The following is a 72,089-nucleotide window of genomic DNA, read 5'->3' on the forward strand; positions in this document are numbered from 1 at the left end:
TTCTAACCACTATACATTTAAATTAAGAACATAATCATTTAAGCATGCCTTTGTCATGTCCCTTCAACAAATTAATTATGTATATAATTTAAACATTAAATTCACCTAAGGATACATTTCATACATATAACATCACAATAATTTTTCATGCAGTAGTCACAATTGAGCACATTATACTTCAAATTATGAAGAAATGAGTCACTAAGGTTAAAGAGATTTTAGATTAGACATCTCTACCTCTAAATTGATGAAAAGCCCCAATTTTCCCCAAATCCAAGCCCTAGAATTCAAAATTCCAAGATGCACCAAACGGGGCTTGGCTCCGATCAAATCGAAGATCTTAACACGCTCTCCGACTTGCCGTAAACGACATTAAAAATCTCTCAAAGATGAGAGAGAAATCAAGATTTGAAGCTTTTGTAGAAAAAAAAAAAGAAAAAGAGAAATTGTGGGGGGAGGGGGGGGGGGGGAGAGAGAGAGAGATTCGTAGACAGAGAAAAGGGAAGGCAGAAGTGAGGCCAAAAATGGCCTTTAGCCTTTTTTTCTAAAAAAAAAAATGGGTCCCACCCTTAAATAAAAAAATCTTTTCCCTTTTAATTTCTACCACTAATATATATATATATACACACACACATAATAATTCATAACCACACATTAACCATTTAAGTTAATAAATATATGCAATAATGCATGAAATGCAATAAAACCATGACATCACTCTCGCACACATCAAACCCGATACGGGTCCCACCCGGGACTTTTCGGCCCAAAAAATAGAAAAATGCCGAAATAGAAATCGGTGTCTTGAACTCAAAGAAATGCCTCAAACAACTCTCGGACACACCTGGCACACCGCACGGTGTCCGGTATGCAAAATGAGAAAAGACGGAAATGCCCTTGCAAAAATAGAAAATTCCAGAAAAAGAAAATGGCGAAAATCGTAAACTTTACAATCTCCCCAACTTAAAAGGATTTTGTCCCCGAAATCATACCTGTGGGAGAAAACAACGCTAGATACTTGAAGTGAACCTCCTGTTCAAGCTCCCAAAGAACTTTCACCAATGGTATTGTCTTGTCCCTTAACACCTTATGCCATGTGTCAAGGATCAGTAATGGTCCCTCTTAATAGGAGACATCCTCATCAACATCCACATCAACCCAACTCAAAATGTGAGACGGATCCGTTACATACTTCCGCAACATAGATACATGAAAAACATTATGGACCCTGTCCAATTGTGGTGGCAAAACAAGTCTGTAGGCAACATCTCTTATGCGGTCCAAGATCTCAAAAGGTCCAATAAATCACGGTGATAACTTGCCACTTTTTTCGAACCTCAACAAACCTTTCCGTGGAGAAACCTGGAGAAAGACGTGGTCTCCCACTTCAAAGGATAGCGGTCATCTCCGCTTATCCGCATAACCTTTCTGTCGACTCTGAGTAGTGAGCAAACTCTATCAGTTTTATCTTCTCAGTAGTCTCGAGTACTATGTCAGGTCCTAAGACGGCTGCCTCGCCTACCTCAGTCCAACAAACTAGTGACCTACATGGTCTACCATACAACGCCTCAAATGGAGCCATTCTAATGCTTGCCTGATAATTGTTGTTGTAGGCAAACTCAACAAGTGGAAGGTGATCCTCCCAACTACCTCCCAAATCAAGAACACAGGCTTGAAGCATATCGTCTAAGATCTGGATGGTACGCTCTGACTGGCCGTCCGTCTGTGGATGGAATGCCTTACTAAGATGCAACGATGAACCAAACACTGCTTGAAGTCCTTCCCAGAACTTCGAGGTGAACTTGGCATCCCTATCTAAAACTGTTACCACCAAAACTTGGCAACCACCTCAGCAGTGATGTGGACCAATGAGGAGCCGACAAGTGTTCAGCACGGTTGATAAGCGCCGAATATTGTATATTCAAGCGCCCTAAATTGCATTAGTAAAGTCCGTTGTATGTTATTTTATGTAGATTATCTTCATTTCTATGTTTTTATGCATTTTCAGGTTCATTGGCCAAAATGGAACAAGAATAAGGCCTTGTGGAATCTTGAGCAACAAAAGGTGCCCATGCTGAATTCTGGCAGCAGTAGAACCTGGACTTTGCTCGCCATTTTGACCTTCCAAACTCGAGAACTGGACTTCCCTCATAACATGAAAGATTTAGAGCTCTGAATTAGCTTTCTAAATCTTCAAACGTTTTGTCATTCGGAGCTCGGACCAGAGAGTTATGGCCTTGTTACCAGAGGTGCGCAGAACTGCCTGGCAGCAATGAAATTCTGCCTTGATCTTCATTTTCGACCAACCATCCTTGAGAATTGGATCTCCACCAAAACATGAAATATTTATATCTCTGAATTAGCTTTCTAAATCTTCAAATGGTTTATCATTCGGAGTTCGGAGCGCAAAGTTATGGCTGTTTAACCAAAGTAGGTCTGGGCGGAGCAAGTGAAGCATGGAGCTTTTTACACTAAATTCGAGTGCTCGAGGCCTTGCTTAGAGTGCTCGAATTTTGGGCAGAATGCCCTTCAGAAATGGCTCATTTCAGCCCACTTGCACCTTGGTTTCTTCATTTTGTTTTCCTCTTTAATGAAGTGGTTGGAGATGTTGGTTGGTGGCCTTTTGGTGGTAGATAAGAGGGATAAGAGCCACACAATACAAAGGGCTTCATTCTACAAGATTAGAAGAGGGAGAAGAGAGCAAAGGGGAGGAGTTCTTGAAGCTTCAAGAAGGAAGCTCGAAAATGGAGATGGAGTCTTCTTCTTCTTCTTCCATTTTTGTATCCATGGATAACTAAACCTCCATCTAGGGAGGTGATGAAACTCCTCCTTGTAAGCATGTCTAGTTTTTGATTTATTTTGGGGAATGAAATGTGTATTTGACTAGTTCCATAATCTAGAGCATGTTACATAATGTAATGGATGTTTTAATATTCTAAAGATCATGTTGCATTAAATACTCTTGTCTTAGATGATTTAATCTCATGGTTGTATGGCTTGTAGTTTCATAGTAACAATGGAGCTAAGACTATGGAATGGTTTTAATGGCATGATTTTGAGTAGCTTGTTAATTCATTGCTTAAGAATTTCTTTTGATGGATTAACCTTGTGACTTGTTATCATGTGCTCTCATCAATTGATTACTTGTTTGACAATCTCTAGCTTAGTGAGCATGTTGAGGATTGCACCATAGTTTAGGTAATTTAAGCATGTGGAGCTTTGATAGGTTGTTCTTACATTTTAATTAATTGAATTTCTTGAAGATGATATAGTAGTCATGAATTGCTATTCATCAAGGTCATTTCTACATTAATTCCCCAAATCAATCATATAATTAGCTTGTGTAGAGGTTTGGAGTGGATTCACTTCCCTAGACTTCCTTCTCTAAATCTTCTCTTTTAATCTCCTTCAATTTATTGTTGTATGCATTCTGAATTTGTAGTTAAGTGACAACAAACACAACCTCTATGAACACCCCTTTATCATCCTAAAAATGACTCTAAACATTTAGGTTGCCTTAGACTAGCGCAGTCCCAGTGGTTCGACTTACCCGACCAATAGCCCTATTTTACAATGATTCGTGCTATTGCGAAGGTTGATGTTAGTTGATCAACCGATCAACGGTTCCAAGGAAAATCGGCCAATAGAGTTACAAAAGGGGAAAATCTAGTGAAAAATATATTTCAGCCACCTTATTGATAAGGTTGTTGCTAAATGTATTTACAAAGATTTGAATCAATTCAAATATGGTCATCCGTTAAAAAGGAAAGACTTAGAGATTTAGTCACAATAAATAACTAAATCCCTAAGAAGTAATAATCTAGTTGAAGAAGGAAAAAGAAGGTCGTGAAAGATGGCAGTCGTGATATTAGCAAAGCTAAACAAGGCAAGTGACATTTACGAGTATTCAATAATGAGTTTAAAGGGAAATATGACGGCTATCAGAATATAAAAGTTACTAAAAATTAGCAAACTTTATAGCAACAAGAGCTGATCAAGTCAAAGGAATTAGTAGATGACAGACAAGGGTATTCGGTTGAGGAAACGGAAAGCATCAATATTGAAGGCAAAGTAGAATGGATTTGACTCAGTTTGAATTTTAAGGAGAAAGAATCAAGGCAGAAAGATATTTTAGCAAGAAATAAAGATAGATTAGTTGATTTAGAACTTCTATAAATAGAAGTATTGTAATTCTTTCCTAATTGTCCAGCACCACTCACAAAATAATATGAATCCAAATTTCATCAAATGACTCTACGTTATCTTATTATCTTTAAATATTTTGTCCAGCACCAACCACAAATCAGCATGAATAAAAAATTCATCAATTGATTCTACGTCATCAATTTATCTTCAATTCTTTTGTCCATATGGCAAATTTCATTCGAAGAATATGAGTTCCACTAACTTATCATTCTTTTTGCAATGTTTAATTATGCTATGTACAATTTATTCTTTGTTTTATACAAACGAATTTAAATGACAAATCTTTAATTAGATTCATGTCAATTTAATTTGGCCTGTTCTATTCCATTGCACCATTACTTTTCAGTCTATTTCATTTCAACCGTCTTTATTTTAAAGTCAATTTAAATTCAGCTAGTTCATTTAAATTACTTTACTTTTCATTACATTTTTACTTCTTTAAACACCTTAGATAAAAATTCCTTGAATCAAGGCATAAAAGAACCTTGCTGGGAGTTCTTACTAGTCTCTCTCCCACACATTCGCCTAAAGTTAGCCACGGAAAAAAGGATAGGTTAGTGTTCGAATCAATATTTTGAGTGTTTTGTACAAATACTCTGGCACGCCGCAAAGAGTCCATCGACCTGCGTAAGACCAAAAATACGCACAAACATATTTTGGCATGCCAAGTGGGGCCACTGGTGGATGTTTAAAAGAGGCAAAAATGCCATCACGGCTTACGAAAAATTCCAAGGCCGTGGTTACTAATGAAGATTTGGAGGAAGGACATTAGCCAGCTCAGGCTGAGAACTCTGCATCCGGTCCTACTGATGAGTTAGCAGTGGTGAGCTCATTGGTAAATGTAATGAGAAGGATGGGTACATGTTATGATGACATGCATGAAACTATGTCCTAACTTTCAGCTACTATTTTGAACAAGCCAACTCAGCCTAGCAGCTCTAATAATTAGGAATCGGCTCTCCAACCGAATCCATCACAACTTACTCGGCCGGAGAGAGCCGTTGAATTATCACAGCCATGGCCGCCAGTAATGATTCTCCAACCAGGTGCAACATCAAGGCAGCCGTCTTATACGTCACCAACCTAGACAGAGAACCATCGACAGCTATTGTGTCAGGTTTTAATCAGCCACCAGTAGTAGCTCCGTGGCCACAGGTAATTCCACCAAACCCTCCTCGGGTACCTTTGAACTCGGGGGGCAATCAGATCAGGTGGAGACCCCCAAACCCACTGTATAATCATGTGCAGCCACAGCCAGGGCTCGGGGGGCAGAATATGGCTAATTAACCACATGGTTGGCCAAATTACTATCAACGAGCAGCTAATCAGCCGCCAGTTTTTAACCAGGTACCACCAAGAGTAAATCAGCCACCTCAAGTCATGTTAGAGAGAAGACAATTAGCTGATTTACTCATACAAGAGTACGGCTTGGAACTTAGAGGTGCCGGCTGACCAATCTATAGAACTCCATATCCAGAAGTGGTAGATTAAGTTGAGTTCCCTAGAGGATATAAAGTCCCTCATTTTGTAACCTTTAGTGGCGAAGGGAGTCAATCGACCGTGAAACACATTGGCCACTCCACAGTTCAATGTGGAGAGGTCAGTGTGAGCCCTTGGTTAAAATTAAGATTTTTTCCAAACTCTTTGATAAGGGCAGCTTTTTCATGGTATATTCGTTTCCTCCTAACTCTGTTTTTAACTAGCCATAGATGGAAGAGTTATTTCATAATCAGTTCTACCGTACGGAGACAGAACCAACTCTGGCTAATTTATCCAGGCTGAGCCAATTGCCTAGTGAATCGGTCGAGACATTCATTGTAAGGTTTAAGAGGGCAAGATTGAGATGTCGTGTACCTCTTCCAGAATAGGAGTACATCCGTTTAGCTTTGAACGGCCTTAATTTTGAACTCCGGAAGAGGTTTGAAGGAGTCCCATTTCGTGACATGTATGACCTGGCCGAGAAAGCTACCAGGTATGAGTTGGTCCTCAAGGAGGAAAAGGAAAGGAAAAATTCCTTGAAAGGTACGTGCTATAGGGATCCCAATTATAAAGTTTTTTCAACCGATGTGGTTGAAGAAGAAGATCTTGATGCTAATCTTGCAGAAATTATTATTAAGAAGCCTTATGTATGTGAGGCTTTGACAAAACCAAAGGCATCCACCAGTGGTACTTAGCCATCAACATCATCACCCAGGAAGGGTACGACCGATACTGGTAAGGTTTATACGTTTAACTTGGCCAATACAGAACAAATTTTTGATCATTTGTTAGCCGACAAACAAATTGTTCTGCCAAAAGGACACAATATACCATCAGCCATTGAATTCAAAGGAAAAGAGTTCTGCAAATTTCATAATTCATTGAATCATACTACTAACAATTGTTATGTATTTAGAAATGTACTGTAGAAAGCAATTGATGAAAGTGTATTGAAATTTCCTGAAAAGAAGCCAGACGTGATGGGGGTCGATGGTGATCCATTCCCTTATACTGTAAATACCAATGTAATAGCTTGGCACTTGAAAAAGCCGTTGATAATGGTAAGCAAGAAAGATCACCAAAAATTTTTGATAGTTCATTATCAGCTAGCAACGATGAGCAAAGGGTAAAGGACTTGGAAAATCAGTTGAGGGAGGCTCAAATTGTCCTCATTAACCACGGCTGTTGCCCAAGTTGCAAAGGCCGTAGGAATAATCAAGATAAGAGGAGCTATTTTCAATCGACCGGGAAGTGCAATGTCCATGAAAGGTTGAGTTATCAGCCTAGACAGAGTCCTGAAGAAGTTAATCGACTAATATTTAGAGATAACGGGTCAAGGGCAGTAAGAATCATTCGGTTAGAAAGATTTGTGGCTGATATAGTTTTGCCAGAGAAACATTCTTAACCTAGTTTCAAAAGGAAACCAGTAATTCAGTCAAAAATATGAGTTCAAAAGGGGAAAGAATCTAGCCGTGTAAGAACGGTGAATCATGGCAGATGGACTCGAGTGAATCATCCGAAGTTTCCTAAGCAGCCTCCTACACGTACTCAAAAAATGAGCCATTTAAACTTGGCAGCCACCTCATCAGTGATGTGGACCAGTAAAGAGCCGACAAGTGTTCAGCACGGTTCCAAGGAAAATCGTCCATTAGAGTGACAAAAGGAGAAAATCTATGGAAAAATATATTTCAGCCACTTTATTGATAAGGTTGTTGCTAAATATGTTTACAGAGATTTGAATCAATTCAAATATGGTCATTGATTAAAAAGGAAAGACTTAGAGATTTAGTCACAATAAATAACTAAATCCCTACGAAGTAGGAATCTAGTTGAAGAAGGAAAAGGAAGGTCGTGAAAGATGGCAGCCGTGATATGGGCAAAGCTAAATAAGGCAAGTGACATTTATGAGTATTCAATAATGGGTTTAAAGGGAAATATGACGACTATCAGAATATAGAAGTTGCTAAAAATTAGCAAACTTTATAGCAACAAGAGCTGATCAAGTCGAAGGAATTAGTAGATGACAGAGAAGGGTATTAGGCTGAGGAAACTGAAAGCATCGATATTAAAGGCAAAGTACACTGGATTTGACTCAGTTTGAATTTTGAGGAAAAAGAATCAAGGCAGAAAGATATTTCAGCAAGAAATAAAGATAGATTAGTTGATTTAGAACTTCTATAAATAGAAGTATTATAATTCTTTCTAAATTGTCCAGGACCACTCACAAAACAACATGAATCCAAAATTCATCAAATGACTCTACGTCATCTTATTATCTTTAAATATTTTGTCCAGCACCAACCACAAATCAGCATGAATAAAAATTCATCAATTGACTCTACGTCATCAATTTATCTTCAATTCTTTTGTCTAAATGGAAAATTTCATTCGAAGAATATGAGTTCTACTAACTTATCATTCTTTTTGCAATGTTTAATTATGTTATTTACAATTTATTCTTTGTTTTATGCAAACGAATTTAAATGACAAATCTTCGATCAGATTCATGTCAATTTAATTCGGTCTATTCTATTCCATTGCACCATTACTTTTCAGTCCATTTTATTTCATCCATCTTTATTTTAAAGTCAATTTAAATTCAGCTAGTTCATTTAAATTACTTTACTTTTCATTGCATTTTTACTTCTTTAAACACTTGAGATAAAAAGTCGTTGCATCAAGGCATAAAAGAACCTTGATGGAGTTCTTACTAGTCTCTCTCCCACACATTCGCCTAAAGTCAGCCATGGAAAAAGGGATAGGCTGGTGTTCGAATCAATATTTTGAGCGTTTTGTACAAATACTCTGGCACGCCTGCAAAGAGTCCATTGACCGACGTAAGACCAAAAAACCGCGCGAACAGAAGCAATAGCCATTAGAACTCTGTGTAATCTTATAACCTTTTTCATATATAGAACACCAAGTGCTTGTGCGTCATCTATTGCCTTAATAGGCAAAAAGTGAGCTGTCTTGGTCAATCTATCAATGATGACCCATACAGCTTCATTTTCCCTTCGTGACCTTGGAAGGCCTATCACAAAATCCATAGCAATCTGCTCCCATTTCCACTACGCTACGGGCAATGGCTGCAACAAACTGGCTGGTCTCTGATGCTTGGCTTTCACCTGCTAACAGGTAAGGCATCTAGCCATAAACTGTGCGACATCCTTCTTCATTCCATTCCACCAATACTGATATCTCAAATTGGGATACATATTAGTACCACCTGGATGAACTACAAAGCGAGAAGTATAAAACTCCCATAAGACGTCCTCACAATAACCTATGGGAATAACTAACAATCCCCTAAACCGTAAACATCCATCTATATGTAAGGTCCAATCCTTTACTCTCTCACCACTAGAGATCAAAGTGTGAATGGCATCTAAATCCGGATCCTGTCTTTTTGTCTCAATCACCCATCCGACAAGAGTAGGTTAAGCCACAAGACTGAACAAGAATGCTGACTCACTGCCATCGTCGTCATCAAAACAAAACAATCCCATTTCTGCCAGATCTTCAATCATCTTCCATTTTCGAATGGCTAAACTAGCCAAAGTTCCACGAGTTTTTTGGATTAAGGCGTCGGCTACCACATTTGCCTTGCCTGGATGATACTGCAGATCAAAGTTATAATCTTCCAAAAACTCAACCCTTTGCTTATGTCTGTTGTTCAATTCCTTTTGGGAGAAAAGGTACTTGAGACTCTTGTGATCCAAGAACACCATGAATCTCACACCATACAAGTAGTGCCTCTAGCACTTCAAAGCAAATACAACTATCGCTAATTCCAGATCATGAGTAGGGTAGTTATACTCATGAGTCTTCAACTATCATGACCTATAAGCCACTACTCTACCATCCTGCATCAGTACACAACCCAAACCATCACGTAAAACGTCATAATAAATCACATACCCTAAGCTACGCTCTGGTATCACCAACACTGGGGCCATAGTTAACCTTGTCTCTTGAAAGGATAACTCACAGGCTTCATTTCATGTAAACTTGATCCCTTTTCGGGTTAAGTGAGTCATAGGCGCCGCCAAATGGGAAAAATCCTTCACAAATCTCTGATAGTACCTCGCTAGGCCAAGAAAACTTCGGATCTCAAAAACATTCTTGGGAGGCTCTGGTCATCATCCTACCATAAGCTTAAGAGTGTGCAATTTTAGGCGAGGGCCAAGAGTTTTACATTTATAGAAGCCACTATTACCTTCCACTATAAATATAGCTAGGGCGAGTAGGGATCGTCCCAAGGGATTGTGAGGGTCAAACAAGGTTATGGAATTGCTATTAGGGCTAGTAGGTCGAGTGATCAAACAATTGGTTGGTTGGTTTATTAGACTAGAGAGCAGCTAAATTAAACTAAGTGATAACAAAAGAATGCAACTAAGAACAAATAAGAGAGAGAAGAGTCTTTGGGTTTAGAGATCACCACCAAGCAATGCATTTCAATACCATTGACAAGTGACTAATGAGGGCAAACGGTGTGTTGCAATATTGGTGTGTGTGTGTGTGTTTGGTTAATTCAACAAGCAAGGATGACTAGTTAAGCATGTATTGTCTAAACATCATATGAAAGGCACAACATATCTAAGCAATGAAGCATATATTGTCTAAACAACATGTGAAAGGCACAATAGATCAAAACAAGTCATTAATCATTTCATTAAGCTCACAATCCAAATATAACATAAGGTTAGAGACATATGCTACTTGCATTCAAAAGCTTGGATTATCAAACAACAAGCATGGATTGTCCTCCCAATTAACACTACACTACAACTACACTACATCTACATTACTTGCATGAAACTAAACTAGGGGAGAGGCACAATCCATCAAGGAATAAGTACAAACCATTAAGAAAATCACAAGAGCATTCCATTAAGCACTATGTTTTGACAATCTCTAAATCTATAGCATCAATACACATAGACATTCATCAATAACACAAAATCTAGAGACAAGCATATGAACATCTATTCTAACATACATAGACATATGGATAGAATGAAATGATCAATTGAAAGCATTTAACCACATAAATCATTGAACAATCAAAATCTATATATATCAAAGTGTCAAAATATTAATTACAATACTAATCCCTCAATAATACACAAGATTAAGATAAAGAAAGCATGCTTGGGGCTAACTCTGACCCCAAGAGGATGTCTAACCACTCATGGTGATGTTGCTCCAACCCTCAAGGGCTAACTCCAAGGAAGAAATCTGTTCCTTGTTGATGAAGAACTCCAATGGTCTCTCTAGCCTCCTCCTCCTCTAAGTTTGCCTCATTTAAGAATAATCCCTAGAATTGTATATCTCTTAAAAAGTGTATCATATTCCTTTTATAGGTAGGTCAAGTGACACACAAAATGAGCTGGGGTCGTGCAAAGAATATTCTCTAATGATTAGATAGAGGATGGATTGAACAAGCTGGCTTTTTAACTTTTTCACACTGGAGGAAATTTGATCGATCGAACCTTGGACTTGGATCGATCAAACTTGGCTAAGATCTATCGAACTGATGTTGGATCGATCCAATTAGTTGAGCTTTTTGGGAAAAGACAAAAGTGGTCAGTAGGTGGTGCAGCTATGGATAAGATCAATCATTTAAATAAGGACAAAAATGTTCGATCGATCGATGGGTGGTGTTGGATCGATCAAACTTTGGACTTTCTACTTTGGGTCAAGGTTTGGATCTATCTTAAAGTACTGAGATCAATCAGTGTTCGATCGATCGAACCTTGAAGTTGGATCGATCGAGCTTTGTTACTTCCCACCTTTGGCTTCATTTGCTTCTTTCTTTCTCCACTTTGCTCCTTTCTTTCTTTAATCCAAGAATTCCTTCAATTAAGCTCTTATTTGGCTGAGTTAGCTTATTTTCGGGATAAGTGCCTGAAAATGGAATTAATACGAAATCAATCTAAAATGGTAAGGTAAGATAGATAAAGGTACTAGAATGCCTAAGCTTAAAGGATTTAAATACGCACTTTTCAGCGCTCATCACACCCCTAAACTTAAATATTGCTAGTCCCTAGCAATGAACAAGAAAGTAAAGGAATGAAATGAACAACTATACAAGTATGAATCTAGAAAACAATAAATGGAGAACGCCACTTTTGTAGGGAACACGATTGCACTTAGCATATGCAACAAGCCTTTTAAACCCCAAGGTTACCCCTAGTGGATGAGTGAAGTCTCGTGGGGGTTTCCAGAAATGGTACCCAGAAACATTAAGCTCATTCTTTCAGAAGAGGCACCAATATTGTAAACAAACATTGGGAGAAAACTACCTCAAGTATGCAATTTTTCAAACATTTCCGAGTAATCTCCCAAAATCTCAACATCAAGCAAGCAAGTATGATCCTCCGCACATAAAGAAAATGATCATGCAAATCAAAACAACTCTAGAATCCTTTTGAGTGGACCGGCATCAAATGTGTTGCTATCTTAGCCAACTAGAGAATTAATTACATCCTTACTCTCAAACTAGCACACAAATCTAGTACCGATCATCAAGACAAAAAGTGGACCTTTTATTAAAGCTTTATTGTTCTAGGTGCGCTTATTCTTTTTGCTCGATTTATTTTATTTTATTTTATTTTTTATAAGATCAAAGATGGAAGCATGGTGCAATGTGTTGATCTATTAAGCTTTCTAGTGATTCATGAGGTCAAGCGTTAGGTCAATGACTCCCAAACCAGATGGCTTTAAGGCATTAGGCATTTAAATACCCCTACGGACTTACAAGCTCAAATCAACTAGGCTACAAATCAAGACAACAACCATCAAATCATTTCCCACTTCTCACATTTTAGGAGAAGTCCTCACTTTTATTGCTTTGGCAACTTTTTTTATTTTTTTATTTTATTTTTTATTTTTTTACGTTCAATTATTAACCTAGAGTTTGGGCCATCCACCTTTCGACGCGAGAAATTCAGTGCTTGATGAGGCTCGAATCCCGGCTACTTAGTGAAAAAGGGTTGTTATCCACCTTTATCAAGAATGAAAGCTTTCAATGCACTACTAGCTCAATTGGGATATAACTAATTCAATAATCAACAAAGCATGTACCCCATAAATGAATGCTAGTGTGCACCTGTGCTAGTGTAGAATACTAGAGTGAATCTCAAAACAATCACAAAATCAAGATGATGTGGACCACAAGTGCAAGCAAGATTTCAATCTTTCGAAAAATTTACTCCTAAATGGCTTTCACAAGGTATACAAGGAGTATTGGACTCTCAAGTCAAGCAATTTTTAAATTTTAAGCAATATAGTCCTCAAAAGATCAAAATCATAGCTAGATATGGACCAATCATAGAAAAATCCCTCAATTACACAAGTCATGCTCAAAATCTTGAAATTTAAAGCTAACACTACAAAGCACCATTCCCCCCAAACTTAAATGGCACAATGTCCTCAATGTGCAAGATAACAAGGGAACGAGTATACCAGTGCAACTAAGTAAGAATGATCGGGACTGAAGTATCCAAAATGGGTGGTATGGCCCCCCCAAACTTGGGATGAACTGTGGTCCTGAAAATTGGCACTTGGATAAACTCATCAGATAACAAAATGGGATAATTAGTGCATAGTGGACATGCAAGTGTAAATGGGATAAACAGATAAAGAGATGAGAGAGGTATAAGGGTGGTCCTGAAAATCGGGTAGCACTCTCTCACTGAAGTCACTGTGATGCACCTGATGGAGTCAAATATACAGATATGAGAATATAATCATATGACATCCATAGCAAAAATAGATATATAAAATAGATAAAGTGTAGGTACAATAGAAATATCAAAGCCGACAGACGAGCTGCAAAAATAATAGTACTATACAGTTACAAAAATAGAGATCAGAGAGGGATCAAAAGATAGAAGGAACTTGGAACTCAGGATGATGAGGTAGGACGGGCAGGTCGGGCTCCACGGATATCTCTAGATAGATCTCGGAACATAGTCGTGACATCCGTACGGAAGGTAGCAAAATCAGCTCTGTGGGCTGTAAGATTAGCTCGTATAGCAACAACAGCATCTTCAAGAGTCTGCAGGCATACTCCAAAGTCGGGGGTCAGATCTGGAGCCTCAGGTATAGATGAATTGGAAGAAAGATCCTGAGTCTGCTCCTGGTCGTGAATGGACAACCCAACTGGAGAGTACTACTCTGTGTCATTTGCAGGGCGTCCTAAATCAATATCTATATGCTCAGTAGCTGGACCGACTCGTGCGTCATCCACTGTGGGATCTATTGCTGCTGCCTGAGCTGCTGCCTGAGCTGCTGCCTCTACCTCCTCCTCAGCCTCTAGCTCCTTTGTAGCCACTACTGCATGGTCCTGTAGTCTAGTAATGATGGCATTGTAGCTTTTGTTTCAGTCCTTCTTCAAGAAGTGACAGGAGCCTCTCTCAGGGTGCACCCGAGGATGAATAGGGTAGTGCTGGTCAATTAAAATCTGGGTGATGAGGTGGCCGAATGGGAGAGACTTAGCCCGTCCGGGCGTCTCCTTGCTAATATACTCGTCAAATAGCTTCCTCATCATGCTCCAGATGAGCGCGGGAATAGATACCCAGTGGCCCGTGTAGAAAGCGTAGAGGGCTATCAGATAATCTCCTCTCCGCTGGATCTTGTGCCCGGCCATATATATATTCCAAAAAAGAACAGAATCGAAGAACCATAGGTCATCTGGAAGGAATGTGCGGGTGGCGAAAGTCTCGCCATTGGCATGGTGACCTGTAAGAAATATTGCCATGTCAGCATAAGAAGGCCTGTATAGCCTCGGATATAACTCCTGTAGCTCCGGAGGGCATCTGTGTGGACAATGGCAAGAGCGGGCTAGTGAGTCCACAGTGATAGTGATCTAATGACCATCTATAGAAGTGACCAGCTCTACTGTGGTACGCGGGGATGGTCGGAGGTTCTGGAAGAACAACCGTACCAACCGCGGGTATACTGGCTTTGTAATTGGGGCAAGAATAGCTGCAAGGCCCCTTTGAATGATATCGTGGTAAGCTGATCGGGTCAGCACCGATCTGGAGAAAAAGGCTGTGTCGAACACCGACTCATGGTTGACTACCATATACGCATATCTAGGTGCAGGCCTATCACGCTCCTAAGATGGCTAAGTTGGCTGTCGTGGTGGAAATGGTACTGGTATATGCTCAGCTCCAGCATGTGCTAGAGATGGTGATGGTGTAAATGCAGGATGAGCCGCAGAGGTGGATGGAATATGATCATCCTCAGCCTTATGAGCAGGTGATTGAGGTGGAGTAGGTTGTACTGGCTCCTCCTGTGCATGAGAGGGCTCTGTTGGCTCCTCTATCCGTGGCCTGATATGGCGCTGAGGCCCATGTTGCCTTTTGGCAACGGTCTTGCGCTTAGTCATAGCCTGAAAAATAATTTAAAAACTTGCAAGGGGAGTTAGTACCAGAATTAAGAATTGAAAGCAGAAAATAGAAACATCCATATCAAATAAGATAGAAAAATTATATATATGACATGAATCTATGCAAGTGATAGGATATGAAACATGCTAAACAATGTAAGTATGAAATGCATCCAATGTGGAATATCACAGGCATTGGGCATATATGAGATAGCATGAACATAAGGCATGATGAATGAAGTGTGTGTGTTTGATCTGTGAAGTTCGATCGATCACAAAAAGGTTTGAGATCGATCTCAAAACTTCGATTAATTTGAGGTATGAGTTTGAACGATCTCTCAAGATCGATCTGAGATTGAAGTTCGATCGATCGAACTGTGCGATAAATGTGAACAGTCACAGATCTGTGACTTTGGAAGCACGGGGCCCACACGAACGTGTTCGTGGGCCCATCAACAGAACAAATCAACAATAATCATCACCCAATCATAGCCCATCCTCCCAAAATCAATTCAAAAATCAAAAATATAACAACATATATACACATATATATATACACATAAATACAAACATGCTTCAAGGTCATCAATGGTGGATTTCATCATAAAAATGGCCTGGATTCAACACATAGAGTATGTATGGATGAGATTGAAGCTTAAATGAACATAAGATGCTTGGATCTTACCCAAATCAAATGGAGAAAAGTGGATGCGAATAGTGGATGAGATCCGAGATGAGAGAGGTAGATGCGGAGCTTAGATCTCGTCGGAGAACTCGCCAGAGGTGATGATGATAATACATGATGATGGTGACGAGAGAGAAGGGGGTTAGGGTTTGAGAGAGTTGGATTGATCTTTGTAATCAATCTCACAACTCTCGGGTTCTATTTTTAAAAACATCCTCGACAGAGTTCGATCGATCGAACCTCAACTAAGATCGATCGAACTTTGTCCTTTTTTTTTTTTTTTTTTTTTTTAATTGAACAAAATAAAATTAGAAATGAAAAATAAAATTACAATTGAAAAATAGAAAATATTTTTGAATTTTTGAGAAATAAAATAAAATAAAAATATTTTTGGATTTTTGAAAATTGAAAAAGTCAAAACAAAGTCAAACAATGAAATGGAGAACTAAGATCGATCGGAACAAGAGATTGATCAGACAGAGAGCAAAAATATGCAGGTTTTTGGTTCAGAAAATTGGCTAAGTGTTGGAACTTGAATATCGATCGAACTTTGAAGTTGGATCGATCGAAGAACTTCAGATTGATCTTGAAATGTTTTCGATCGATCAGACAAAGGGCTGAAATATGCAGGTTTATGCAGGCTCAAAAATTTTCTAAGTGTTAATGCATGAGATCGATCAAACTTTGAAGTTAGATCGATCGAAGGTCTCCTGATCGATCTAAGAATAAGTTCGAACGATGGGATAGAGAGGTGATTTGGATGCAGGTGGGTACAGGTCGAAATTTTTTTTAAGTGTTGGATGCAGGTGGAAGTTCGATCGATCGAACTCTCAACTGAGATCGATCGAACTTATGCAAAATGCTTAATCACAACACAAAAATTCATGCAGTCCTAATCAAAGTTCCTATCAATGCATATGAACCAAAAACAAGTATCTAGACTTCGTAAGAAATGAAATTTAAGATAGAAATGGGGGAGGAATAGGGTTTTGACACCCTACGAAATGTTTTTACTAGTCTTTAACGTCTCTAGCAAGAAATTGGGCTCTTTTAGCCCAGATCAAAGATCTTATAATGCATCCCCTCCTTGTTGGGGTGATAGATGCTTTGAACTCCACCCAACAAATGGTTCTTTGAAGAACTTGTAGGATTAAGCTCAAAAGAAACTTTTGATCCTTTGTCTATGCAATCACAACCTTTGGGGTTCCATGCCCTTTCAAAGCAAGAATTTGAAACAACACTTTGAGAATGCAATGTTGAAGATGATCCCTTTGAAGTTTTGGTCTTACACAAAAGCTCACTTCCTTGACATTGAAGATCATAACATTTATCCACAACATTAACCTCTCCTTCATATTTGTCAAATGAATTGGGTGTGGGGTTGAAGATATTCAACTTCACCTTCATGTGGCCAAATGAGATTTACATTATCCCTGTCCTACAATTGATGTTGGCATTAGCGGTTACCAAGAAAGGATAGCCAAGGATAACAGGAATTTGGCTCTTAGGATTGGGGACCGGTTCCGTGTCTATGACAACGAAATCAACTGGAAGAAGAATTTATCAATTTTAATCAAAACATCCTCAATTATACCCCTAGGCTTCTTAATGGATCGGTCGGCAAGTTGCAAAACTACCGACGTCGGTTTTAATTCACCTAAGCCTAATTTGACATAAGCCGAGTATAGAAGAAGGTTAACACTTGCTCCTAAGTCAAGAAGTGCCCGATTAATGATATGATCACCAATGATGCATGATCTAGTGGGTAAACTGGGGTCCTTAAACTTTGGAAGAGTGTTATGTTGCAAAATTGAGCTTACTTGCTCGGTCAAAACCATTTTTCTTGGTGCTTGGCTCTTGTTCTTCCACTTTTGGGTGCACAAGTCTTTCAAGAATTTGGCATAAGCCAAAATTTGATTGATTGCATCCAGAAGTGGAAGATTGACTTTCACTTGCCTAAACATTTCCATAATTTCATTGGTTTTTGCCTTTTGCTTGTCTTTTGAAATGGATCCTTTTAAGGCATCCGGAAATGGAACTTTTGGTTCAAACACTTTTCAGAATTTTCTTTTGAACTTTCTTCAATACAAGAAGTTTTCAAATCACTTTGTTTCAAATCATTTTTCAGCAAAACTTTTTCAACATCATTTTTTTGCAAATCTTTCTTCAAATCATTTTCAAAATCATTCTTCAAATCACATTTCAAAGTTTTCTCATTCACAAGATCATGTATATGCAATGAAGGAGGAATGGGATGTGAAACGGGACGGGTGACAACTTGAGGTTGCACCGGTTCACTTTCTTCATTGGACATTTCAACTTGATTGTCCATAATCCTACCACTCCGTAAGGTAGTCACCGCATTAGCATGTTCAATGGTATGGCCTTCCGATGAGGAATGGGTTTCCATAACACATTGCTGCTTAGGTGGCACATTAATAGGCATCTTTCCCTTCTCTCTTGCATTAAGAGTGCTTGCTATTTGCCCTACTTGGGTTTCTAGCTTCGCAATAGATTGAGAGTGAGAATGAAGCAATTGAGTGTTAGTATCTAAAGTGCCTAAAGCATTCAAGACTTTTTCTTCAAAGGCGGGACTTCTAGTATTTCCTTGGGAATAAGATTGGTTAGGAAAATGAGAAAAGCAAATTGATTCCCTTGTGATTGATAAGGTCTATAACCTTGGGATCTTTGGTTTTGAAGTGGAGGTGGAATGTACTTCCCTTGAAAACCACCTTGGGAAGGGTTTGAGCCCTCTCTTTGGTTTTTCCAAGAGAAATTCAAATGATTCCTCCAACTTGGATTGTAATGAGTACCATAAGGATTATTCCCTTGGTTCACAAAAGCTGCATTGACTTGTTCATTAGGTTCATTTTGTACTTGTCCATGAGGACAATGAGAAGTAGAATGAAGAACACTAGAACAAGTCATACATGTTTCATTTGATGCACGATGAGAATGGTTAAGGAAGGAAGATACTTGGTTCGCCGAGTTTTGGTTAATTAAAAATTGATCAAACCTTTGAGATAAAGACTTCATTTCGGCGACTATTTCATTTGAATGGTCGACTTGATTTAAGCTAACACTCTTCCTACCCTGTGAATTTCTACCATTCTTGGATGATAATGTTCTATGCAAAGAATTTTCACTCATGCTATCATAAAGACGCCACACGTCATCCTCATGCCTATCAATGTATGAGCTTCCCATGGAAGCATCAACCATACCCTTATAATTGTCCGATAAGCTCTCAAAGAAATATTGAACTAATTTCCATTTGGGCATGCCATGATATGGACACTTCCTAAGTAATTCATTGAAGCGTTCCCATGCCTCATGAAACATTTCTCTATCCCCATGTGAAAATTCTAGAATTGAGGTTCTCATGCCATTGGTTTTAGAAACCGATAGTACTTCTTTAAGAACTCTTGTTGCATTTCTGCCCAATAAGTGATTGAAAAAGGCCTAAGATTGTTAAGCCAATACTTTGCCTTGTCTTTTAAGGTGAATGGAAAAAGTTTGAGTCTTAAGACCTCTTCCGGCATGTCCGTATATTTTACGGTGGAACATACTTCAAGAAACTCATCCAAATGCTTGCAAGGTTCTTCACTTGGAAGTTCATGATAGTTAGGAAGCATTTGAATGGTTTGTGGCTTAATTTCATAATGATGCGTTCTAAATAGAGGCAATTGGATGCATGTAGGTGCATTATACTTATTAGGCACATAATGGTCTCTTAAAGTAAGAGGTGGATTAGCTACTTGAGGTGCAACATGAACACCTTGGTTTTAAATTCCTTGATTGATGATGGGAGGTTGTGGAGCATAGTTGGCCTTGGCATTCCATATGGAACTTGGCCTTGTTGTTGTGGTGGTTGGTGAATGTATGGCCTAGGCATTCCTAATGGTACTTATATGTTCTCATTTTGCACATTAGGATGAAGGATACCTTGTTGGTCTATGTGACCAAGGTCCTCAACATGATCATCATTATGGTTATCCATTGATAGATTGGTTTTATTTGAACTTCTTCTTCCCCTAGGATTTCTAATGATGGATTCAAGATGCAAATCTAAAGGGACAAGAGTGGATCTCAATGAACGATGACCATGCATGCACAATGCAAAATACAAAAACACTATAACTGAACAAACACTATGCCTTCACAATAATGTAATTAGATTTTTTCCACAAACACTTAATTCATACTCCCATGCTTTAACACCAATGATGCAAAGAAAAATTAAAAACAAGCCTCCACGCGGGCCGACGATTTAACTAAGGGATTGAGTAAAGAAAGTCTCACAAAGGTCCTTTAGCACTTCAACTCCAAATTTAAAGCTTAGCTTAGCAATTTTTTTAAATTTTTAGCTTTTTACTTTCTTTGCTTTGCTTGAATACTCCTTGGCTTGCTTCCTCTCCAACAATGCACCTAGTCAAGTAAGAACAACACAATAAGTAACCAAAAAGAAAAATAAAAAAATAAAGTAAAGAAACGATCAAAAGAGTACTAATCCTAATTGATTCCACAATTCCGACGTTGCCAAATCAAATCAATCCCTGACAACGGTGCCAAAAACTATGGTCGTCGTCCTACCATAAGCTTAAGAGTGTGCAATTTTAGGCGAGGGCTAAGAGTTTTACATGTATAGAAGCAACTACTACCTTCCACTATAAATATAGTTAGGGCGAGTACAAATCATCCCAAGGGATTGTGAGGGTCGAACAAGGTTGTGGAATTGCTATTAAACTAAGTGATAACAAAAGAATGCAACTAAGAACAAATAAGAGAGAGAAGAGTCTTGGGGTTTAGAGATCACCACCAAGCAATGCATTTCTATACCATTGATAAGTGACTAATGAGGGCAAATGGTGTGTTGCAATATTGGTGTGTGTGTGTGTGTTTTGTTGATTCAACAAGTAAGGATGACTAGTTAAGCATGTATTGTCTAAACATCATATGAAAGGCACAATATATCTAAGCAATGAAACATATATTGTCTAAAAAACATGTGAAAGGCACAATAGATCAAAACAAGTCATTAATCATTTCATTAAGCTCACAATCCAAATACAACACAAGGTTAGAGACATATGCTACTTGCATTCAAAAGCTTGGATCATCAAACAACAAGCATGGATTGTCCTCCCATTTAATACTACACTACAACTACACTACATCTACACTACTAGCATGAAAATAAACTAGGGGAGAGGCACAATCCATCAAAGAATAAGTATGAACCATCAAGAAAATCATAAGAGCATTCTATTAAGCACTATGTTTTGCCAATCTCTAAATCTATAGCAACAATACACATAGACATGCATCAATAACACAAAATCTAGAGACAAACACATGAATATCTATTTTAACATACATAGACATATGGATAGAATGAAATGATCAATTGAAAGCATTTAACCACATAAATCATTGAACAATCAAGATCTATATATATCAAAGTGTCAAAACATTAATTACAATACTAATCCCTCAATAATACACAAGATTAAGATAAAGAAAGCATACTTGGGGCTAACTTTAGCCTCAAGAGGATGTCTAGCCACTCATGGTGATGTTGCTCCAACCCTCAAGAGCTAACTCCATGAAGAAATCTGCTCCTTGTTGATGAAGAACTCTAATGGTGTCTCTAGCCTCCTCCTCCTCTAAGCTTGCCTCCTTTGAGAATAATCCCTAGAATTATATATCTCTCAAAAAGTGCATCATATTCCTTTTATAGGTAAGTCAAGTGACACACAAAATGAGCTGGGGTCGTGCAAAGAATATTCTCTAATGATTGGATAGAGGATGGATTGAACAAGTTGGCTTTTTAACTTTTTCGTACTGGAGAAAGTTCGATCGATCGAACCTTGGACTTAGATTGATCGAACTTGGTTGAGATCTATCAAACTGATGCTGAATCGATCCAACTGGTTGAGCTTTTTAGGAGAAGACAAATCCGAGATATTTTGGGAGATATTTTTGGGAAAAGGACAAAAGTGGTTAGTGGGTGGTACAGCTGTGGATAAGATCAATCATTTGAATAAGGACAAAAATGTTCGATCGATCGAAAGGTGGTGTTGGATCAATCGAACTTTGGACTTTCTGCTTTGGGTCAAGGTTTGGATCTATCTTGAAGTACTGAGATCGATCAGTGTTCGATCGATCGAACCTTGAAGTTGGATTGATTGAACTTTGCTGCTTCCCAGCTTTGGCTTCATTTGCTTCTTTCTTTCTCCACTTTGCTCCTTTCTTTGTTTAATCCCAGAATTGCTTTAATTAAGCTCTTATTTGGTTGAGTTAGCTTATTTTCGGGATAAGTGCCTGAAAATGGAAATAATACGAAATCAATCTAAAACGGTAAGGTAAGATAGATAAAGGTGCTAGAATGCCTAAGCTTAAGGGGTTTAAATACGCACTTTTCAGCTCTCATTAGGCTCCCAATTCAAAACTACTTCTATCTTTGATGGATCCACTGATACTTAGCCTTCCGAGACAACGTGTCCCAAAAATTTCACCTCCTGTAGCCAAAGCTCTCAATTTTTATATTTGGCGTACAAATGGTGTTCCTGCAAACTCTGCAATACAGTACTCATATAGATCTCGTGTTCCTCCTGAGATCATGAATACACAAGAATATCATCCATGAAAACTACCACAAACTGGTCCAAGTAATCATAAAAGACATAGTTCATTAGGTTCATGAATGCCGCTGGCGCATTAGTCAAGCCAAAAGGCATAACAAAGAACTCATAATGTTCATACCGTGTACAGAAAGCCGTCTTTGGGATATCCTCATCCCTAACCCATACCTGATAGTAGCCTAACCTTAAGTCAATCTTCGAAAAATAACTGGCTCCCTTCAACTAGTCAAACAAATCATCTATCCTTGGCAAAGGATACTTGTTCTTAATGGTGACATGATTCAACTTCCGGTAATCAACGAACAACCTCAAAAAACCATATTTCTTTTTAGCAAACAAGACTGGTGCGCCCCAAAGTAACACACTCGGTCGGATGAAACCTTTCATCCTCAAATCATCAAGTTGTTTCTTCAATTCTTCCAATTCAATAGGTGCCATGCAATACGGTGCCATAGAAATTGGCACGGTATCGGGCATTAAATCAATAACAAACTCAATCTCCCTGTGCGGAGGTAACTCCATCAAATCTTCTGGAAAGACATCCAAAAATTCACAAACAACCGCCAGATAAGCCTCTTCCACAACATCATCTTCTTTGGCTAAAAGACTGGCCAAAAAGTAGTCACCTTGACCTCGTCCACGAATTCCATAAAACATTGGAGTATGGGAATCACTCCGATCTCCCATGAAAAAGATACAATCCCTTTCAGGAGTGCAAACTGTGACTCTTCCTCTAAAACAATCAATCATAGCATGAAATGAAGCTAACCAATCCATCCCGAGAATGACATCAAAGTTAGTCGTCTCAAGGAGGATGAGGTCAAACACAAATGTCTGTCCAGCTATCACGATGGAACAATCCCTCATAACTCTGTTCAAGGACACTGAAACCCCAACTGGCGTATCAACCGATAACGCCCAATCCATGAAACTAACCTCTAACCTAGATGTAAGTGCAAATGATAATGAGATGAAGGAATGAGATGCACCAGAGTCAAACAAAACATGAACCTAAGAACCAAACACTAGAAATATACCTCAGAGAATTGATGGACCAGAAGATGCATCGGCATGAACAATAGCAAAGACACGCCCCTGTGGCGCCTAACCTGAACACCAGACTGCTGCACTAATATAATAGAAGTATCCCTCCTAACTGGTCATGAACCCTGAGAAGACATGGCAAGTTGTGGTTGTAATGACCCGGATTTTTCGGATAAATTTTTTTCCGTTGTCTTTTCCCTTCTGAGCTTGGTTTCTTGTCTATTAGTGTCATCTCAAGTGCTCTGGAGTGATTTCCGAGACTCTTTTCTTTGGATTGACAACTTCCTTTGAGGACCGAGTCATTTCCACATTTTTCGTTTTTCGACACTATTCATTTTTCGTCCTTTTCCCTATTTCATCTTTTCCTCGTTTGTCACTCTGTTTGGGTAACCACACTTCTTGTGTTCGGAGTTGGTTTCTGACTTCGCGTATCTTCATTCTCAATGATTTCTATGAGATACGTATCTTTACTTTCGTGAGAAAGTACTCCGGTTACTCCCGGTGTCTATAGGGGCATAAATGCAAAGTTCTTTGGAAACTTTTTCTTTTCTTGGGGTGTTTTTCATAAATATCTTTTGAAGATATTTTATTTCAGGGGTATCTAAGAAAATATCTTTTGGAAGATATTTTCATTCTGGGGCAGTTTCGCAGTTTTCACTTTTTGGAGGGGTCATTGTGCAATTAATGAAAGTAAATGCTCAATGCCTTGTTTTGAGCCTGGATCCTCATACGGGATTCATTTTCACATTTCGTCGAGTCGTGGACTCTTAGAATTTCCTCCTGGACGATATTTTCCAGTTTCAGGGTTTTTGGCCCCGGTTTGCGCCAAACTTGTTTTGGGCATAACTCTCTGCTCGAGACTCAGTTTTCGACGTTGTTTCTTCCATTGTTCATATTTTCTCATTTGGAATCTTTTTTGTTCACGGAGTTTTTCCATTTGAGCGCATCTGCATGAATTCCACTTTTCTGGACCCGGCGGGGCCTGTTCGGGGCACTTTTTGAGTTTTCTATAAATAGGAGGTCTTAGAAAGAAAAATCAGATTTTTCTCTCTCTCTCCTCTCTCATGGCCGGTCCAAGCTCCATTCATGGCTGCCATCTTCTCTCTCGTCTTTTGGACTTCTTCCCTTCATTAAAAAGTGGTGATGCCTTTGTGTTTATTGTTCCCCTCGGTGAGGCCTTCGATTCCAACCGATTGGAATCTCATTTTGGCCATTTCTTGAGTTCGGGTTTGAAGTCAAATTGTGTTTTTTATGGGGCTTCCTTGGGATTCATGTTCGTGGTGTTGTCCCCGATAAAACCTAGGAGTTTCGTCGGATTCGGAGCCGATTTATTTTGGTAGGGATTTGAGATTTCATCTCAAATGGAGGTAGGGAATGTTTTAGGATTTTATATGTGTTGTATTGTGTGTTTTACATGTTTATACAACCTATATGCATGCCTTGTATCAAATCTAGGAAATTTAAAATATTTAATTCTTTGTATAAGATTTAATTTTCATGATGATGAGAAACTTGGTTTTGAATTGTGGCATGGTAGAAACTCTTATTTTAATATGTTGGTTAACATATATTAATTTAGGATTAATTAAATAAGAATTGCTCTTTTTAATTAATATTTATCTTTTATTAAAGATTTAAGTTCATGGCCATACCTTGCATGGAATTGAGTTGTGTTATGCTTCTAAATTAAATTTTCGCATGTTTGTTAACATACTTTAATTTGAGAGCATTCGGTTGAGTTTGAAAATTTAGAGACTTTAATTAAAAGAATTAACTAAAATCTAATTTTGTGGTTTCATAGGCCTAATTAAGATTTTGTATGAATATATGTAATGACCATGATATGTCTATTAGCATATATTAAATTGGGGCCAATTGGAAATGATTTGAAATCTAAAGAGTGTAATTATTTTGATGTAATTAAATTCTACCTTGTTTATCCATGGATCTAATCATGTTTTAGAAGTTGTTTCTATTTTAAGAGCATGGATTTAGGCTTGTGAAGTATTCACTTGATTGTGTTATATGCATTGAAGGGCATTATTGTTAAATTTATATTCATGAGAGTATGTTTCTATATAGATATATTATTAGCTTGTGATTTCTTAGCACTATAGATATGAAATGCTTATTATACACAATTGAGAGTTATATTGCTAACTTGTTACTATGTAATAGTAATATGTATAAGTTATGAACTTATTTGGCTTATTTTGGAATCTTGGAACATTGTTGAGTTGAGATGACCAGGGTTTGGCTCTAGTACGGGGACGTGAGTCCTCTAAGTCATTGAGATAGTGCGCACATAGGGTGGTCTTCCCTACGGGTTAGTGCCCGGAAATACCGTTGAGGTCTTGACAGAATTCCGAGCGTGATGTCCAAGTCATCCACTGTTTGTTTTCGCATTCAATTCCAAGTTGACAATCATGCTTACCTTGTTAACTTGTGGTTTTGGCTATTGGCGATTTTGATGTTGTTAAGTACATCCATACTAAATTGATATATTTAGTTGATTTCATAGTTTTAGATTTCTAGTTGATAACCTAGAGAATCTATGTCTTGATGTGTAGTATTAGATATTCTAATTATGCTAAATTGTTATATTTAGTTGATGTTGCATTTTAGATTTCTAGTTGATAACCTAGAAAATATATGTCTTGATGTGTGGTATTAGATATTCTAATTATGCTAAATTGTTATATTTAGTTGATGTTGCATTTTAGACTTTAAGTTGATAACCTTGAGAATCTATGTGTTGTTGCTTTATGTAAGCATGCTCCTATGTTGTTGCTTTGTGTAAGCATGACCCTATGTTGCTAAAATTGCATGAATGAGGTGATTGATGCTAGAAATGATCTTAGGTAGCTAGGATGCTCCTTGAGGCTCACCTTTGACATTGACGTTAGGTGGAATGAACCACAATTATTAAATCATGCAAACTTGTAAAACGTAGGTCGATGCATGCTCATTTCCTACGAGTAGCTTTATGTTACTCACCCCTACGATACTGGGGCATATTTCAGGTATAAGAATCAAAGTTGAGGTCTTCATTATGCTTGGATGGTTTGTGGACTTGGAGACTTCCATTTTTGTGAAGGTTGGCTTGGAATGCCAATTGTAGTCTTATATGTCAACATGTGTACATTTGATTCCATATATGTAATGTGTACATGAGTACACTCTTTACAATGTATTTGACATGCATGAGATGAGGCAGGACGCCAATGCCATGTAATTTGTATCCTATGTAATTTTTGGCTTCATGGAGTGTTATGAAAGTATTGAAAAATATTGAGTTTTTGCTTCACCATGTTTGCATTGGGTGTGGGAATTCTATTTTGATTCTTCCATTAGCATTCATTCACCATGTATGAAGTGTGGCTAAGGGCCAAATGGCATTTTGAAACCATCTCATGATTTTAAATTCCAAGTTTTTGTTTTAAACTTCATTTTTTGGCATTTTGGCCGTTGGGGGGTCATATTTTGTATAGGCCATATTTTTGGGCCGTGGACCATTATAGCACATCTTACTAGGTAAGTTACGTTTGTGTACATGGTCATTTCCGGGCAAAGCTTCTTCTTTGGTGAAGTGAGCCTCCTACGGACTCATTTTACACTTTTATTGCATTTTCTGACCTAAGGGTATTTTGGGAATTTCCTTTGGGAAATAAATTCTGTTCTTTTCATGGTTGAATAAAAAATATGATTTTAGGGGGGGTTTCTTTTTTGTGTTTTTCCAAGAAATTCCATCTTGGCATCAGAAATCGCATCCGAAGTTCAGCTCTCAGTTTTTAAATTTAACAACTTTTTGGATCCTCTGGACCAGTTTTCTTGGGAGGGCATTTTCGGCTTTTCATATTGTGTATTTTTCAAATTTTCTCGTGATTTACATAGAAAACTCGATTTTGAGGGGGGTTTTTTCTTTGAGTTTTCCCAGAAAATGTCATCTTGGCCCACAAATTTCCATTTTTCCCAGAAAAACCCCGGCTGCCAGGTTTTTGGGCTGCCCATTCTACCTCCTTCACATGTAAACGGTTACGAGGGGTTTTGTAACCGGTTACATGTGCATGGGCAGTGTTTTTGGCGAGATTTTTGGCTTCCTAACCGGTTAGATGTTCTTGGTTGCCATCTTTTTGATCGTTTTGCCCCTTCTTCTTCCGTTAGCCATATCTTCTTCACCCGGACTCCGAATCAAGCGATTTTTGAGTCTAAGTTCATTGATTTTTATTGTCTTTCCAATGGTATGCTTAGTGGCACCCACTTTTAGGCTATAAATGACAATTTTTCCCCTAGGTTCATTCTTGTTCGTTTTTGAAACGTTGCTTCCCCATTTGATTCCTTGGTGTCCCGTGACCTCGTTGAGGGTCACAATGGTGTCTTAGAGTCATGTTGTATCTCTAGAGGCCATTGTTTATCTTTTGCTTCCGCATTTCAGATCCGTTATCGGGTCATCTTTCGGTTCATCACTGACGCATCGGGTTGAAAAACTTGGGCCGTCACAGTGGTGGTGGCAGTGGTTTGAATGCTGAATGAGCTGTAGCCGACTATGATGGCCTCTGCTGTGACCTTCTGCCACTACCGGTGCCTTCTCCCCGATTTAAACAATCCTTAACCCTATGGCCCTGCTGGCCATAACCAAAGCAAACCCTAGAACTAACCGATACCTGTGGATACTCTGCCTTGTAGTGACCCGGTTAATTGTAGCAATAGCAAACAACACCACCCTTAATAGACCCTGCTGGCATAAGGGTAGTGGGAGCAGATCATTCAGACTGCTGCCCTTGAAACTAAGATGAATCACCCTTATTCTTTTTCCATGACGACCCCTCTAAAGATGATCCGGCATTTCTCTTTTGCTTCCACTGTTCCCTTCCCGCATTTCTATCATTGGCTTCTGCCTCTAACATCAATGCCTTTTCCACTGCCTTTGGATAAACTTTGAAGTACTGTGTCGTTATCAACGGCCTCATTTGATAATGGAGGCCAGAAACAAACTTTCAAGTCTTATCAGCCTCATTTCTCACTATCTCTGAGGCAAAGCGAGAAAGAGAAGTGAACTTGTTTTCATACTCAGTCAACGACATATTGCCTTGAATGAGATCATCAAACTGCTTCCTTAGCTCCCACCTCTTGGTAACCAGAAAATACTTCTCATAGAATAACACTTTAAACATATCCCAGCTCATGTTCTCACCCTTGTGCTGGGTAGTGACTGACTTCCACCAAAGCTTGGTATCCTTAAAAAATTTGTAAGTGGCCAAGATGATTTTCAAGTGATCATCTGACACATCCATATAAGTCAAATGGCTTTCCACTTAGTTAAGGTAGTCGTCTACTACCATCAGATATGCACCACCCTCAAACATCATCGGCACCAACTTTGAAAACCCAGTAATCAACTTGAGACGTTTCTGAGCTGCCATCTCCCCTACCTGAACTACCGGTTGCGGTACCGGTTATGGAAGAAAAGCAATTGTAGCCCTTAAAGCATTCTGTAACAAACAATTCAGTGCCAGCTCAGCTGAACCTTCACCCTCTTCAATGGGTGTCTCAACATCATCCTTCCTAGTGGAAACACCTCTCGGAAGAATCAAATCCCTAAGAAGTATATCCTCTTCAACTTGTTCCACGGGATTAAAGCTAGAGCTTTCACCAACATCACCCTTTTGTTAGCATAAGGCCAACTCCCCTTGGTTCCTTTCGCGGTGGCATCATGCTATAAAATGAGAAAACGGTTCAATAACGATAACACTAAGGTTCACCCGAGAACAACGTTCTCACATGAATAAGTCAACACGAAATGATAATATGCCAACACTTAGCATATAAAACTATACAATAAACACCTTAGCATAAACACGTAAGCACGTAAGCAAATAAACAGTTAAGCATGCTTTTTCACATAGCAAAACACTTAAGCAAGAAATCGAATAACAATGCAAATGACTTCCTACATAACCCTAGGTAGGCCTCTACCCATGGTCCTAATGGTTTTCGAACTATGGCTCTGATACCAATTTTGTAATGACCCGAACCCGTGGGTCTGAACCGTTAACCTGGTCCTTACCCGAACCCGAGCTCAACTAAGGATACAATCATCTTTTCTTACACTTATAGGTAATACACAATTCATCACAAGGTCCATAGTACATCACAAGGTCCATGGTATTCCAAAATTACAGCTTAGGAGAGAAAGATCAGAGGTACAGGTCAAAGGGCATGATTAATCGGCTGGTGGCCCTTCATCGGCCGGCTGATATAGCATGGTCGGTCGACTGAATAAAATGGTCATTTAGCCAAAATGATCCTCAATTTGCAAACTCTCGGGACTTTGTTAAAATGGGTTCATCAGCCGACTGAAAATGATGTTTGGCTGGTTAATGAAGGAGGTTCGGTCGGCTGATGGTGAGGTTCGGTAGGCCGAAACAAGGTTTCTTAAGTCTCAGCTCACTGGAATGCCAAAATGGACACTGTTAGCCGGCTGATAATCCTTTTTAGCCGGTCGATAGGCCCTGGGAAGCTGCTAGCTGTAGCAGACAACACCAAAAGGACTAGGCTCGTTGTGAGCCGACCTGTACAAGACTTGCTATGCAACCAAATCCTGAGTTCATGGCAAAAATATACAACATCACATAGTTATAAACAATTGTTTTTCAAAGCATATCATCATTCTCCCATTCAACATAAATATTTACATAGTCTCAAATTTACATCAAACTACTGTCATATGCCATAGTTGCAGTACAAGGTCATGGTTTACTAAATAAATACACTTTTCCAAGGATTGAGGCTTTACAAAAGAATGGGTTTTTAAAACACAAAAAAATTATCAAAAATGGAGTTCTATCCCCTTCAAGCGTGTGGTGGATTGTTATCATCCACCTCCTTTCCATGACCTGAAAAATGTTAATATAAAAGAGTAAGCACAATGGTTCAGTAGGAGGTGCCAAAGACACACCTCTTGAGACCCCGTGAGTTCACACAAATGAATAGAAAATAAGGAAATGGGATCATACCATGCCAGGGTAAACATAACAACAAAATCAACAGTGCAAGTCATAAATGAATTATGCTGTGCAATGGGAATGCAATGTCATGCAATGTTGCTCCCCATTTTTCAAAACCTTTTTTCTCTCATCATTTCCAAATAGTTAGTGCAACCTGTCCCATGGCAACTCCATGGCGGCACGAGAGGAGGATTGGCTAACTGTCCCTGACCCATGGCAACTCCATAGCATCATTTGGGGCCCAGGTAACTCAACCTTACTAAGGTAATCTCCTGAGTCCCCTTTAGGCCACACTAACGCCACCGTCCCTAGGCAACTCCTAGGCGGCTGGGTTTTCGCAAACCCTTTTTAAAACTTTTCCCCAAAACCCATTTTTATTTCCTTTAAAATCAACTCCCTATTTCTTTCCCAATGCTTATGCATGGAATGTGTCATGAAATTATACAATTCTACTTTAACAACCTTGCATGCTTAATAAGGAAATTCATACATAATATCTCATGCCCACAATTTATACAATTTCCAACCACTATACATTTAAATTAAGAACATAATCATTTAAGCATGCCTTTGTCATGTCCCTTCAACAAATCAAATATGTATATCATATAAACATGAAATTCACCTAAGGATACATTTCATACGTATAACATCACAATAATTTTTCATATAATAGTCACAATTGAGCATATTATTCTTCAAATTATAAAGAAATAAGTCACTATGGTTAAAGAGATTGTAGATTAGACATCCCTAGCTCTAAATTGATGAAAAGCCCCAATTTTCCCAAAATCCAAGCCCTAGAATTTGAAATTCCAAGATGCACCAAACGGGGCTTGGCTCCGATCAAATCGAAGATCGTAATGCGCTCTCTGACTTGCAGTAAATGACACTAAAAATCTCTCAAAGATGAGAGAGAAATTGAGGTTTGAAGCTTTTGTAGAAAAAGAAAAGAAAAAAAGAAATAAGGGGGGAGAGAGATTCGTAGAGAGAGAAAAGGGAAGGAAGAAGTGAGGCCAAAAATGGCCTTTGGCCCTTTTCTAAAAAAAATGGGTCCCACCCTTAAATAAAAAAATCTTTTCCTTTTTAATTTCTACCACTAATATATATATACACACACACACACACACACACACACATAATAATTCACAACCACACATTAACCATTTAAGTAAATAAATATATGCAATAATGCATGACATGCAATAAACCCATGACATCACTCTTGCACACATCAAACCTAATAATGGGTCCCACCCAGGACTTTCTAGCCAGAAAAATAGAAAAATGCAAAAATGGCAATCGGTACATTTCTGAGAGTCCTGAACTCAAGGAAATGTCCAAACAATTCTTGGACACACCCGGCATACCCCACGGTGTCCAATTCGCAAAACGAGAAAAGTCCGAAATGTCCTTGCAAAAATAAAAAATTCCAAAAAAATAAAATGGCAAAAATCGTAAACTTTACATGTTATTTGCTGGATTGTGTGTGAACCATTGTCAGGATATGATTTTGGATTTATACACCATTGTCAGGTTATGGTTATATATTAAGGGTGAGCTGGCTCTATAAGTTTAGACTCATTTCTTGTCATGTCATTGTCAAGATATGGATGACGGATATGGGTTTTTATTATTTATTAGATATGGATATATATATATATATATATATATGTGTGTGTGTGTACCATGATATGAGCATGAGTTTTCAGGATCGATGGTTAGGAAGACTATATTATCTCTGGGATGCATAACTCGATATAAAGGATGCGAGTATGCCCTGGTAGATAAGGGTACTCATGACTACCGATGGGTTTTGCATGATGCCTAATATCAGGATTTGTCTGCCCTATAATCCAATGAGAGTCTTTAGTGTGTATCTATATGTATATTGATTATGTAGCTATTGTATGAGTTGACTAGGATGTATTCGTTCTTTAGGTCTCTGTGGGATGTAGTAGAAAGAACTTGTTTGTGGGCCTGACTCACTATTTATTTTTCAGGTCCATGTCAATATTAGTGTAGATATTGTTTGTGCAGAGCAGAAACCAGTTATCATCACTCTTCCAATCATTTACATAGGATTCTATTTTATGTTTTCAGTATTCAAATGTAGACCATTATTATTGTTATTTATTTCAGTTTGGGATTTTATAGGGGTCCACATAGTATGGATACCCGAGTTGTATTTTGGAGGATTATTGTTATCAGAGGAGATTATAATTAAATGAAATTTATTTTTATATTTTAATTATTATTTTAGTTTTCCTTTTAATATTTTATTTATTCTTTATTTATCCTTTTGTATTCTATATTCGTTTATTGCCATATTGTTTATGATAGCATATGGTCTTCGGGTGTGGGCCTGGCCAACCCGCACTTGGAAATTCGGGGATATCATAGTTCGGCCTTTTTCCTTGGCCAAATCTCTTTTTCTCTCTCTTTACATTTCTCCTTCTCTCTCTGCCTCTGCTTCTTTAATCTCACATATGTATCAACCCCTTTTACAGACCCATATATCATATATATACACAGGCTACATCTAATCCTATTTACTTAAGGAAAAAGAAAAGAAAAAGGAAGATAATATAATTACAACCATAATAAAAATCCTAATCTGCTACTACATGAAATACAAAATTAATAATAGAAATAGTAATACAACCAATATATATATATATATATATATATATATATATATATATATATATATAATTACACTAATGGGCCATAATCCTTACCCATCTAGGTTTCCTATCCAAGTAGTCCATAAGACCCATTTGATTGGTCCATTACTACTACCTAAATCCATCCTTTAAAATAAAAATTAAAAGAAATAAAATAAACACTTAAACCTAACAAATAATTACAAATAACTAAACCTATAATTAAATAAACAAATACATACAATTAAATCATATAATTCACGTTGAACAATTAAATCAAATAAGCACATAAACATATATCCACATAATTAAATAAAATGCAAATAAAGTAAATAAATAAATCCAAATAAATTCGTAAATAAATCCAAATAAATCATTTGAAAATTAGGGGTATTACAATTTGTATGTCATGCATCGATTAGTGTTCCGTGTGAGTCTCGGAGTTTATTTAGGACATTTCTTTGAGTTTAGAACTCTTAGAAATGCATTTCGCACTATTTTACCATTTTTTTGTTTTTCTGTCGGGAGGTCCCATGTGGGCCCTACTCCCAGTTTTTTGTGCTCGGGAATATTTTCTGGGTTCATTTTCATTTCATAAATATTATGTGGTTCATATATATGTGCTTATGTGTTTATATATACATTGTGGCATGTATGTAGTTCATATTACATGAAAGGGTCGTTTAAGACCTTTTATTGGTCAAAGGTGGACCCCATCTTTTGACCAAACTTGTGAAAGGGGACAAAGACATCATTTTCTACATTTTCTATTCTCCTCCCAGGCATTTTACCTCCCTTTCTCTCTCTACATCTCCTTCTCTCTCTAGTTCATCACTTTCCTCACGCAAAAAGCTTGATTTAACCCATCTACACTTAGAATCTTTCAAAGCCATAGAAGACAAACTTGTAGAGCTTGACAAGAGCAACATTTTGATTTTTTTTTTTTTTTTTTTTTTTGTAATTTGAGGACTTTGGGGATTTTGAAAATTGGGGTTTTTGCTACCTTTAAGATATAGTTGTTTAATTAGTGTATTCCTTTAGTTTTGTAACTAATTCTATGTTTTTCCCCATCTCAAACATGTCAATTTAATGTTAATTGAGTAGTTGGTATCTAGGGTTTTTGTGCTTCTTTATATTTCCTTAAACTAGCCGATCTACATCACTCCATAGATAAACCACAATGACGAGAGATTTTGAGAGTCTTCTACTCTCATCCAATCTAATACTTTGATATTTTTTCTTATTTTAACTATTTCTCTAAGAATTCTAGATAGGTTGCAATTCTTTAAACATATAGCTAAATTTTTAACCGTAGGTTAACCTTAAATTTTTAATTCTCAATATCTACTTTTGAAAACCCTAATCTCTCTTCACCTGTATTTCTATCTCTATGAATTATCTTACACTTGCTAATTGTGTCACCCATCATTTTCTTGTCATATAAAGACAGTTTGCCAACAATCTCCAGAGAAGAATTTCGAGAATAAAAGGTGATTTTATCATAGAGAAATTTTCTGTTTATCAAGTTGTTATTAATAATTGATCAGCACAACAATAATAGAATTATGAATCCATCATCTGTTGATATTTAGTACTTCACCACTTTATTTATTTTCTTCATTATTGCTATATGCTAATTCAATTGCTAATAGGTTTGTACTCTTCTCCAAAATCTTCCTGAAATTTTTTTTAAGGGTAGATGTTAAGGATAAAATTGTTAAGTTAAAATTACAGTAATTGTAGAAGAAATTTGATTTATTATATCCACCAAAAAAAATTTTTCTTTTAAATTTATATATTAAAAGGCATTCTTCAAAGCCCTTTAGAATAGAAGGAATTTTAAATTCAAAAAGCTCCCCCAGACATAGCCATGGTTGTTTTGGGAATAAATTATGAACAACATGCTACTAATTGTGCTATGTGATGAATCCTATTACTAATGTATTCTATATTGCTGTGACAATGTCTTGATAGCATGCTAATTGCTTACTTTGTTATCCTTATGATATTATAACTATCAATTAAAGATTTTTTTACGCGTAAACTGCCTTTAGAATTGAGAAATTATGATGAGAAGTTAAATGGTCTATGTATGGTGCATTTTATCCACATAGCATTGATGACATTTTTATAAACATATGATGTGGGTGTGTAGAGACATGTATGCAGAAATGTGAAAAGGTAAAATGCGAATTTAAGACATGTTCGAGAAAAGGTTTTCTCAAACCCGGCATTGGGGAGGTACCTCTTTGATGGTGGTACTAATTGGTTAATAGGGCATGGGAGGTACCAGTGAGTAATTTAGCAACTCGGGTCCCAAATGGTAGTTAGGAGGTACCATTTGCTAGGGATAATAGCAAATTCCCCTATGAACAACGGGAGGTACCCAAAGTTCGGCTAATTAGTACGTTTTCAGTGTTGATGTGTGTGGATATGCGAGAGTGCGTGCGTAGTATGCTGTTGCATAATGCATTCCATGCATTGTATTACATTAAATTGATGATGATGATCAATTGTTGAGTTATATGGCATTTGTGAAATCCTTATTATGATCCCGCTATCCTATCTCTATTCCTTGTTGTGTAAAACACGCAATTGTCTACCTTACTTAAGGAGATGCCACTTAGGCAATCTATACTAAGCGGTTGTGCTCATTCCTCTGCTAATATTTTTTAGGGAATGGAAATGAGGTGATGGATGACCCTCAACCTCATCTTTGAAGTCTTGAAGAAATTCTTTTGTTAAATTTAATGTATAAGTATCTTTTGATGTATATAGAAATTGTGATCAAACATGTAATATTTTGTTATAAACTTGTATTCGACGGCTAGTTATAAGATTTTGAGGATAGAAATGACTTTGAGACCAATTATTTATCTTTTGTGGTCTCATTGTGATTTCTAGTCCATCCTTGAATTTTATAACCTTTTGATGATGTATTTAGAACCATTACAATGTATGGAAGTTATTTCAAAAGTGTATCTATGTTTCTATGGCTGCTTTGGGGAAGATTTTAAGTATTATGGATGTATTATTTATCACATTTGAGGTATAGGAATCAAACCTAACAATTTGGGGAGGAAAATATTGTTTCTGGGAAATTACAATCGATCGTATCTTAGGCTGTGAGTGCGATTGATCGTAACTTAGGTTGTGATCAATTGATAGAGGGCTAAATCTCGGGGTTATTGTTATTTTTTTCCTTAAGTGTTAGGATGCGATTGATCGTATATAGGTTGCGATCGATCGTATATATGTTGCGATCGATTGCCAGAGAATCATTTTTGGGCTCGGATGATTGTGACCGATCGTAACTTATGTGATCGATTACAAATACGTTGCGGTCGATCAACATAGAGTGCACATACCCCAGTTGATGACCAAACTTTGATTGATCATATCTTTTTCATTTCTAATTGAAATTAAGTCATTCTTGAGTCCAAATTAAAAGATTTTGAATCCTTTTTCCATTAGTACCAGTCTCATTTCATAATTTTGACTCAAAATGACCGTTTTACCCTTGTAAACCCTAAGGGTATGGCGTGAAGCTGAAGTTGGAGTTATCACTTTTTTGTTAACCGATATGGTTATAAATGACTAGTATGACTTTATTATGACACGTAACACTTAGTAAGGCTCATGATGACCATTTTGACCTTGAGTGTACTTGGGTCCAGGCAAGGATTTGGTTAATGATTCGGATCCTCGGATTGGGGTCGTTACAAATCGGGCCATCCGATTGGATATTATGCTTCACCATCGCACTTAGAATACCACATAACCCTAGGAAAAACTTTGATCGATCACACACTTCCGGCCACCCAATCACCAATTACCCCGAAAAGGGCAAAATTAGAATTTTACACTATAATCCCATCATCCGATTGCCAAAATGATAAATAAACTTCACCAACGAGTCCGGAGCACCTAAAAACCCAAGGGTACACTTCTCATCAAGGTCTTTACCCTTTTCCATCACCACTGTGCAGATGATTTCTAACACTTACAAAAGGAAAAAACGAGCCACATCACATATATGAAATTAGTATGAGGTCAAAAATCCCAAAAGAAAAAAAAAATGATCATAAATGAAAGAATGGCACCAAAATGTAAATAATAGAAGTTGGGAAGGAATTTTAGGAATTTTGTAGGACCTACTTTTCCTAAAATTACTCCCAACCTTCCATATTCATGGTTATCATTGCGTACTACCCTACCACCCTAGGATCATTTTATACCTTTTTAAAACTTGCACTTTGGTCCTAGGAAATTGCATTTTAGACCTCTTGAAATTGATTTTTAGTCCATTGGAAATTATAGTTTAGTCCCTCTTTTGCTTATAAATAAGATATGTTCTTCATTTTTAAGGGTTCAGGATCTTAATATTAGTTCACCAGTTAGGAGAAACTCTCTCTAGAATCTCTCTCTACAAATATATGTATACAAACACATACACCAAGAACACACATTATGTGATGACCCTAATTCGCTGGATCCGAATTGCTAACCGGATCCTTACTCGAACTAGAGGTCATGCAAGGGTACTATGGTCATTTCACATTAAATTAACACTTTAAGGCCCAACGAGGGCATTTAACTCAATTATAATGGCTTATGACCTAAAAAGGGTAAAATCGTCATTTGCTAAGGTCAAACAATAATTAGAATGAAGTTCGTAGGTAATATAGTCATTTTCGTGGATAAAATATAATTAATGTATTTTACTGGGTTACGTAGTATATACTTAGCAACATTAAATGTGTAATAAAGGGTAAAAGGGGAAAATAAAACGCAAACAGTAGTAGTAGGAGCCAGTCAAGGTGTGAACATTACATGTCGACTGGTTTAGGACATTCGGTCGACATGTGAGTAATTCACTTTGACCGATAAGGGTCATCCACAGTGAAATTGCTCACTGCCCAAAATTGTGAGATACTGGATGATGTGTAGGAAGCCACACGTCGACCAAAACCTCCCAATGATGTTTATTACTTAACCACTTGCAATCAACCACCCAAAACACAACCACCAAACTACCACTAATACACTAATAAAACGCCACTGAAACACCATATATATATATTTATTTATTTATTTGTTTATTTATACTTCAAACAATCCGCTCAAACAAAATAACGTTAACATGTTTACAATTGTTGGTTACATACCCAAAATAAAATTATTACATTTATCACTATAAATGCAAAAGTATGCCCGAAGAATATTATTATAATGTTAATACAATACTTTTCAAAAAATACAATTTCATAACAACGTCTTTACAAAATCCAATGTCTATACAAAACGGGTTAAAAAAAGAATATTAATCCATTCCTAGGTTCGTGGAGGCACGTCGTCAACCATTTACTTCCCATAACCTGAGATTGTTAGAGATAAAGGGAGTGAGCACCACCGCTCAGTAGAGGATGCCTAAATGGCGTTTCCTTAAGTCGAGTAAGCATGACAACAACCACGTAGGAGCATAGTAAGATGAAAAGGGATCATACAAGGGATTTAAATCATCAATCAACCATCAAACACATAAACAAGATCCAAACATCAAATGAATGTCATTAATTATGCGTCCACACCACACACACAACCAACTCATACATACTCTCACCAAAAGTGTACTAAGTGGTCAGACTTTGGGTACCTCCTTCCATCCTTGTAGCCCATTAGTACTGTCGTTAAAGGGGTACCTCAACAATATCGATTTTAATAAAGAAAAAAATAAAATAAAAAGCCTTTACTTCACAAACTTTGCGAAAATTCGTTTCCACCTACGACTTCCCACACACCACTCTACCCACACCAACAAAAACCAATGGAAATGTCATGAAGATGCATTATAACAATTTTAGGACAACCATGCATTCCATCATCAACACATAAACAATAGGTATGTTTTTCCTCATAAAACACCAAGAAGTTCATATTGTCCACCAAACAACATAGCATTTAAACTTCAAGGCAAGAGATAGACTCATATAAGCAAGTTGTCAGATAATAAGCATGCTAGACATCGTTTAAATCACAATATTTAGCATTTACCTCAATTAAACCACATAGCAATACTCAATCATACACATAGTAATACAAACTTCCAAAATGGCACACTTAGCAACATAATCATCATGCTTTATAATACATAATGTATCATTAATTTCAATTTAAGCAACAATTAAGAAATTCCAAAACATGCTTAAAACCCTAAGAAAACAAATTACTTAAATTACACAATAATAAGCATACTTTCAAGGGAAAAACAAGAAATTGATTACAACAACCTAGGATTACACAAGTTAGACAACTCCTACCTCACATATGCAAAATCCTACCTTCCTCCAAGCCTTGAAACTCCACCAATTTGAAAGCTTGAACCATCAAAATAAAGAGGAGGAGAAGGGGAATAACATTCCCTCTTGGAGCCACCCCAAAAGCTCAAGCCCAAGCCTAGGTCGAAATCTCCAAGTACTCCAATGGCCTCCAAATTTACATCATTGTGTAGATCAAGAGATGCTCTACAATTTCTCTAACTAGCCCTTACTCCAAATCCAAGCTCTAGGGATTTCAAAAATCTCAAGGTGGTCAAAAATCTAATTTCTCACCATGGTAATGTAGAGGATAAGGAGGGGAATAATTTTGCTTTTATGGGAAAGCTCAAAATCAAAGGCTACGGCCTCCAAATCGAAGCTTTTCAAAGCTTATTCATAGAGGAGTATATATATATAGATTTAGAGAAAGAAATAAGGGGAAAAAGATGATGAGTAGTGGGGTTGTTTGGCAAACTTCTCCTATTTATACTCCACTCACAACTTTCCTCTATTTACGCCACTTAACCCTAAAATTCTATAGATAATTACTCCCTTCCTCCAAGCAACTTCCATGAAATTACCCTAAGGCCACATTCCACCAAAAATAAAATAATAATTCCCTTCAATGATCTTTCACTTAAGCCTTCATCATTCCCATGCACTTAGGCCACCCTAGACCCATACGGGGTCCCCCTGCCCAAAACTCGAATATGTTCAAAATGACTTGGAATGCATTTCTAAGAGTTCTAAACTCAAAGAAATGCCCTAAGTGACTCTCGGTACCCATGATCGTGTCTAATTTTACCACTCACAATAGGACGATACCGTGTAGAATAGTGCTATAAAGAGAGATGCCGAACCCACAAGGAGATGAGATTTATATTAGTCTTTAATTTTGTCCTATTGATTTACAGGTAACTGGTTGAAGAGTTTACTTGATTGTCACGATTAAAAACAAACTAAATTAAACTGAAATATTAAACTAAGTAATCAGAGAGAGAAATCTTAGGGCTTTGACTTCACCACAATTATCATACTACGGTCAATTGTATCAACTCTGGGAATTTAACCAATTATGTTTTCAAATGAATTGCACTCAATAACATTTGTTCAATTCGGATTTCAAAGAACGATGTTTTACAAAATTCAGCTAACTATAACCTATCTGCGGTTAGCATGGACTATCCACCTACCTACTCTAACTACTTTGCAAACAATCCACCTTTCCTAAGCATAGATTATGAATACATTCTTTTGTAAAAAACATTGGAACACCATTATATGACCTCTATTCTCATGTCCGATAGGGCTCCGCCAGATACTGTCCAATAAGATCGGTTGAGAATAAAAAATAAACCATTACATCTAAGACAAGGTAATAACAGTTTATTATCTACTAAAGCATGAAAACCAATTGAGTTGTCTCAATTACTCATAGTCATATAATTAAGAAAACATCAAATATTAAAATAATCCCAGAGTTAAAACAATTAAACCAGAATTTCAGATTGACTTACATCAGTGCCCTAAGAAAGAGATTAGTTACTCATGACGATGTCGGATATCATCTGTGTTGGAGTTGTCTTCATCGCTTCAGACGGCACTTCTGAATAACACCGTAAAAAGAACTTGAAATTTTGGATCCCTTCTATCAAGGCTTACGCCTTCGTTTATAAAATAAAATAAGGATTTGGTGGGTTTTTAGGTCTTCTAGCCCCTCTGGGATGAGATACGGCTGGTAAAAAGAGCAATCCCGTACTTTAATTCTGATATGTAATGGAAGGCTCAAGCTTTAGGAACAAAGGCTCGAGCTTTAAGGTTTAAGGCTTGAGCTTCTCTGGATTGATGCTCGAGCTTCAAGAATTGGTGCTCGATCTTCACTTTGACACTTAGCCAATTTTCTTCAACTATTTTCTGAAGCGTCTTTTTCTTCAACACTTAGAATATTTTTGGGATTCATCTCTTTTAACATTGCTCAATCCAAGCTTCATGGGCTCGAGCACTAGGTACCAGGCTTGAGCATTTGGGACTCAAGGCTCGAGCTTCAATGAATGATGCTCGATCCTGAAGGTGAGACATTAGAACTGGGAGCATAGCGTTTCAATTAAAATTAACTCTTCAACTTTCGACGCCTCATGCTCGAACTTGAGGGTTAAGGCTTAAGCACCCTTAGGTAAGGCTCGAGCCCCTTTGTTCAAGCTCGAGCCTGAAGGTACAAGGCTCGAGCTTCAATGCCTTGTTGACTTTTCTTTTTTTCTTTGTTGTGATGCTCGAGCCTCATCACTTGGGCTCGAGCTCTAGGGCTTGAATTTCTTTAAACTTCACCATTTAAGCTCTCGGCTTGTTCTGAATGACCGGCAACGACTCTGTAAGCTTCGATATCATTATAAAGCCCCGATTTTAACCATTTCTCTGGGAAAGTACCTACAAACACACATTAAACAAAAATTAGTCTAACTATAGATAAAAGTATCACTTTAGGCCTTAACATACGTATATTTAGGGGCTCAAATATGTATATATTCAGCGCTCATCACACCCCCAAACTTACATATTGCTAGTCCCTTTACAATACAGAACTAAAAAGCCACTTTCGTGGGAATCACGGTTGCATTTAGCTTATGCAACAAGCCTTTCAACCCCTAGGTTACCCCTAATAGACGAGTTGTAGTCTTGTGAGGTTTCGAGTGAAGATACCCACAAACTTCCAGAATCAATGTCTTAACTGCACAATAAGGTCATTCAAGTCTATTTTCAAATCATACCATCCCTGCAGTTCATTAATCAGTCAAATACAGCAAGTATACTAATTATGTAATCAGAAAAACTTTCAACTTCCAATTTCAATTAAGCAACCATGATCCCCACATGTCAATTTAATCACTTATTCAACAATCTTAATCTCTAAAACACTTTTTGAAAGTGATCCGTGTGGCTTACTATCTATATTGCATTTATTTCTTGCTATTTCTCAATTCACAGGCAAACTTTTCAAAGTCCGATTCCCAAGGCATTATTATTTTTCTATAAGTATGCATTTTTTTTTTCAAAAAGGATACTGTGCTATGTTTAGGTTTATTAAACTTTCTAAATCACCCATGTAACGAACTTTCAGCCAATGACTCCCAGACCAGATGATCTTAGGGCATTAAGTGTTGAAACACCCTTAAGGACTTAATTGTTTAAGTAATTTAGGCAACCTAAACCCCTTATGTAATAAGCTTTCAGCCAATGACTCCCAGACCAGATGATCTTAGGGCATTAAGTGTCAAAACACACCCCTAAGGACTTAATCACTTAAGCAATCTAAGTACAAACCTGCACTTGATCATATTCTACTTTTTTTTCATCTAGTTTTTCTTTTTTTTCTTTCACATTGGTGAAGAATTTGTCTTTTATTGTATTACATACATACCATTTTTTCTGTTTCTTTTTTCTTTTCTTTTTTTAATATATGCCTTGGTCATTAAAATTATCAAATCTACCTGCTCATCTTAGTCTAACTCAAAACAAAACAAGACTTTCAAGTTTTACCCCACAGAATTCATTCAAGTGTGAATATGTACAAAGTGTAGCATCTTAGAGATCAGTATCGTTAAACAATAATCATCCTAACAAAGTGGACCACAGGCCACCAACTGGTTTCAAAAATTGTCTAGCAATCCCTTTCACAGTATTTTAGCATACAAACCATTTTTAACCAACATCAGACTGAAACAGATTATATGACCATTAATAGACTCAAACTCATGCTTTTATCATAAACTATCAAATTATGTCCTTATATAAGCCAAAATTTAAAAATTTCCCAACACAACCTTACCCCCAAACTTAGTGTGCACATTGTCCTCAATGTGGGAGAACAAAAGAGAGTTAGAAAGATATTACCATACAAGCAGAGCAGCAAAGATATGACAAAATAATACACAGACGGGTAAAAATGAGTTCCAGCATCGTCTCCTTCAACGTAGTAGTCTTCTCAAAACCACCCAATAGTGCTGTTAGGCAAATCACCCCCAAACTTAATCTGTAGTATCTGGAAAAATCAATGAACTCCAACACACATCAGAGTATCAAGTATGTGAAGTAAGCATAGAAAAATATCACAGTGACCTAAAATAGCAACACAAGGAGAATATAATAAAAAGCATGTATATGGAGTTACATCACTTTTCCATTTCCATTCAAGTGTTCTTATGTGTTTCCATGCCCCTTTAAGAACCCAAAAAATGGACAAATTCCTTTTCCTAGGAACACATATAAGATTCATCACTACAAAAAGGATAATGGTAACCCCAACATTAATTACTTCATTTATGAATTTCATAGTAATAGAAATATATATCCTACCGAGATAGAATTTTTAACATAACAGAAATAAGTACAATTTTTTTTAAAGAAAGACTTAGGGTAGTTATACATCATCTGGAAATAAATACATCAAAAAGACTACCCTAGTCAACAAAAATATAAAAAATCCCTAAAAAGCTAATCTGCAGAAGGTGGTGGTGGATTGGAAGAACTAGATGGAGCGGACGGAGTACGGCATAGTAACTCTTATAATATGCTTTGCTGCGCAGTCAGCATCTGCCACAGGACCGTCTGACCATCTTGCAGCTCAGCCACCCTGGCCTGTAAAGCTCTAATCTCAGCCTGAGAAGAACTCTCAGGCTAGGCTGCAGGAGTGGGCCTCCTCCTCAGTGAGGGCTTGCTATCGGAGAGATCCATCTCCTCGTCTATAGCCTCATCATCAAACTCTTCATCATCGTCACCCGCTGCCAGCACTGTATCAATAGGGTCAGTAGAAAGAATAATAGGTGGGGTGGATAATGTTGAAAGTGTTTCACATATGGCATGCCCCTCGCCTCGGCATCCATGCGCCGTCAATCCTCTCGAATCTCATCGTCAACACCCCACTTCAGCTTCCTCGTCTTGGGTATATGCCCGAAGATGTTGTTCTACTACGTGAAATGGTACTGGACGAAGGCGATAACAGTAGCCTCATTGGGGGGTATCGGAACCCCCTCTATCTCTATCAGGCATATGATAAGCCTAGAAAGTGAATATGGTGGTTAAGAGGGCGACAAGCCACTCCCATCTCCTCATAGAGCTGGTAGAGCTATATAAAAACCAACTAGGGAATAGACACCCAGTAGCCAGCATGGAATGTATAGTGTGTATCCACCATCTTAGTGCATCTCCTTATCTTATGTCCGATAGGGCGAGCGTTAGCCATAAGGATCATATCTAAGAACCAGAAACATCGCGGAATATGACGACCCTGGATTTTTTAACCCAGTGTGTCCTATGATGACCCGAACTGGATCCAAGATGCGGAAGTAAAAGAAGCAAAATGACCTCAAGAGCTGTACGTCATCCCTAGGCACCACGATGACTCCCTATGAAGCCACGGAATTCAAATGAATAAAGTGCGGTCAATTTAGACTCAAGAACAGACCAATTTGGAGTTAAAACGAGTGAGATATGGCCCGTTGGAAAAAAAACGTTTGGAGAAGGAACAGTGTTCGCGGGCGCCCACCAAAGACCCGCAGGGGCCCGCCAAACATGGCAAATTCTTGCCGGCGCCCGCTAGAACACTACGGGGGCCCACCAAATGAGGCAGAGGGGTGGTCTGGAACCTCAAAAATTGCAGGAACAGTGCTTTTAGCAGCAAAATGAACTTGCGACGAAGTTTTCGAGGTCTAGATGACATTTTTCAGAAAAACACAAAAAGGAAACTCCCCCTAAAATCACATTTTCTATGTGGAAGAGTTGAGAATGGAATTTATTTCCCAAAGGAAATGCCTAAAATACCCTTAGATCAGTTTAGGCTCAAAACGGCGAAAATCCAACTTTGCACCAAGCATACATTTGACCCCAAATGCACTTCTAAGCTGAAACGAATATGCACGAACATGTAAGAAGTGATTTTGAGCATGCGGGAATGGTCCGCGGCTCCCGAAAATGGCCGAGTCAAAATCCGACCCCCCAACGGCCAAAAAGGCGAAAATGAACTTGAAATGAAAATTTTGAAATCCAAAATCAGCAAATGACTTCAAATGACCGTTTGGCCCTTGACCACACTTCATACATGACTAATGAGATCCTACGAAAGAATCAAAATGGAATTTCCTCACCCAATGCAAACATGGTGAAACAAAAACTCAATAATCATCAACATTTTCATAATATTCCATGAAGTCAAACATTACGTAGTATACAAAATACATGTCATTGGCCTCCGGCCTCATCTTATACATGTCGAATACATTGTAAAGAGTGTACTCATGTACACATTACATATATGGAATCAGATATACACATTTTGACATAAAAGGGCTACAAGTGGCTTTTCAAGCCCACCTTCACAAGAATGGAAGTCTTCAAGTCCACAAATCATCCAAGCATGATAAGAAACTCAACCCTGATGCCTGTACCTGAAAAATGTGCCCACTACGTGGGTGAGTAACATAAAGCTACTCGTAGGAGATAAGCATGCATCGACCTAACTTTTTATAATTTTATCACCTTAAGGTGAAACATGTTAAAGGGCTCATGCCACCTAACGTCTATGTTAAGAGTAAGACTCAGGGAGCATCCTAAGCTACCCTAGATCATTTCTAGCATAATTCACACCGTCCATGCAATTCAAACAACATAGAAGCATGCTATACAAGGCAACAAGACATAGATTCTCAAAGCCATCAACTTGGAATCTAAAATACGAATCAACTAAGATGGTTCATGCCACCTAGCATCTATGTTCCAAATGAGTCTATAAGATCATTCCTAAGCTACATTTGAACATAAGAACACAAATTACGATATCAATGCAATTTAACCAACATTGGAACTTCCAATACAATGCATAAAACACGAATTCCCAAAATTAACATCTTGAAACTTAAGATGGAAAATCAAATATGGAATAACAAGTTACAACATCATCTAGTTATCAACTTGGAATTGAAATGCAAAATCAAACAAGGTGGATACTTGGACATCACGCCTGATCAGACCGACACCAAAGTTACTTTAGGGTTACTAGCCCACGGGTAACTGCCCTATGTGTGCACTAGACTACATAGAGGGACTATCCCCCGTACTATAACCACGTCCTAGCCGTAGCCAAACAACGACATCCCCAAGTTTCCAAAATCAACAAGTTGTGCAACAACGTATATATCAACATGAATATACAAGATAACCAACTATCAACCACGCACAACCAAATTTGTAAACACATACAATACATGCTCTAAGTCCACCACTATTATGGCATGGAAGATATCAAAAATAAAGTGTGCAACTCATTACACAAGACAAGAATATATTCCATAAAGAAAACATGATCTTATGATATAAATATAACAATAATGTTGCTCAATGCCCCAAACATAACCAAGTGAATATACAACAAGTCTAAGTCTATAATCCTAATATAGAGGCAACTTCTAAAACATCCTTGAATCCATGGAACAATAAGATATAGTTTAATTAAATGAAAATGATTAAACTCTCTAGATTTTAATTCATTTCCAAATGGCCTCAAAATAATATATGTTAAAAGACATATCATGGTCATTGCATATATCAAATCCAAAATGGGATATAAGTAATACACAATTTACTAGAATTTAAATCCATTTAAATTCATTAAATCTCTAGATTTGAAAACCTATTCAAATCATTCCAAATTAACATACAACAAAGATCAAGGCATGGCCATGCCATATACCAAGTCAAAAGTGAGTTATAAACAAACTACCATTAATCATAATTTCTCAAATTAATACAACACAAGCATACAAGTCATATAACCATCAAAAACATGCAAGATAACAAACATATAACCCTATAACATCCCCTAACTCACTAGAGAAGTGTCTCTCTAGAATCCAAGGCAAAATCAACACAAAATGGTAAACCCTTCTAGGGTTATGAAGAGGATGATGAGGAGAACAAAAAATGTTCCAAGCTTCATGGTCTAAGGTGAGTGGAAGGCCCTCAAAAATCAAGGTCAAAGCTTAAGGCTTCAAGCTCCATCCATAGAGGCTAGGGTTTGTGATGAGAAAGAATTGACATAAGGTAAAAAATGGGTGAGTGGAGGAAATAAAAATCCTCCACTCACTATGTGTTCCTACACCATGGTCAACACACACAAGTATGGTCAATTGCACAAAAACCCCTCCTTAAAACCATAATCCCAAAGTGTTCCAAAAGTAATTTGCAAGACTTAATCCCAAGCCTACACTTGTCACTCATTCGAGGCTCCATCCTAGGCTTAATCTCAACGCTACACTTGTCAACCATCCAAGCCAACAAGTGCACCAATCGTAAGCCAACAAGTGCTTGAATCTCCACACTCCACATGTCATCAGCCAAGGTATCAAAGTGTTTCCACACAAATGTCAACAAGTAGTCCAATGAGAGTGTGACACTTGTCAGACTTTCCGAAAATTGCAAGAAGGTCCTTTTCCAAAATATCTTCCAAATTAAATTACAAAATGGTCCCTAAGACAAAAAATAATTACTTTACTTATTACCCAAAAACCCCTCAAGTTATGGATAATTACAAAAAGTCTTATTTTCATGGCTTTTACAAAGAAAGTAAGCATTTAATATGCATTTATATAAAAGTAAAAATGTAGATGTCATGGAATTTAAATATCATAGACGTATGCAAAACCGGAATCAAATTCGAGCACAAAAAATGAGGTTATGCCAACAAAGTGACAACCAAGAAAAAGACGAAAGCTGAATAGTACAGAAAAATGAAAATGAGGAAATGACTCAGTCCTCACAAGAAAGTTGTCAACTGTGATACCCTTGGATTCCCGAATGCGGGTTGGCCAGGCCCACGCCCGAATACTCGAGGATATCAAAAACAAAATCGGCAATAAACGAACACAGAGTACAAAAGAATAAAGAAGAATGAATAAAATGCTGACAAGAAACTAAAATGATAATCTAACAATAAACCTCAGAATATATTTCCATTAATTAATAAATTCTTCTGATACAACTGATCCTCCAAAATACAACTCAGGAATCCATACTGTATGGAACCTTAGAAAATCCAAACTAAACAAATGACAGCAATAACTATCTAAATCAGGAAACTGAATCATAAAGGAACTCCTATGTAGCATCGGAAGAATGAAGTAGACTGATCTCTGCTCAGTATGAACAACCTCTACTCCTGACGAACACCTGAAAAATAATAGTGGGTCAGGCCCACAAACAAGTTCTACTCTACTACAGTCCAAGCAGAGATCCGATACACGTATACGTCCTAGTCAATCCAACAGTAACTAGTAGTCCGTATATATATATATATACACACTAAAGGAACATCACTAGACTATAGGGTTGTCTCAACCTGAATAGTAGGCAACATGCAAAACACACATATAGTGGGCATGAGTACCTAGACCTATTAGGGTATATAACTACACTATATCTAGTTACACATCCCTGGCGATATACGCACCCTAACCACTGATCCTGAGACTCAAGCTCATATTATGGCACCATACTTATATATATATATAATCTAGTAACCATCCTATTTAGTATAAATTAATCCTCTATAAGTCATTCAACTTGTTCAGCTGACCTGACTTGAATATAAGTAGGACTTAACATTTTAGTTAATCCATTCCCTTATATAATAAATTAATCCTCCATAAGTCATTCAACTTGTTCAGCTAACTTGACTTGAATATAAGTAGGACTTAACATTTTAGTTAATCCATTCCCTTATATAAAATAGGTAGGACTTAACTGATAAGTTAATCCGTCCCTAGAATGCCACCGTCCTATACCGGTGCATTAAACCACACAATCCAACAATTGATGTAACGATTAAGGAAATATATTAAACAATCCAGAAATAACTATGATAATATGATATCAAGTTATCACAAAATAGAAATGACTTATTATTTATTTAAGCTTCCTATATCATATGTCATACATAAACTTAATCTTATACATATGATGATATTTTATTATACCGTCAAATAAGCATTATCCATATCCAATTCATCCTACACAGTTAATCTCAATTGTTAAAACATATTAAAAGATTAAATTCATTCGTTTGTTTAAAACATTCAAATAGCAAGCATCATTATGATTGAGTCCATTTAAATTTATTTAAACCCAAACCTAGTTCCTATTTAATGTTCAGGAATCCTAGGCATGTTTCTACGTTCCATCATTCCATAGATATGAAACATACATAATTTAAACATGTAAAAATTCACACCGAAAATCAAATCAAAATCATGCATTTATCAATTCAAAACACAAGAACAGATATGAACCAAATTCATAAAACTTATGTTCTAATCCAATTAAACATGCATAATTATTTAATTTTATGTGTTTAATAAATCTTGGAATTTCCTAGGCATGTACAGAAACACGAATCAAAGGGAAAGAGATAGAAGAAAAACTTACCTTAAACTTTCGGATCAAAAGTTAAACTTCTTCTTCCTTGATCTTCTCTCTATAGGGTTTTTCTCCTCCTTCCTTCCTTTTCCTCATTCCCTCTCTCTAGAATATATCACGTGAATATTTCTAACCCCCTTTTACAATCTATAGCTATATATTTATAGGCTAAATAAAATAACTCTAACCCTTTTCCCAATCCAAGTCAACTTAAAAAAAATAATATTAAAATATTAAAAAGGTAAGTAAAATATGTTACGTATATAATTTATGTATATCTTTATTAAATAAATAAATTATACAAATCCCATTATTTATTAATGGATTATCCAATAGTACTTAAGTTACCATAATATTATAAAGTAACTTAAAACATAACACGTATCAAATATATGTATATTTTTATTATTTAAATATAAAACATATACATCAGATTGAATATTACTACCCAAGTTACCATAAAAGTAATTAATAAATTACTTTCCCTTTTATATATATTAAAAAGGTAAGTAAAATATGTTACGTATATAATTTATGTATATCTTTATTAAATAAATAAATTATACACATTCCATTATTTATTAATGGATTATCCAATAATATTTAAGTTACCATAATATTATAAAATAACTTAAAACATAACACTTATCAAATCTATGTATATTTTTATTATTTAAATATAAAACATATACATCAGAATAAATATTACTACCCAAGTTACCATAAAAGTAATTAATAAATTATTTTTCCCTTTTATATATGTATATAATATATACCTATATATATAAATGCACAACTATCCATGGGTAATAATCCATACACATCCAACCTCCTATCCAAGTAATCCATGGGACCCAATTGGTTGGCCCATGACTACTAACCATAACCATAAAAGAAAAATAAAATAAAATAATAAAAGAAAATAAATCATTTAATTTATAATTAATCAAAACACCATTTAAGCACATAATCTAATTAAACAATTAACACATAGACAAATACAAATAATACATAGACACATAATCAAATAATCAAGTAATACCTAATTTAATTAAACACATAAGCAATTAGTCAAATAATCAATTAAATAATTAAAAATACAATTAAAATTAAATAATTAAAAATATAATTAAGACAAATGAATAAATACCGGCACTATCCTTTTAAAATTAGGGGTATTACATCAATCCAAAGGAAAGAGTCTTGGAAACCATTCCTGAGCACTCGAGATGACTCCAAGAGACGAAAAACCGAACTTAGAAAAGGAAAAACAATGGAAAAAAAAAATATCCGTAAAATCTGAGAAAAGGAAAGGAAGGAAAATGACCGGGTCGTTACAACCTTCCCACCTTAAAGGGATTTCGTCCCCGAAATCCAGCCCCAACAAAACAAAAGGCGAAACCAGGATAACTACGAAGTACATCTCCGAGTATCCCACACAACATGCTACGGAAACAAATCCCAAAACCAAAAGACAACATACAACCCAATGTCATTCGCACCCACGTGCTCACGATAGGAAAACCTCTCCAAAAGAAAAGTGACCACACGGTCACACGACAAGTCAAAGGTCACACATAGAACTCAAGGTCAAACAAAGGAACGAAAGACCACAACTGTAAGCATCCCTCCTGACGAACTATCATACAGATCTGAAAACAATCACCAAAAGAACTCCAAGATAACCACGTATCAAATCAAGGTGTCGAACAAGGACGATATGGCAATACGAATAGCGACCAGGACTGCCTACGACGTACTCAAATGTGTGGTAGCAATGACAGTACCTAGTGCTCGCCCGCACTTACTCGTCAGTAAGGTAGCATCGACGGCAACTAGCACTCGCCCACAACACATAACTTTGTACGGTAGCATGACAGTATAAGGCACTAGTTCATAACCTGCCCCCATTAGGTGTATCCATGAAACCTCTCGATACAAATGACATCAATGCCAAAAATGATCAATACCAAAAGCATCACAGAGGCCAGACATTTTGTGAGAGTTGAGATATGGTCCAAGGATGTCCGGCCGGACCATCCTGGCCAATCCCAAACTCTGACAACAATGCCATAGGTACCGCTACGCTTGAGGCCTTAAATCCTCAATATAACCCAGCTGACAACTCCAATGTTTCAAAATACTTCCATAACAACATCAATCAAGAGTCCCAATCCTGAAAAACAAGTTAAAACATCCAGAAACCAAAATGAATCTCATTATAAGACATTTCATCGAAAGTCCTACATATCTCCCTGAAATAGATCAACTACAAGACTACACCGAAGTCAAACATCGAATTCACATCCCTATCACGGATAACTAGATCCTCGAAACACAAGTCCACCAAGTGGCACACATAGCAAAATTCTGACAACAATAAAAATCACAAAATGAGTCTCTCAAAACCGTACTTGGCCACACCAAGTTAAGTCAAAATTCCTCAATTTCTATCCATAAACAATCACTGGAACTACGATTCCTCAAAACTATACCTAGTCATGACTAGGATGAAACGACTCCACAAACAAGCCATATCCAACAACGATCCTTCAAAACTCCTAAGAGTCAACCACATCAAGATTTCCAAAACTGAAACAAGTCTCCAAAAGACATACTCAAAAGAGTATCGAGGTCACCTCACGAATCGAACAAATCCTCAATGATATGGACACAAGTTCCTGAAAAATGATCTCACACCAATCCACTCACTTTGAGCACCACAACCCGTCAATAACCACGGTAAAAACTCCCCAAGGGAAGACACGGAAGAAAGGGAATGACCAGTCCTAAGAAGGACAACACCACAACTTTGCCTCTGAAACGAAATACACAAGGTCAAAGACTTCACCCCCTACATGGAAGTAAGTCGACTAAAATTAACCAAATCCTCACCAATGACTCAAGACAACAATGGTGATCCCCACGGACCAGCCAACCCCAAGGCTGTATATAACGTAATGAAGAGAAGAGACTCACTCCTTGTGAAGTCCCTTACTCGAACCAAGAAAAGAGAAGAAACCCTACTCTCCCATAAATGTCAACACGACGAGTACGAAAAGGAAACATAAGGAAGAACTAAACATGGAAGTCATGCAAATAACAAGGAAATGTAACTACCAAGAAGGTAAATCTACTTACATAGATAAAATCAAAGTCACATGCAGCACGTCTCCACGTAAGCACAAAATCATGTCACTAAAGTACAGTAACAACATAGCATTTCTAAGCATATACATAAAGTATGCTAATGCCACACAACAAGGAAGCAATGTGGACACACTTCCACCTACTCATGCATCACAATATCATAATTTATACTACTAACATGGTAGTAAATAAAACTACAGAAGATAAAAATGATGCAATAATGAACCCTATGGACATCGTGTCCTAGAATGTCTAGGTAAAAGGAAAGACCAGTCTTAGCCATAAACTGTCTCCAAAAACCTAATGTGACAACAACTTGTCTCAAAACAAATGTGAGCCCTTACTACAATGGTAAGACTCTAACAATCCAACTCTGAATCTAGAGGTGACACTACAAGTGACACTAACAGTGCAATGTTCTCTCTACCCAAAGCAACAATCAATCGACTTGATCCCAAAAGCGTTATTAAGCAAGAAAACTCCAGGAAAATGGCAACTATAACCATACCAACAACAACCAAATCAATCACTATGACTGATCCTCAAAATAAACATCATCATCATTGTTCAAAAGGACAACGCCTATCACAACAAAACCAACATTGATTCCATCCGAACTGCACTTGTACCTAGCCAGTACGGTAGTATGACAGTGCCATGCACCCGCCCACAAACGTACCTACCCACGAAAATCGTAATCCCAGAGGAACCACCCCGAACAACCAAGGATCCTAAGAGTTCCATAACCTCATCATGGCCCAAAACCAACAAATCCACAAACGATCCAAAAGCTCTACGGCTACGCTTAACGACTCAACTCACAAGAGCCCAAACAAAAGGTGACCTTCCACCTATCCAAAGCCAACGCTAGGCCAACAATGACCTAAACTACTATAAAACCATGTGAACAATCACCAACAACCTCAAGGAAGAGTGCCTAAACAAAACCAAACACACCAACCATCACACTAAGTGTAAACTCACCAAGCAACTCAACCTCGACTCAAACATCCCATAACTAATGTCAAATATGCAAAACAATCATGCATATACAAATCAAATCTAGCATACATCATATGTCATGCTCTTTACAATGGAATCCAAACAAGCTATACAGTTAGCATACAATATATAGCACATAAACACATAAACATGTTATCAACCAAAACATGTTATCATGAATCATATAAGCACATAGAGCATGGCAACATAAGCATGATATGCACCCAAAACCCGTCGTCCAAGGTATTCAAACCTAGGAGCTCTGATACCACCTGTGACGACCCTGGATTTTTCAACCCAGTGTGTCCTATGATGACCCGAACTGGATCCAAGATGCGGAAGCAAAAGAAGCAAAATGACCTTAAGAGATGTAGGTCATCCTAGGCACCACGATGACTCCCTATGAAGCCACAAAATTCAAATGAATAAAGTGTGAAAGCAAGACAAAGACAAGTCCTTAGAGCTGTACGTCATCCTTAGGGCATAAGAATGGACTCTCAAAGAGTTTCGAGACTCAACGGAAACAAAATGATGAGAAGGGCATCAAAATCCTACAAGAGAAGAGCCAGAGGTAAAATGGTCATTTTACCCCAAGAGGAAGGAATTTAACTTTCAACAAGTCAAATTAGATCTAAAACATCCTAAAACATCCTTTGGTAACTTCACATGAAGTACCAAGGCCAAAGGAAGTGAAATCCCGGATGAACTCCCACTATGATTGGAATCTAAGAATGTTATAGATACCATTGGAAATCTGACTCAAAATCCTTGAGTTTAGGCTCAAGAATCATCCCATTTGGATTAGAAATGAAGAAGTTATGACCGTTTGAAGTCGGAGGAACAAAGTTGAAACAAAGCTGAAAGAAGTTATTTAGGTAGGCTGAAATGAACAGAAATTTTACCCAAAAACTGATTTTGAAGAAAAGCTACTTCGGTCGGCCGAAATGAAGAACCTGTCGACTGAAACAAGCCCAAACAGTACCTAAGCTACTGGAATATGCACTTAGACTATTCAAATGAAACCCAAAAGCCATCGGTCGATCGAAATGCCGTTTCAGTCTGCCGAAATGATTTGAAAAAGGGAAAAACAACCTATTATGCACCAAAAGGATAAGAAGTCCATTTGGAATCCCCTATACCATGATCAAATTACATTATATGCTAATGTGTGATGATGTGAACATACACGCAAGTGTAAAATGACATTTTGAACATGTTACAATGGCCTACGACCTCATTACATTTTGTTTACAAGATTTTACATGCCAACCCTCAAAGTTAGAAAAGTTACATTTCAAAGGTAAAACTTTGATACCAAATGAATACAAATACAAAAGTAAACATGCTTGGCCCTTGGCCTCATATTATACATATCAAATAGGTTCCAAATAATGTATCCAGGTACACTGTACATGTTATAAGGCAAAAATGACACAATTGAACCTAACTAAGTGTTACATCATTATAAGCAAAACTTAAACATGCTAACACTTGCATATGAACAAGAATACTTTAAAGGAAACTTGAAATCTACAAATCACCCAAGTCAAGTGCAAATCTCCAATCTTGAATTCTGTACCTGAAAAATGTCTCCACTACGTGGGTGAGTAACATAAAGCTACTCGTAGGAAGTGAGCATACATCGACCTAACGTTTTACAAGTTCGCATGATTTAATCATTGTGGTTCATTCCACCTAACGTCTATGCCGAAGGTAAGACTCAGGGAGCATCCTAAGCTACCTTAGAACAATTCTAGCATAAAACACATCATCCATGCAATTCAAACCACATAGAAGCATGCTATACAAAGCAACATGATATAGATTCTCAAAGTCATTAACTTGAAATCTAATATACAAAAAAAATGACAAAAGTGGGTCATGACACCTAATGTCTATGTTCCAAATGACTCTATAGGATCATTCCTAAGTTACATTTGAACAACAAAACATGAATCACAATATCTATACAATTTAACCAACATAGAAGCATGCTATACAAAGAAACAAGATATAAATTCTCAAAGTTATCAACTTGGAATCTAAAAGTGCGAAATCAACTAAATATAGCAATTTAGTATAATTAGAATTTCTAATACCACATATCAAAACATAGATTCTCTAGGTTATCAACTATAAATCTAAAAGTGCGAAATCAACTAAATATAGCACTTTGGTATAATTAGAATTTCTAATACAACACATCAAAACATAGATTCTCTAGGTTGTCAACTAGAAATCTAAAAGTGCGAAATCAACTAAATATAGCAATTTAGTATAGATGTACTTAACAACATCAAAATTTATGATGATTCATTAAAATCATAAATCTCGGATGTACTTAACAACATCAAAATTGCTAATAGCCAAAACCACAAGTCACAATTAAACTTGATTGTCAACTTGGAATTGAATGAGAAATCAAATAGTGGAAGACTTAGACATCAAGCTCGGAATTCTGCCGAGACTTCAATGGTTATTCCGGGCACTAACCCGCTAGGAAGACCACCCTAGTGCGCACTATCTCAATTGGGGAGAACTCATACCTCCCGCACTAGAGCCAAACTCTAGCCATGTCACTTGTAACAACAATGTCCCAAGACTCCAAAATAAACTAAATAAGTTTACAACTTATACGTAATTTATATAATGCACGAAATCACCTTCCAAGCACAAGTAAGTTGAAACCATGCAATCCATGCCTTAGAGTTTAAATTCAAAAATGGCATATATAATGTCCATTACAAAGTGTGTAATTCATTATACATGGTAATAATATATTTCATAAAGAAAACATGTTCCCATGAATATAAATATAACAACAATATTATCCAATGCTCAAAACACAACCAAGTGAATACACAATAAGTCCAAGTCCATGATTTGAATATAGAACCAACTTCTAAAACACAAATAGATCCATGGAACAATGAGATAGAATTTAATTAAATCATGATAATTAAATCTCTAATTTCTAAATCAACTCGAAATGGCCCCAATTTAATACATGCTCGTAAACAAGTCCTGGTCATCACAAATATCAAGTTAAAAACTTAATTAAGCCAATAGAACCACTAAATAGATTTTAATTAATCCCTTTAATTAAAATCTCTAGATTTTCAAACTCATCCAAATGCTCTCAAATTCAAATTTGTTAAAGAACATGCCAAGACTTAATTTAAAAGCATATCACAAGTTATTTCCATGTAAGGTACGTCAATAAGAATTAAACTTTCACCCAAGATAATTATTAAATAAAAAGTGCAATTCTTATTCAAATAATTCCAATTTAATATATGTTAACAAACATATCAAAGCCAAACTTTCTAGCATGCCACAATTTAATTCTAAATTATGCATCATCATGAGAATTAAATCTTAACCATAGAAATTAATTAGATTAAATTCTAGATTATGAACAAAAGCATGCATACAAGTTGTATTCACGGAAAACACTCAATACAACACATACAAAATCCTAAAACACCCCCTACCTCAATTTGAGATGAAATCTCAAATCCCCACCGAAAGAATAGTGTTCCGAATCTGACGAAACTTCGGAGTTTTGTCGGGGACAACACGATGAACATAACCCCCAAGGAAGCTCCATCAAAATCACAACTTGACCTCAAAACCCAAACTCAAGAAATGGCCAAAAATGGATTCTAATAAGGGGGAAAGTTAGAGCACGGCAAGACGAATACAAAATGCTAAGGCACTACACCTTTTTACTAAAGGGAAGTGGCTGAAAAATGAAGAAGAAAGGTGGCAGCCCCTTGGCTGCCAGCCAAGAGAGAGGAGAGAGAGAGAAAAATCTGATTTTTCCTCTTAAAAGCTTCTATTTATAGAAAAACCCTAAAACTGTCCTGAACGGGCCCCGCCAAGTCCGGAAAAGTGGAATTTGAGCAGACGCGCTCAAATGGTAAAACACTATGAACAAAAAGGAACAAAATGAGAAAAGATGAATAACGGAAGAAACGACGTCGAAAACTAAATGCCGAGCAGAGAGATATGCCCCAAACAAGTTTGGCGGCAACCGGGGCCAGAAACCCTGAAACTGGAGAAAAACAACCAGAAGGAAATCCTATGAGTACACGACTTGACGAAAAGTGAAAATGAATCCCGTTCGAGGATCCAGGCTCAAAACAAGGCATTTAGCAATAACTTTCATTAATTGCACAATGGCCCTTGCAAAAAGTGAAAACTGCACAACTGGCCGAGAATGAAAATATCTTCCAAAAAAAAATATTTTCTTAGAAACCTTTGAAATAAAATATCTTCAAAAGATATTTATGAAAAATACCCCAGAAAAGAAAATGTTTCTGAAGAACTGTGCATCCATGCCCCTATGGACACCTAGAGCAACCAGAGTACTTTTCTACAAAAGTAAAGATACGTATTTCGTGGAACCACTTAGAATGAAAATACGTGAAGTCAAAAACCAACTCCGAACACAAGAAGTGAGGTTATGCCAAAAAGTCACAAACGGGGAAAAGATAAAATAGGGAAAAGGATGAAAAAGTGAATAGTGTCTAAAAAGTGAAAATGTAGAAATGACGCAATCCTCAAAGGATGTTGTCAATCCAAGGAAAAGAGTCTTGAAAACCATCCCCGAGCACTCAACATGACACAAAGTGATAAGAAACTGAACTCAGAAAGGAAAAGATCAATGGAAAAATAATATCCGTGAAAATCTAAGAGAAAGGAAAGGAAAGGAAATGACCGAGTCATTACAACCTTCCCACCTTAAAGGGATTTTGTCCCCAAAATCCTGCCCCAACAAAACAAAAGGCAAAACCAGGATAACTACAGAGTACTTCTCCGAGTATCCCTTACAACATGCTACAAAAGCACTCACAAAACTGAAGGACAACATGCAAACCAATGTCATTCGCACCCACATGCTCATGACAGGACAACTTCTAAAAAGGGAAGTGACCACGCGGCCACACGACAAGTCCAAGCTCACACACAGAACCCAAGGTCAGACCAAGGAACGGAAGACAACAACCGTAAACGTCCCTCTTGATGAACCATCACAAGGATGCAAAAACAACCACCAAAAGAACTCCAAAATCCCCACATATCAAATCAGGGTACAAAACAAGGACGACGTGGCAGTATGAATAGTGACCAGAACCCGCCCACGACGTACTCAAATGTATGGTAGCAATGACAGTGCCTAGTGCCCGCTCACACTTACTCGTCAGTAAGGTAGCATCGACGGCAACTAGCACTCGCCCACAACACATAACTTTGTACGGTAGCATGACAGTATAAGGCACTAGTTCATAACCTGCCCCCCACTAGGTCTACCCATGAAACCTCTCGATACAAATGACATCAATGTCAAAAATGATCTTTACCAAAAACACCACGGAGGCCAGACATTTTGTGAGAGCTGAGATATAGTCCAAAGATGTCAGGTCGGACCATCCTAGCCAATCCCAAACTCTGACAACAATGCCATAGGTACCGCTACGCTTAAGGCCTTAATCATCAATACAACAAAACTGACAACTCCAATGTTTCAAAACACTACCATTAACAACATTAATCACGAATCCAAAGCCTGAAAAACAAAATGAAACCTCCAGAAATCAAAATAAACCTCACCACAAGACATTTCATTGAAAGTCCTACACATCTCCTTGAACATATCAACTACAAGACTATACCGAAATCAAACATCGGATCCACATTCCTATCATGGATAACTAAATCCTCAAAATACAAGTCCACTAAGTGGCACACATATCAAAATCTCGACAATTAAAATCACCAAATGAGTCTCTCAAAACTGTACTTGGCAATACCAAGTTAAATCAAAATTTCTCAATTCCCATCGATCCATAAACAACCACTGGAACTACGATCTCTCAAAACAATACTCAGTCATAACTAGGACGAGAAAACTCCACAAACAAGCCATATCCAACAACGATATTCCGAAACTCTTCTTAAGAGTCAACTACATCAAGGTCTCCAAACTGAAACAAGTGTCCTAAAGACATCTTCAAAAGAGCATCGAGCTCACCTCACGAATCAAACAGATCCTTAATGATATGGATACAAGTCCTGAAAAAATGATCTCATACCAATCCACTCACTCTGAGCACCACAACCCGTCAACAACCACGGCAAAACTCCCTAAGGGAAGACGCGAAGGAAAAGAAACCACCAGTCCTAAGAAGGACAACATCATGACTTCATCTCTTAAATGAAAGATAAAAATGTCAAAGACTCCATCCCCTACGTGGGAGTAAGTCGACTAAAATTCATCAAATCCTCACCAAGGACTCAAGACAACAATGGTGATCCTCACGGACCAACCAACCCCAAAACAGTGCACAACGCAATAAAGAAAAGAGACTCACTCCTTGTGAAGTCCCTAACACGAATCAAGAAGAAGAGGAGAAACCCTATTGCCCCATAAGTGCCAACACAACAAACGAGAAAATAGAGCATTCTTCCCACCTTAAGGAATTGGATAGCTCAAGACAATATAAATATGATAATTCCTCTACAAGGAATTTCACAACGAAACCTTTACTGAAACCCACACACACACTACGTGTGACCAAAGGAAACAAAAAGGGAAAACCAAGTATGGAAGTCATGCATATGATAAGGAATGCAACTACCAAATAATTAAATCTACTCATATAGATAAAATCAAAGGTATATGCAGCACGTCTCCACGTAAGCACAAAATCATGTCACAAAAACGCAATAACAACATGGCATCTCTAAGTATATAAAGAAGGCATGCTAATGCCACACAACAGAAGGCAAATGTGGATGTACCTCTACCTACTCATGCATCGTAATATCACAAATCAAACTACTAACAAGGTAGTAAACGAAACTGTAGAGGATAAAAAATGATGCAACAATGAAGCCTATGGACATCGTGTCCTAGAGTGTCTAGGTAAAAGGAAAGACTAGTACTAGCCATAAACTAACTCAAAAAACCAACGCGACAACAACTTGTCTCAAAACAAATGTAAACCCTTACCACAATGGTAAGACTCTAACAATCCATTTCTAAATCTAAAGGTGACTCTACAAGTGACACTAACAATGCAATGCTCTCTCTACTCGAAGCATCAACCAATCGACTTGATCCCAAAAGCGTCATTAAGTAAGGAGAACTCAAAGAAATGACAACTATAACCATACCAACAACAACCAAATCAATCACTACGACTAATCCCCAAAACAACTATCATCATCATCGATCAAAAGGACAATGCCTATTAAAACAAAACCAACATTGATTCCATCTAAACTGCACTTGTAGCTAGCCAGTACGGTAGCATGACAGTGCCATACGCCCACAACGTACCTGCCCACGAAAATTGCAATCCCAGAGGAATCATCCCGATCAACTAAGGATCCTAAGAGGTCCATAACCTCATTATGGATCAAAACCAACAAATCCAGCACTACAACAATGGCAAATGACTCACCTCACGAGAGCCGAAACAAAAGGTGTCTAACCACCTACCTCAAAACTAATGTTAGGTCGATAACAACCTACACTACCACAAAACTGTGACTATAATCACTATCAACCTCGACTCATGCCTTAATGACCAATCCCATGTCATGCCAAATATGCAACGTAGCCATGTATAGACAAATCTAATCTAGCATACATCATATGTCATGCTCTTTACATTAGAATAAAGTCATGCTAAATAAACGACATGTTACATATAGCACATAAGCATATAAACATGTTATCAAACCAAAACATGTTATCATGAAGCACATAAACACATTGAGCATGGCAACACAAGCATGATATGCACCTAAAACCCGTCATCCAAGGTATTCCAACCTAGGAGCTTTGATACCACTTGTCGTGACCCAAGTTTTTCAACCCGATACGTCAGCGATGAATCGAAAGTTAATCCGTAAACGGATCTGAAATGTGGAAGCAAAAGATAAAATCAAAGTCTATAAAGATAAAAATCATCCCCAAGACACCAATGTGACCTTCCATGAAGTCATGGAACTCAAAGGAAGCAAAAACAGAAACAAAGGTCAAAATGGGCAAAATGGTCAATTCACAAATAAAAAGAGAAACTTGACTCTAAAAAAGTCAAACAAGGTGAATACAACCTAACCTAGTCATGTCACAACATTCCAAGAAGTTCTAAAAACATTGGACAAGAATCCCACAAAATGCCCTTTCCCGGTTTAAGCGAAAACTGACACTACCTCACTAAAACATGAATAACTCCCACTATGATTGGAATCTGAGAATGGAATAGATACCATTGGAATTCTGACTCAAAATCCTTGAGTTTAGGCTCAAGAATCACCCCATTTGGATTAGAAATGAAAAAGTTATGACCATTTGAAGTTGAAAGAAGTTATTTAGGTAGGCCAAAATAACCATTTCAGTAGACCGAAATAGCCATTTCAGTAGGCCAAAATGAACACAAATTTTACCCAAAAACTGATTTTGAAGAAACGCTACTTCGTTCAGCCGAAATGAAGAACCGGTCGTTCGAAACAAGCCCAAATAGTACCTAAGCTACTGGAATATGCACTTAGACCATTCGAATGAAACCCAAAAGCCATCGGTCGATCGAAATGCCATTTCGGTAGGCTGAAATGACTCGAAAAAGTGCAAAACAACCTTTTATGCACCAAAAGGATAAGAAGTCCATTTGGAATCCCCCATAGCATGAAGAAATTACATTATATGCTAATGTGTGATGATGTCAACATACACACAAGTGTAAAATGACATTTTGAACATGTTACAATGGCCTACGACCTCATTACATTTTATTTACAAGATTTTACATGCCAACCCTCAAAGTTAGAAAAGTTACATTTCAAAGGTAAAACTTTGATACCAAATGAATACAAGTTAGAAAAGTTACATTACAAGTAGGTTGAAACCATGCAATCCATGCCTTAGAGTTTAAATTCAAAATGGCATATATAATGTCAATTACAAAGTGTGCAATTCATTACACAAGGCAACAATATATTTCATAAAGAAAACATGTTCTCATGAAAATAAATATAACAACAACGTTATCCAATGCTCAAAGCACAACCAAGTGAATACGCAATAAGTCCAAGTCCATGATTTGAATACAGAAACAATTTCTAAAACATAAATAGATCCATGGAACAATGAGATAGAATTTAATTAAATCATGATAATTAAATCTCTAATTTCTAAATTAACTCGGAATGGCCCCAATTTAATACATGCTAGTAAACAAGTCCTAGTCATCACAAATATCAAGTTAAAAACTTAATTAAGCCAATGGAACCACTAAATATATTTTAATTAATCACTTTAATTAAAATCTCTAGATTTTCATACTCATTCAAATGCTCTCAAATTCAAGTATGTTAAAGAACATGCCAAGGCTTAATTTAAAAGCATATCACAAGTTATTTCCATGCAAGGTACATCCATGGAAATTAAAATTTCACCCAAGATAATTATTAAATAAATAGTGCAATTCTTATTCAAATAATTCCAATTTATTATATGTTAACAAACATATCAAAGCCAAACTTTCTAGCATGACACAATTTAATTCTATGTTTTGCATCATCATGAGAATTAAATCTTAACCATAGAAATTAATTAAATTAAATTCTAGATTATAAACAAAACCATGCATACAAGTTGTATAATCATGGAAAACATACAATACAACACATACAAAATCCTTAAACACCCCCTACCTCAATTTGAGATGAAATCTCAAATCCCCACCGAAAAAAAAGTGCTCTGAATCCGACGAAACTTCGGGTTTTTGTCAGGGACAACACGATGAACATAACCCCTAAGGAAGCCCCATCAAAATCGCAACTTGACCTCAAACCCTAACTTAAGAAATGGCCAAAAATGGATTCTAATAAGGGGGAAAGGTAGAGTACGGCAAGGCGAACCCAAAATGCTAAGGTACTACACCTTTTTACTAAAGGGAAGTGGCCGGAAAATGAAGAAGAAAGGTGGCAGCCCCTTGGCTGCCAGCCAAGAGAGAGGAGAAAGAGAGAGAAAAATCTGATTTTTCCTCTTAAGACCTCCTATTTATAGAAAAACCCTAAAAGTGTCCCTAACGGGCCCTGTTGGTCCGGAAAAGTGAAATTTGAGCAGACACGTTCAAATGGCAAAACACCGTGAATGAAAAGGAACTGAAATAAGAAAAGATGAACAACGGAAGAAACGACGTCGAAAACCAAGTCCTGAGCAGAGAGATATGCCCCAAACAAGTTTGGCGACAACCAGGGCCAAAAACCCTAAAACTGGAGAAAAACAATCAGAAGGAAATCCTATGAGTACACGACTCGACGAAAAGTGAAAATGAATCCTGTACAAGGATCCAGGCTCAAAACAAGGCATTAGCAATAACTTTCATTAATTGCACAATGGCCCCTCCAAAAAGTGAAAACTGCACAACTGGCCCAGAATGAAAATATCTTCTAAAAAAAATATTTTCAAAAGATATTTATGAAAAACACCCCAAGAAAAGGAAATGTTTCTAAAGAACTATGCATCGATGCCTCTATGGACACCGGGAGCAACCAGAGTACTTTTCTGCAAAAGTAAAGATACGTATTTCGTAGAAACCACTTAGAATGGAAATACGTGAAGTCAAAAACCAACTCCAAACACAAGAAGTAAGGTTATACCAAAAAGTCATAAACGGGGAAAAGAAAAAATAGGGAAAAGGACAAAAAAGTGAATAGTGTCCAAAAAGTGAAAATGTGGAAATGACGTAGTCCTCAAAGGAAGTTGTCAATCCAAGGAAAAGAGTCTCGAAAACCATCCCCGAGCACTCAAGATGACAAGAAACTGAACCCAGAAAGGAAAAGATCAACGAAAAAAAAATATCCGCGAAAATCTGAGAGAACGGAAATGAAAGGAAATGACCGGGTCATTACAATATATATATATATATCTACATAAATCGACAAAAGAAGGAGTGAAATTCTTACCTCTTGCTGCGAATCAACGCCTGAGATGATGTAGATGAAGAAAGGGACGAGATTTGAGAGAATTTGAGAGAGATTGGAGGAGATATGGGCAAAGGCACAAGGGTTTCAAAGTAGCTCAAGGGTTTCTTTTTATTTTAAAGTACAATAGAGGCTCGAGCCTCAAGTGTAAGGCTCGAGCATGGCCACTGAAAACCCTAAAATTAACGATGATGGAAGGCTCGAGCTTGGCGTATGCAAGCTCAAGCTTTTAGCAGCTGATGCTCGAGCCCCAACTTTCAGGCTCGAGCATTGAGATAAATTTTTGGATTTTTCATTTTTCATCATTTTTTTTTCTTTTTTTTTATTTAACCTAAAACTAAACTAAACTATTAAATAAAATTACATCTGAAAAGCACTAAAACCTAAAAAAATAACTAATTAAAATGCAAAATTAAAATAACTAAAAATAAAAATGAAACAAAACTACGGTATAACATACAAATGCTAAGTTTAACGTCGACAGATCGACAACATGCTAAGTTTAACGTCGATAGTTCGACGTAAACTAACTCTCTAGTCCAAGTAAATGGGATCATGAAGCTCTACTTCCGCAACTATGCCTCTCTGCACACTACCCTCTATATATGGCATAAGTCTCTGTCCATTGACCTTGGACAGTTGTTCAGTCTTGTAATCTTGTATCTCTATTACATCGTAAGGTGTAACAAAAATAACCATGTATGGACCTTCCCAACGTGACTTTAACTTTCCAGGAAAAAGTTTCAGTTGTGTATTAAACAACCAAACCTTCTTCCCAGACTCAAAATTCTTATGTAAGATATGCTTGTCATGAAATGCCTTAGTCTTTAATTTGTAAACCTTAGCACTCTCACAAGCATCATTACATAATTCTTCAAGCTCAGTTAGTTAAAGCTTCCTGTTAGAACTAGCAGATGTTATATCAAAGTTGAGCTTTTTTATGGCCCAGAAAGCTCTGTATTCTAACTCTACAAGAAGATGGCACCCTTTACCATAGACTAGACGATAAGGTGACATACCAATCGGAGTCTTAAAAGTAGTACAGTAATCCCATGAAGCATCATTCAGTCTATAAGACCAATCTTTACGATCTGGCTTAACCGTTTTTTCAAGAATTATCTTAATTTCAAGATTGGATATTTCTACTTGGCCATTTGTTTGGGGATGATAGGGAGAAGTAACTTTATGAGTGATAGAGTATCTTTGTACCAAAGTACAGAAATACCTACTACAGAAGTGAGCACCCCCATCACTAATAATAGCTCGTGGCATACCAAACCGACTAAAAATGTTTGTTTGAATGAATTCAACCACGACTACGTGATCGGCGGTTTTGGTAGCTGCTGCTTCAACTTATTTTGACATATAATTAACAGCCACAAGAATGTATTCATTTTGATTGGACAGAACAAAAGGACCAACGAAATCAATACCCCAAACATCAAAAACCTCAATAACTAAGATTGGAGTTAAGGGCATCATGTTCCTTCTACAAATTGATCCTAACTGTTGACATCTAAGGCATGACCTACAGAATAAGTATGCATCCCGAAAGAGTGAAGGCCAAAAGAAACCACATTGAAGAATTTTAGCTGCAGTTTCTTTGCACTGAAATGACCTCCATATGCCAAACTATGATAGAAGGTCAGAATACTACTAAACTCACTCTCAGAAACACATCTACGAACAATTTGATCAGCACAGTATTTGAATAGCTGGGGGTCTTCCCACAGTACATCCTAATTTGGAAGAAGAATCGATCTTTTTCCTACTTTGACCAACACAAAGGAATTTTGCCTATTGCTAGGCAATTCACAATATCAGCAAACCAAGGCAAATCCTTATGAGAAACCTCAAATAGTTGTTCATCCAGAAAGGAATCACAAATTGGAAGTGAAGTTGAGGTATCCTCAATCAGAATTATAGAAAGATGGTCAGCTACAACATTCTCTGACCCTTTCTTATCCTGAATTTCATAATCAAACTCTTGAAGTAAGAGGATCTATCGAATCAAATGGGGTTTGGTTTCCTTTTTGGAAAGAAGATGCTTCAAAGCAGAATGATCAGAATAGACTACGACTTTGGAACCCACCAGATATGATCTGAATTTATCCAAAGTGAAGACAACCGTAAGCAACTCTTTTTCAGTAGTGGTATTATTCAATTGTGCATCTGAAAGAGTTTTGCTCACATAGTAGATAACATGAGGAAGCTTATCCACTCGTTGTCCCAAGACGGCACCCATAGCATAATCAAATGCGTCACACATAATCTCAAATGGAAGAGCCCAGTCTGGAGGATTCATTATAGGAGCTGAAGAAAGAAGAGAGCGAAGCTTTTGGAAATCATTAAGGCATGATTCATCAAAGACAAAAGGAGCTTACTTTGCAAGTAAATTACACAAAGGACTAGAAATTTTGCTAAAATCCTTAATAAAGCGTGGATAGAACCCGGCGTGCCCAAGAAATGATTGCACTCCCCTTACGAAGGTAGGAGGAGGCAATTTAGAGATCAAATCTACTTTAGCTCTATCAACTTTAATACATCTCTCTGAAATGATATGGCCTAAAGCAATTCCTTCTTGAACCATAAAATGCCTCTTCTCCCAACTAAGAATAAGATTGGTTTCCCTATAACGCTGAAGCACTAGAGAAAGATTTTGGAGACAATTTTTGAATGTGGACCCAAAAATAGAGAAGTCATCCATAAAGACTTCAAGAAACTTTTTAACCATGCTCAAAAAAGATAGACATTATATACCTCTGGAATGTTACTGGTGCATTACATAATCCGAAAGGCATCCGTCTATATGTAAACGTACTGAATGAACAAGTGAAAGAAGTTTTCTTTTTATCCTTAGGATCAATGGCCACCTGATTATAGCCGGAATATCCGTCTAAAAAGAAATAATAGCTTTGGTCAGCCAATCATTCTAGAATCTGATCAATGAATGGAAGTGAAAAATGATCTTTTCTGGGAGCGGAGTTGAGTTTTCGGTAACCAATACATACACGCCATCCAGTGGTGGTGCACTGTGGAATTAATTCTCCCTCGGAATTCTCAACTACTGTAATACCTATCTTTTTAGGTACTACCTGAGTAGGACTCACCCACTTGCTATCTAAGATGGGGTAAATTATTCTTGCATCTAGCAACTTCACAACTTCCTTTAAAACTACCTCCTTCATATTAGGATTCAATCTTCATTGGAGTTCCCAAGAGGTTCAGGAATCCTCCTCCAAATGAATCTGATGCATGCAAATTGTGGGGCTAATTCCTTTCAAATCAGCCACACTCCACCCAATAGCCTCTTTATTTTGCTCAAGAACTTTTAAGAGACTACTTTCTTGGGAACTTGTAAGATTAGAAGCAATGATCACCGAGAGGGTGTCATTTAAACCCAAGAAAGCATATTTGAGCTTTTCCGGTAGTGGCTTAAGCTCAAGCTAAGGTAGAGACTCTAAAGAAGGAATAGGCGGAGTACTAGAAAGTGGTGGAAGAGGTTCTAACCTAGATTTTCATGGAGGAAAATCTGTGATAGGAGTGGAATTGAGCAAAGAATTTACTTCAACTATTGAAGAATCAATATCAAAATCTTCATAATCAAAGTGATTCTAACAAGCTTCTAAAGGATCATTGGATAAAATAATTAGGAGTGATTCCTCAACCAACTCATCAATAACATCAAGGAAGAAGTAGTCACTATCATCGTGGGGATGATAAATAGAATTGAAGATGTTTAACTTGACTTTCATATTCCCAAAAGATAAATCCATGGCTCCAGTCCTACAGTTAATGCAAGCATTTGTTGTAGCTAGAAAAGATCGCCCAAGAATGACTGGGATATACTTTTTGGAATCGTAAACCGGTTCTGTATCAAGAACTAGAAAATCGAACGAAAAATAGAACTTATCCACTTTTATGAGTACATCTTCAACAATACTTCATAGTTGTCTAACAGAACGGTCAGCAAGCTGTAGAACAACCGACGTAGGTTTTAATTCTCCCAAACTTAGCTTCTCATACATCGAGTAAGGAATAAGATTTACACTTGCTCTAAGATCAAGAAGTGCTCGCTGTATCACATTGTTTCCAATGATATAAGAAATTGTAGGAGCACCAGGATCTTTAACCTTTAGAGGAGTGTTATACTTAAGAATAGCACTGACTTACTCGGTGAGACAAATTTTCTTAGGAACTTGGCTTTTTGATTTTCTCTTAAGAATGCACAAGTCCTTTAAAAATTTGAAGTAGGCTAGAATTTTCTTTATAGCATCAAGCAGAGGAAGATTGATTTTGACCTGTTTAAAGACCTCCCTCATGTCTTGAATTTTCTCCCCTTGTTTACCAAAGTGGGAGGGTTCTTTGAAACGTTCAGGATAAGGTGCTTTTGGCTCATAAGTTGTCTTAGGGTTAGGAGCAGATGAAGAAGTGACTTCACCTTTAACTCCTCTTGTAGATTGTGGAATAGAACTTGAGGAAACATCCTTAGGATGTAGATTATAAATGATAGGAACAATGGGAATCCTAAGCCTTTCTTTTTCCTCCTCTCCTTTTTCAACTTAGTTATCAACCACTTTTCCACTCCTCAATGTAGTGATAACCTGAACTTGCTCCTGATGAATACCCGAGGAATTAGTTTCATCAATCATGTAAGTCTGCCCTTTCGGGTTGGCTATTAGCTGACTAGGCAACTTTCCATCCTCTCTTCGAGATAGAGTACTCGCTATTTGCCCAACTTGTGCCTCTAGCTTTACAATGGCTTAAGAATGAGAATTAAGAAGATGGGTATTAGCTTTAAGATCAACAAGAGCATTGAGTACTTGATCCTCAAAAGCAGAATTTCTAGGAGGAGGTGGAAGATTAGGAGCTTGAGTGGCTTGATTCTTAAACCGAGGTGGATGGTAAATACTAAATTGGTTGAAAGAATTATTTTGTGGCATAGGATTGGATGAATTTTGATACTGCCCCTATGATTAAGGAACAACAGTTCCTTGATTTTAATCATGCCATGATAGATTGGGATGATCTCTCCAGCCAAGATTATATGCAAAAGGATATGGATTATAAGCTGGTCTAGAGAATGCAGCATTCACTTGCTCCTGTGGGATCTCAAATGATTGTCCCAACATATGGCAAGTATCAACAAAATGATTGGGATTAACACAGATTGAACAAACTTCCTTGGGTAAGGCAGTTTGTGGATTAGCAATAGGAGTGAAGCAAAATGATAAGATTTAATCGAACCTACGGTTCAAGGCTTCTATTTGGGCTGCTAACTCACTAGATTTATCTACCTCATAAAGTTTTTCAACCTTATACATTCCAGGTGAAGACCTAGACCTAGAGGAAGAAATATGTTGCACTGAGTTTTCACTTAGGGCCTCAAATAGTTCCCAAGCGTCAGCCGGACTCTTATGCAAAAAAGCTCCATTACTGGAAGCATCGACCATGTTTCTATAGGAATCTGTAAGACTATCATAGAAAATCTGTATTAAGTGCCACTGAGCAATATCATGGTGTGGACATTTTCTTAGAAGATCATTATATCTCTCCCATGTATCATGGAGCCGTTCTCCCGGGATTTGGGAAAATTCCATGATTTCTCTTCTCATTTGTGTGGTCTTACCCACAGTGTAGTATTTCTTTAAGAACTCCTGTTGTAACATGTCCCATGTAGATATGAAATTTATTGGAAGGGACTGCAACCAAGTTCTTGCTTTGTCTTTGAGAGAGAATTGAAAAAGTTGCACCCTGAATGAATCATTGGTAAGAGTCTTTAACTTGGTAGCCAAACATAATTCCAAGAATACATCCAAGTGCTTATAACGATCCTCTGTTGCATACCCATGGAAGGTAGGAAACATTTGGATTATAGCAGGCTTGATCTCAAAATGGGTTGCATTAGCATCCAGAAAAATAAAACACGAAGGTAAAGTGTATGTGGTAGGAAAAAAATGATCCCTCAATTGTGATTATGGTGGAGGCACAGGTGGAACCTGTTCTCCATTACCACTACCATTATTACCCAGTGCATCACGTTGATTAGCCATATTATCAGAGGTAAAATGTCTTTTCAGTTTTCTTAATTGACTAAGAGTTCTCTCGATTTTAGGATCATGCACTAAGGGTTTTGACCGATTATGGCGAGTTAACATGCATTAATTCCACTAATCCTATAGTAACAAAGATAAAGTATTCCAAGTAATAGAAAACAGTAAAAACTCACAAAAGGTTTAATAAACTGATGTTTTTTTTATCCCTTAAGCATCTTTATCCTCACTGCTAATTTGTACTTAAAAAGAAAAAGAATTAAGGTGAGATATCAGAAAGTCAGAAGACTGGTAAACCAAAATAAACTAATTAAAAACTAAAACAAAAACTAATCTCCCAGGCAACGGTGCCAAAAATTGATCGTTTTTTATTTTACCACTAGCAATTGGACGATTCTGTATAGAATAGTGCTATAAAGAGAGATGTCGAACCCACAGGGAGATGAGATTTATATTAGTCTTTAATTTAGTCCTATTGATTTACAAGTAACTCGTTAAAAAGTTTGCTTGATTGTCACGATTAAAAACAAACTAAAATTAAACTGAAATATTAAACTAAGTAATCAGAGAGAGAAATCTTAGGGCTTTGACTTCACCACAATCATCATACTACAGTCAATTATATCAACTCTGGGAATTTAACCAATTATGTTTTCAAATAAATTGAACTCAATAACATTCGTTTAATTCGGATTTTAAAGAAAGATGTTTTACAAAATTCAGCTAACTATAACCTATCTGCGGTTAGCATAGACTATCCACCTGCCTATTGTGATTACTTTGCAAACAATCCACCTTTCCTAAGCATAGATTATGAAAAATATTCTTTTGTAAAAAACATTGGAAAACCATTATATGACCTTTATTCGCATGTCCGGCAGGGCTCCGCCAGATACCGTCCAATAAGATAGGTTGAGAATAGAAAATAAACCATTACATCTAAGACAAGGTAATAACAGTTTATAATTTAGTAAAGC

At 37.2% G+C, this 72,089-nt stretch overlaps 1 non-coding gene and 1 pseudogene across 1 annotated transcript; both read left to right on the forward strand.

The window, feature by feature from the left end:
• Positions 1-19,047: 19,047 nt before the first annotated feature.
• LOC132275638 (small nucleolar RNA R71) lies at positions 19,048-19,146 on the forward strand (annotated as a pseudogene).
• A 51,424-nt stretch (positions 19,147-70,570) lies between these two features.
• Positions 70,571-70,676, forward strand: LOC132275608 (small nucleolar RNA R71). The gene has a single exon (XR_009470685.1). It is a non-coding gene; the product is annotated as a small nucleolar RNA R71 (small nucleolar RNA).
• The last annotated feature ends 1,413 nt before the right edge of the window (positions 70,677-72,089 follow it).

The sequence above is a fragment of the Cornus florida genome, unplaced genomic scaffold (assembly GCF_030987335.1).
Source record: "Cornus florida cultivar Cherokee Brave unplaced genomic scaffold, ASM3098733v1 CherokeeBrave_3.0.0_Hap2_Chr09, whole genome shotgun sequence".
NCBI classification, from domain to species: Eukaryota; Viridiplantae; Streptophyta; class Magnoliopsida; order Cornales; family Cornaceae; genus Cornus; species Cornus florida.